General features: G+C 34.9%; 3 protein-coding genes across 3 annotated transcripts; all 3 read left to right on the top strand.

The window, feature by feature from the left end:
• Positions 1–37,762: 37,762 nt before the first annotated feature.
• LOC139888912 (uncharacterized) lies at positions 37,763–39,546 on the top strand. The gene is made up of 4 exons (XM_071871893.1): positions 37,763–37,791; positions 37,893–37,957; positions 38,132–38,764; positions 38,885–39,546. The coding sequence occupies exons 1-4, from the start codon at positions 37,763–37,765 to the stop codon at positions 39,544–39,546; spliced, it is 1,389 nt and encodes a 462-aa protein (XP_071727994.1).
• A 117-nt stretch (positions 39,547–39,663) lies between these two features.
• LOC139888911 (uncharacterized) lies at positions 39,664–40,428 on the top strand. Its single transcript, XM_071871892.1, has 2 exons — positions 39,664–40,071; positions 40,180–40,428. Exons 1-2 carry the CDS (start codon positions 39,664–39,666, stop codon positions 40,426–40,428), a joined length of 657 nt encoding a protein of 218 aa, XP_071727993.1.
• A 17,098-nt stretch (positions 40,429–57,526) lies between these two features.
• On the top strand, positions 57,527–58,906 carry LOC139888910 (uncharacterized). The gene has a single exon (XM_071871891.1). It carries the CDS (start codon positions 57,527–57,529, stop codon positions 58,904–58,906), a length of 1,380 nt encoding a protein of 459 aa, XP_071727992.1.
• The last annotated feature ends 13,183 nt before the right edge of the window (positions 58,907–72,089 follow it).

Raw genomic sequence — 72,089 nt, 5'->3', positions numbered from 1 at the left:
CATTTACCGAAAAATCAGATCTTATAGATTTCATAGATTTTCTTTAAATCCCTTGAATCCCGGAATTCAACCAAGACAACGTCAAAAGTAAAGAAGCACCTTATTTTCTAAATTCAATCGTGACTACGTCAAAAGTTAAATCTCTATCCCAATCATTTGTGATAGCTTCATTCGTGCTCTTCGAAAAATCGAATTGTTTTACCCATATTACTCAAAGATGATAAAACTCTATTTATCAACACATATTCGTCATGAAAACATTTTTATTGTTAGCCATGACCACCACACTCAAATTTCGGGACGAAATTTCTTTAACGGGTAGGTACTGTGACGACCCGAGAATTTCCGATTAAATTTAAACTTAATCTTTATATATTTCCGACACGATAAGCAAAGTCCGTAATATTGAGTCTCGAAAACTTTGGAACAGTTACATGAATGCATTTGCCCTTTTGACCATTCTCGACGATTCACGAACAACTTGTTTGTAAATAAATATCTATATATATAAATGTATGTATATATGATAATTAAAAATAATAAAATATAATTTAAACATTTGAATTAAAAATGTAAGATAAGTTACAAGATAATTATGTTGAAATGAATTTATATATACAAATATTAAATATTCAAATATATTAATATATAATATAAGTATTACATAAGTAATGAAATGTAAAATTAACATATTATTTAAAACTACAAGATAGAATATAAATGATATATCAATATTATTATTACTTTATTAATATTGTTATCAGCAGTATTATTATTATTATATTTGGATTATTATCATTATTATTTCTATTATTACTAATATTATTTGATTCATAAATAGTAGATATTAAAACCTGTATAATTAATGTTATTATAATTCATTATATATATATATATATATATATATATATATATATATATATATATATATATATATATATATATATATATATACATACAGAATACAAAATTATAGATATAAATACATATATAAATATTATATATATTATTACAACATATATATATAAATAGATATAAGAAAAGTACGTATTTCTGTTTCAAGTCGTTATCTAAACTAAAGGTAATTTGTTCTCTGTCTGAAATCAGTACAATTTGATTCCAAGATTAATCACAAGATAACAAATCTAGTTAGGAAATTGTACAAGCCAAAAATTCAATAATAAGAATTAGACAATTGTATTGAAAGTCTATTTTACTTTTCTATTTTTCCTTCTGACAGAAGATATGTTGTCGAACGAATCAAAGCTACAAAACAAACTGTAATCAAATCTTGTGGTTGTATATATCATACTAACTACTGCCAATCATAGAGAAAAGAAGATGAAAAATCAAATAGAAACATTAAGATACATATACATACATTACTTACACATATATATAAACACACACATCGGATATCATCAAACACCCCACTTTATTTCACCACCATAGATCACCTTCGATGCTTCTTTTCTTTAAACTAATCAAAACCTTCACCATCTTTCTATCATGAATCCTTCAAGCCACCACCTTTTAGCACCAAATTAACGATACAAGCTCGAACCACCAACGAGCCACCACATCACCATTCCCACGATACCACAGCCATATATTTCTGTTTTCGGTCACTAACAAGCACCCTCGCCACCTTTGCCATCATTCTGTAAACCATAACAACCCATCAAATTGTTTACATTGATACTTAATGCAATACCACGTTTTCTTTTCCTTTCCTCGTGAATAACCTCCAATCATGACCACGACCAATGATCACTACCTTGCTGTTGCCCACGTAACCTTCTCTTGTTTATTATTATTTTTTTTTTTGCTTGAGCACATAATTGATATTTATATTATCGTTGAAAAACATCATCTTTTATATATCTGTGTACCACCGAAATAACCAACACAAACACTATATTATATACATCATGAATTCTATCAATATTTCTTTATTTTTTTTTCCTTGTCGAGCACTAAAGAAAAGTGGGACAAAGTGACACAACCAACACTTATTTAAAGGAAAAGGTGACCACACTTGGAAAAATTATTAAAAAGTTATATAGAAATCGAGACATGTGGTTTTGTGGGACAATCATGGCCGAACCTTTTGTACTTATTAGCTGACCCTTTAGTGCTTGTTGGCTTGTTTTAATATTCTGAGTTGAAAAACGAAAACCCCACTTGTTCGGTTATATTATTGGTCGAGTTGTTGGACCACCGCATCCATCTTCTATAATATCAAAACAATGTACAGACTTGCAATGATGGTCTTTGATAATTTATATTTTTGGGATGTGCTCTATATTGCTTGGGCCGTAAATTTAGTAGTATGATTGGGCTGCTACACTAATTAGCGAATGAAGAGGATTGGGGGTATGTTAACTGGTTGATGGAAGCTTGATCTAGTCATCATTATCATTCGGTGATAGAATGAGAATATAGTGATCAAGATGATTATGATTTCAGCTTAGATAATGAGGTGGTACGCATGACAACGATGAGGATTAGATGATGTTAAAGGATTATGGTTTGGTTATGATCATGATGATTATATTGTGATTTTAGGTTAGATAAAAGATGATGGCTTTTACTATAAGAATGATCGATTATGTAATAATGATGGTAACCAGCGAGTTATAATGATGATACATATGATGACGATGTTGTAACAAGGAAATGAACAGGAACACGATAAGAATAGATTTAAGAAAAAGGAGACATAAATATGTGGGTGAAAAGAATTTAAAGGGATAATTAAAACAGGATAGTAGTAACCGAGGGACGGTTGGGTGTGTTGGTGTGGAACGAGAGGTCTCGGGTTCGAGCTCGGTTTGAGGCATTATTTTTTTTTAGAAAAAGGAAGAAGGAAATAGAAACAAATTAATACGGGTTAAATAAATTTAAGTGTAAATTAAATCAGAAAAGTTGAGACAGAGGAATGGTTTAGGTTGTTATCAAGTTAGCGGGATGTCACGGGTTCAAACCCGGACTTGGGCATTTTAAGGACTACTTCTTTGAGGTTCGTGAATCTGAGGCCAACCCTGCATTGTTCAGTTCCGTCGTATGCATATTTTTACTACAAAATATCGTATGGTGAGTTCATTTGCTCCCTTTTTACTCATTACATTTTTGGGCTGAGAATACATGCAAATGCTTTATTAACTGTTTTACAATATTTATATGCGTGAGTTCATTTGCTCCCTTTTTACTCATTACATTTTTGGGCTGAGAATACATGCAAATGCTTTATTAACTGTTTTACAATATTTATATGCGTGAGTTCATTTGAATCCCTTTTACTCTTTACATTTTTGGGCTGAGAATACATGCAAATGCTTTATTAACTGTTTTACAATATTTATATGTGTGAGTTTCATTTACCTTTTTACCCTTTATATTTTTGGGCTGAGAATACATGCGCAAATTTTATAAATGTTTTTACGAAATAGACACAAGTAATCAAAACTACATTATATGGTTGAATGATCGAAATAGAATATGCCCCTTTTTATTAAGTCTGGTAATCTAAGAATTAGGGAACAGACACCCTAATTGACGCGAACTCTAAAGATAAATCTACCGGGCCAAACAAGCCCCATCCAAAGTACCGGATGCTTTAGTACTTCGAAATTTATATCATGTCCGAAGGAGGATCCCGGAATGATGGGGATATTCTTATATGCATATTGTGAATGTCGGTTACCAGGTGTTCAATCCATATGAATGATATTTTTGTCTCTATGTATGGGACGTATGTTTATGAGAAATGGAAATATGAAATCTTGTGGTCTATTAAAATTATGAAATGATTATTTATGTTAAACTAATGAACTCACCAACCTTTTAGTTGACACTTTAAAGCATGTTTATTCTCAGGTACGAAAGAAATCTTCCGCTGTGCATTTGTTCATTTTAGAGATATTACTTGAAGTCATTCATGACATATTTCAAAAGACGTTGCATTCGAGTCATTGAGTTCATCAAGATTATTATTAAGTCAATTATAGTTAGATATATTATGAAATGGTATGCATGCCGTCAACTTTCGATGTAATGAAATATTGTCTTTTCAAAAACGAATGCAATGTTTGTAAAATGTATCATATAGAGGTCAAGTACCTCGCGATGTAATCAACTATTGTGAATCGTTTATAATCGATACGGACTTCATCCGGATGGATTAGGACGGGTCCTTTCAATCCAATCGTACGAAATGGAATTCGTCATCAGTTCAAGTCACTCAGATTCCGAAATGGAATCCCATTCAAGCTCTGAAAGCAGTGTGACCGGAATAGATCAACCAATCAGTCATCACCTATTCTGGATGAATTGGGGATGGGTTCGTAGCCTCCTCAATCATTGGAGACAAGAAGAAGGTGATCCCTTCCATCCACCACATTGCCCTCTTGACGAAGAACCTGAAGCACTTACCGGCGAACCTGTCCGAAACAGCATTTTCTCGCTCATTTCCAGAGTATCTCGTCACGATTATATATTACATCAAATTTTAGATTTTATTTATCCGCTCGTCCGAACCGTCAATCACCCCGGTGTAATAGAAGAAGTCAATGAGCTTCGCGCTCAGGTAGTGGTTTTGGAGAATATGATGCAAAGATTACAAACACCAGCAGCAGCATCAACAGCATAACCAGTACCACCATCATCAATGCCAACAGTACCATTACCACCTCCAACCACAACCGCGTCGTAAACCTCAACTTCACAATCTGTCCCACGAGCATCAACGTCATACGCACCATAGATACCAAGGAGTACCAACAACAATAACCGACGAAGTATTAATTCATAACTTCATTGGAGAAAAATTCCGCGGCGATTATGTAATCTCTAAAGTCTTAGAGATTATCTAATCTAGCCCTAACCATAAATCAGTTAAGCGAACCAAAATGATAGAAGGAAGAGTAGAAACCCTGACAAAAATGGTGTGTGATTAACAAGCTAAACTTGCTTTACCAACAGCATCAACAGTACCGTCAGCGTTACCAGCATCGTCAGTACAGTCAACATCCGAATCAACAACATCGATAACATCACAAACTCCGTCAGTTCAAGAATCACTGTGGACATCATTACGAATCAATAACGTGTATATTGTATCAACGAGTTATGAAGAATTAACTCATTCCCTCTGAAGAAATTATATGTGTATATATATATATATATATATATATATATATATATATATATATATATATTGAAATAAATCTTTCCGTGTTAAGCTATTGTGTGTGAATCTTAACTACTCGGTTAATTCATATTACAAATATGCAATAATGTACATCCTTCGGCCACAACTTAACCAGCGTTAACTACAATCTTTGTCGCAATTCAACAAATTCCAATTCATAATAAATCAAGTATATATTTGATTTTACACTTTCATCATCGATGTACCCGAAACTTTTCAGATAACATCATTCGTACTTTGCGAAATTCACAAGAATTCCACGAACCGAACATTATACATCAACAAATAACGAAGTATTGATTCATAATTTCAATATCATTAAAGAAATACTGCGTAAAAGTTATGTACTTTTTAAAGCCTTTAGGGATTATTCAATTCTAGTTTCAACCGTAAATCAAATGAGTTTAATTTAACATTAACTCATTAAATCTATGTTACATCTGAAGAAAATATACATATATATATTTTCATAAAGACTGTAATAAAATTCTTTTGTACAAAATATTAATTGTGAAATTTTTTTTTAACGGGTAGGTAATACCCGAGAGATATATAAATTCATAATTAATATGTTACATTCTTCGAATCTGATTCAGCAAATCATCCATTATACTCCCTACTTTCACAACAATATACATTCTTTTATAGAAATCAAAACAACCATACTCATTCAAAATTTAATTACATATTCTGATTTTGAAATCTCAAAATTCAACTTGAGATATGACCAAAATCATCACTCTTAGATCCTTACATCTTTCACAAGCTATATTTTGACTTCAAAACTGTGTTAGAACATCAAATGTATGTTAACGATTACAATCTGTGTTCAAACCCTTCGAAAATTTCTGAAGACACTTCGAATGATGAGCAATCGAGATGATGATCCAACCACATGTTACCCACAGTTATGTACCCGAAAAACTCTTGAAACCAAAGTAAAAGTTTAAACAACCTATCCACGTCAGATTCTTTGGCATTTATTAGCAAAAATAACTTTGCGACTCCTATTCAAAGTAGCCAGTTTTGTCACAGCTCCAGCAAGTCAACTTCAACTTTTCAGTCAGACTAACCTTATTATAACCTTGAGATATACACCATCGTTACCAGGGAACCTTTTACATTCCACCACATTATTAGCAGATGTACCAACAACTTCATTACCCTTTGACCTTAGCCTCTCCAAAAAGTCATTATAATTATTCATTGAAACCCCATCATTTACTCATTCGCATCTTGTAATGAGAATTGCCATACGAATCATTGGGAATTAGCAATCAGTATTTTGAAATCTTGCAGCATGTTTACGCCAACAGTTATATGTGTATATATAACGTCTATCTTCTGGACTTAATTTGAATGTGAAGTTTCTGAAAAACACTCCGAACTACGAATTGGTTCTCCGAAAATGGAAAAAATGCTGATGAAGCAGCAAAAACTATAAACGACTTTAAACGGTAAAAGCTGGATGATAATGATGAAGTGTGCTGGCAAAGCGCAGAAAAAGAGAAGTTTTGGAACTGGAAAACGAATTGAGCAAAGTAGGAAGGAGGCTGTGGACAAATTACAAAGACTGAACCTGACTTCAAAGGATCCAAATGATTCAGTACCTGCTGAAGTCATTAATGAATACCTTGCTCCTGACTCTAAACCCCGGCGGACAATATTCTTCATCATCCTCTGATATTAGAAATTCTAAAATATCATCATATCTTTCATTATAAATATCCTCCATATTTCTGAAGATATTTTCTTAATTTTTCTTATTTGAAATCATTTACCTCTTCGCGCTATTTGTATTACATCATAAAAGAAACTATTTTAGTTTCAAAATTATGAAACATTCAAGTTTAAAATAAGAATATTTTGAAGTAATGTTGGGAACTGAAGCATGAATTAGTATAATATAATGACACTTGATCAATGTGATTATATTACAGTAAGTCATGCTGAGTTTCTAAATGGAACGTGATGATTCACAGATCATAACATCATCATGTGCCATGTTATACGACTCTTGTATTCTATTTAACCTCTAAAATATCAAGAAAATATTTCTTGATGATTCGGCCTTTTCCAAGGTATTCTAGTAATTTGACAAGTCAAGATCGTGCCATCACATTTTCCTTCCTAGAAAATTAACAATGTTCATTCCGAAATTCATATCTGTGAATTCTAGACCATTACAAGCGGTGCTTAATCGCAAGAAGAAGAAACGAAAGGACAAAACTCCGAAATAGAAATTGGGGTATAAATTGCAGCAAATAAAAGAGAGCATTAACTGTGAATGATAATGATTATAGAAGACAGAAGCAGAGACTTTAAAAAATAAGGGAACATATAAAGCCCAACGACAAACCAGAAATTATAAACCATATATATCGATGCATATAGCAATATAAAGACACGGGAGAACTAGAAACACTATAAACCCAAGAGTATAGTAGAAGTAAATAGATTCTTCCGGCAGTAGATGAAAAAGAAGAATGACCGATATGAAAGTTAGAAGTATATCGAGAATCAGAACTGGATGGAGCATATTGATGAATACTTTAAAATATGAGTTGAGGGGGAAAGAATAGAAGGCGATGAAACATGACTAGGAACTTAGAAACAACAGATTTAACTCACACAATGGCGGAATAAGTGAATCAAACCCTCAAGTGAATAGGTTAAGTTTTTTTTATTAATTTAGTCAAACCACAACTAAATCAAGTGTGATTAGATCAACACCTAGAGCTATTATTCACCACCTGGGTGATTTGGACTGAGAGAGAATCGGAGGAGCTCACTAGATCTGAGTGTGTGTAACAAATGAGAGGCTTAACCTAAAATGAAGAACATAAGACTTTATATACCCCTGCTGTTGACTCACCTATACGATTCATTCATCACATGTACGAGTTGGCTTCATCAGTCATACGGGTGATCACTCACTCGTGTCTTCTCATTTAGGTTGTAATTGTGACTTAGCTCAGCATCAACCGTGCGTATGAGCTTGTCAGCCGTACTAGTGAGGCTTCACTCGTACGTCTGACTAAGTCTAACATAGTCAAACATCTAAATCTCGTTCCTGCAGTTCCTGTAACCACATACAAACACGGATAGGATAATAACGAGCAATCATGGTGGCCAGTAAACTGTTGTACTTGTAATGAACGTGGGTAGATGTCTAGGTACTTGCATAACATGCATCAACAGAAGGTGTGAGTTGTAAGGAAACGAAGGAGGTAAATTTATAAGAAAACCTCTGACAGAACAATTAAAATGGACGATCACATTTAAAGCGGATCCTAATTCTCTTGATTACCGGAGAGTCAAATCTTATTAAGAAGATTTTCTTCAAATCCCTTGAAATCTGGGAATCAATCATATCTACGTCCAAAGATAAGATGAATCTACACTTACCCATTTCACTCTTCTGTGTTAGCTTCATTCGTACTCTTCATATAAATGGATTGTTTATCCAAATTATTCGTTGATGATAAAACTCTAATTTTCAGCCCGTATGCATCATGAAAACATACTTATTATCATTCACGACCTTTCCACTCAAATTTCGGGACGAAATTTCTTTAACGGGTAGGTACTGTGACAACCCAGAAATTTCCAACCAAATTTAAACTTTAATCTTTATATGTTTCCGACACGATAAGCAATATTTGTTAAGTTAAATTGCAAGAATTTTAAACTATGTTCATACATTCATTCAACCTCGACCATGTTCCAAAGATTCACGAACCATTAAACGAATATGATTATATATGTATATGTGTATATATATTATAACTTGAAACGTAAACAAAATATTAGATTAAATACTTTATATGATTGTATCTGTTTTAAAATATTTATCAATGGAATTAGAAGATAAGATCAAATGATTGAATTATCAGATATACTGAATTATGATTACAAGTCTCTGTTGAAAGGCCCACGTTGATTTGAGAAATCTTTCCGTTTTAACAATATTCGGAAAATGGTAAAGTGATTTATAAATAGGAACAAATTGTCAATCATTGAGAACTAGACAAAGGATAGTGGAAGATTGAATCTCATAAAGACTCGATTGATCTATTTAGTTTCAAACGTACAAAAACATTTTCAGTTTAAAAAGAATTTTATTATTAAAACGTATATAACTTTTATAAATATCTAGAACCACTTTTAACAACTCATTACTTAACTAGTATGATAAAGATAACGATATTTATATTTTATTTTATTAAATATATATAACGATTTAAATTAATATTATATATATTTATACGCGTATTATACGTACATAGTTTTATACTTTTACTATACTTAAACTTTACCTTTACTTTATTTTTACTTTACTTTAACTTTAATAATTCACTTTAATAATTCATACTTTAATAATTCACTTTAATAATTCATACTTTAATAATTCACTTTAATAATTTATACTTTAATAATTCACTTTAATAATTCAAAAATCTATTATAAATAGAATTCAATAGGTTTCATTATTTCATAGAAACTTGAAAATATTTTTCTCTAAACTCTCTCAATCGATTTACATATATATATTTACTCCGTATTATTTCAAGATATTATTAGTATACATAAATTATTACGACGGAGTGCTGTCCGAGTGATTTCGAAATTGTTTTTCGAGTAGGATAGGATTAAGGAAATTATGGGTTATAGCTATGGAGGTGATTGAGTATGGTTCATGGGTATGCTCGTGAGGTCAATATAGTGTTTATCATTTCCGTTGCGTCTACGTACCTTTCCTGCAATATTGAATCTCAATATTGATACGTGAGTACTCATAATTTAACTTTTACATACTAATAGTGTATCCCTGACTAGTGCTCGAGTATTTAGGATTATGCATGCTTGTACTTTTGATATTGCCCTTAGACAGGTTAGGTTGAATATTGAATTAGTTACACTTGCGGTTGAGATAAGGTATAAGATATGCATGTCCATGAAAAGCTAGCGAAAAATTAAGGACTTTTCCTTTAGATATCGAATGGTTTCGATGAACGGATTAGAAGTTATAATCAATTGAATTTTCTATATTTTTATTAAAAATGATTATTATTATCGTCGTTTTTATCGTCGTTCTAGTTTTATCTTATTATTATCATTATTATTATCTTTATCAATAAAAGGGATTTATCATTAAAAATTGTTATTTTTTTTATTATTACTATCGTTATTATCGTTAAAGTTATAATTAGTATTATTATTATTATTATCCAATTATTATTATTATTATTATTATTAGTATTATTATTATTATTATCATTATTAATATATATATCATTATTTAAAAATGGATATTGTCATTGTTATTATTATTATTACTATATTATCATTAAGATAATTATTAGTATTATCGTTAAAAATGTTATAGTAACTATCATTATTAATATTAGTGTAATTAAAACAAATATTTGTAACACCTAATTATTTTGATTACTATTATTATCATTATTATGAACACGATATAAAAGACGATTAAAAGCTATTAAACGAAACGATTAGGAAATAATGAGTAAGAGTATCATGATGAAATTAAAATATTATAAGATATTGATTTAGATAAAATTATCGTTCTTATTATTTTTATCATTACTATTATTATTAAAAATATCGTTAGTATTAAAACTATCATTTTAATAAAAATTATCATTTTAATAGAAATGTCATTGTTACTATAAAATATCATTATTATTATTATTTTAAATAGAATTATTATTTTAAAGATAATATTAAAAATTATCGTAAATATTAAAGTTATCATAATTAGAATTATCGTTTTATCATAATGTCATCTTAGTAATTATAAATATTGATATTTTTATAATAATTATTATTATTATAAAATAATACAACTTTTACTTACTATCATTATAGATATTATTTTATCAAATAAATATGTGATACAAACATATTTTACTACGTGTAATAACTTACTTTAATAATACCTATCATATTATCTTTATGATATTAAATGAACCCTATAAATTTTATTACTTAATATATATAAAAGTATATTATATTATATAAATTTAATATAAAATTTTATTTATTAATAAATAAATTATATTATTTACTCTAATAAATCTTTTAAAAATATTTAAAAATATAAAACGACGATATTTAAACTATATATTAATCATGTATAGATTTTTGGAAATTATTTTGAGTCAAATTTACTTTTGTTGACTTTTGCATATTAGTCTCGAGCATTAGGATTGTGGTACACTATGACTTGGCCTAATTTGTTAGACAAATATTGACCAACACATAATTATATATAATTAATTTAGGTTCGTGAATCCGAGGCCAACCTTGCACTTGTTCAATGACGTTATATGTATTTTTACTACGAAATACAGTATGGTGAGTTTCATTTGCCTTTTTACCCTTTATATTTTTGGGACTGAGAATACATGCGCTTTTATAAATGTTTGATGAAATAGACACAAGTAATTGAAACTACATTCTATGGTTGAATTATCGAAATCGAATATGCCCCTTTTTATTAAAGTCTGGTAATCTAAGAATTAGGGAACAGACACCCTAATTGACGCGAATCCTAAAGATAGATCTATTGGGCCTAACAAACCCCATCCAAAGTACCGGGTGCTTTAGTACTTCGAAATTTATATCATGTCCGAAGGAGGATCCCAGAATGATAGGGGATATTCTTATATGTATCTAGTTAATGTCGGTTACCAGGTGTTCACCATATGAATTATTATTTTTGTCTCTATGCATGGGACGTATATTTATGAGAACTGGAAATGAAATTCTTGTGGTCTATTAAAATGATGGAAATAAATGATTATGATAAACTAATGAACTCACCAACCTTTTGGTTGACACTTTAAAGCATGTTTATTCTCAGGTGTTAAAGAAATCTTCCGCTGTGCATTTGCTCATTTTAAAGATATTACTTGGAGTCTTTCATAGCATATTTCGAAGAACGTTGCATTCGTGTCATTGAGTTCATCAAAGATTATTATTAAATCAATTTATAGTTGGATAGTGGATATTATGAAATGGTATGCATGCCTGTCAATTTTTGATGTAAAGAAATTTTGTCTTTTAAAAACGAATGCAATGTTTGTAAAATGTATCATATAGAGGTCAAATACCTCGCAATGTAATCAACTATTGTGAATCGTTTATAATGTATATGAACGGGTCATTTCACAACTCATTTAAGTATTTTAAGTAGTTTGATGAACCAAAGTTACATCAAGATCTTAGATCCGACACATACATGAGTTATAAAAGTAATATTAAGCTACAAACTTGAAAGTAAACTAAATAATCAAGATCTTAAGTTGTAGAACTTAGATCTTAGCTAGATCTTAAAGATCCTAGACTAGAAAGTCTAGATCTAGTGTTCTTAAGTTAGATCCTAAGTTATAGAACTTGGATCTTCACTTTGATGAAACCATAAGTTATGAAACTTAGATTTTCAACTAGTAAAATGTATATAAGCTTATAAGCTCTTGTTTACAACAATTTAGAAGACCATAAGCTATAAGAACTTAGATCCAACATAAGTGTTTGAAGTTATAACTAGAAAGTTATACTTTCATGTTCTTGAACTTACAAAGTTAACTTTTAGCTTCAAGAAATATGAGATCAAGATTAACTAGTAATACTTGACCAATTTAACAACATCACAACTTTAAAGTACTTATAAAAGAAAGAAATAAACTAAATATACAAGTATTATGTTCATGTTTGTTTCATACTTAGGAAGATTCAAATCAAAGTTTGGATCTTAGGATTTAAGTCTACAAAACATGAACACAAGTATGATTATGAAACTTATGAACTTTAAATCTTGAAAACATTTAAATGTAGAACCATAAACTAGTAAGTTTAGATTCTTGTTCTTGGTTCTTCATAAAACAAAAGATGGAAGTAACCAAGATTACATGAAGATACAAGTTAGAAAACTTGATCTTTAACATAAACAAGAAACAACAACAACAAGTAATCAAAAAAAGCAAATGATGATGATGTAGATGGCGGTTTTGGAACAAGAAAAAGAAGAAGAAAAGTTTTTTTACTTACAATATTTGAGAGAAAAAAAGAGAGAAAATGAAGTGGTGTTTGAATGTGTGTGTAAAAGTGAAGTGTAATACAAGTGAATAAGTAACACAAAAAAAAATTTTGAACTCCTCCCATCTACACTCTTGGCCGACGGTTCTAGGCTCAAAGGGGAAGGTTCAAAAGTTAACTTTCCAACATGGGAGAATGGTGTATGCTTAGAATGGTATTAAAGTTAAATGGTATGGGAAAGAGGTGTAAGTATACAAGTAACTAGTCTTTACATAACACTAATTAATCTAGTTTAAGCCTTAATGAAATACTTGCATAAAAGTGGGCTTACTTAGTCCATTAAGAAGGTAGGGTGGGCTTCCAAGTCCATGTACATTAATAAAAGCCCAAGCCCAAGTAAGTAACAATTAAATAAACAAAGCCCAAGTAATTAACTAGTTACATTAGTTAATTAAAAATGATCAATATTAATTATAATTAATCATGAATGTAAATAATATTCGAAAATATTATTCGTGTAAAGTACGTGTGTCACAAAGATAAGACGGGCCATGAAAAGTTAAATACGGTAACAAGTAACACGTATAAGAACACGTTTATTAAAACACAAGCATTAATAATGAATTATTAATAATTAAACGTTGGAAAATATAGGGTCGTTACATTACCCACCTGTTAAAGAAAATTTCATCGCAAAATTTTAAGCTGAGGTAGATGGAGGAGTCGGGAAAAGGTGAGGATACTTCTGCATCATTTGATCCTCTCGTTCCCATGTAAACTCAGGTCCTTGTTTGGCATTCCATCGTACTCGGACGATCAGAATCTTGTTGTGTTTCAAAGTTTTGACCTCACGGTCCATAATTTCGACAGGCTCTTCCACGAAGTGGAGTTTGTCATCAATTGTAAGTTCCTCCAATGGTATGACATGTTCCGGTTCAGCAAGACACTTTTTCAAATTCGATACATGAAAGGTAAGATGAACTGAGCTCAATTGAGTTGGAAGATCCAAACGGTAAACAACGGGTCCAACACGCTCCAAGATTTTAAAAGGAACAATGTATCATGGGTTTAACTTTACGCGCTTTCCAAAATGGATCACACCTTTCCAAGGTGCGACCTTCAACATTACACGGTCACCCACATTGAATTCGAAGTCCTTACGTTTAAGGTCTGCATAGCTCTTTTGGCGATCACGGGCCGTCTTGAGTCTCACTTGAATTTGGACAATCTTCTCAGTTGTTTCATGGACTATCTCGGGTCCGGTGATTTGCGTTTCACCTACTTCGGCCCAACAAATAGGAGATCGGCACTTGTGGCCATACAACGCTTCAAAAGGTGCGGCATTAATACTCGAATCATAACTGTTGTTGTAAGAGAATTTGGCTAGCAGCAAATTCCTTTCCCAAGCCTTTTCGAAATCAATGACACGTGTACGCAACATGTCCCCCAAAGTCTGAATCGTGCGTTCGCTTTATCCGTCAGTCTGTGGGTGATACGAAGTACTCATGTCGAGACGTGTCCCCAAGGCTTCTTGTAAAGAACGCCAAAATCTGGAAGCAAAACGGGGATTGCGATCTGAGATGATCGATAAGGGCACACCATGACGAGATACAACCTCTTTTATGTATAGTTGAGCGAGTCTCTCCATCGTATATGTTTCTTTCATGGCTAAAAAGTGTGTAGATTTGGTAAGACGGTCAACAATAACCCAGATGGTATCGTATTCGCCCACCGTCTTTGGTAACTTCGTAATGAAATCTATTGTTATCCTTTCCCATTTTCATTTATTGATTTTCGGTTGTTGAAGTAATCCAAAGGGCTTCTGATGTTCGGCCTTAACTTTCGAGCAAGTCAAACACTTCCCAACATAAGTTGCAATGTCCTTCTTAAGATTAGGCCACCAATACTGTTCCTTAAGATCGTGGTACATTTTACCGGCTTCTGGATGAATCAAATATCTCGACTTGTGGGCTTCATCTAATATAAGACTCCGTAGATCTCCATAACGAGGTACCCAAATTCTTTCGGCATAGCATCGAAGTCCAGTCTCCTTAACTTCGAATCGAGAGACGAGAATGTTCAAGTATTCATGAGATATATTCTCCTCCTTGTGAGCCTCATCTTGGGCTGCTCAAATCTGGCTATTGAGGTTCGAATGAATGGTGATGTTCAGAGCCCGAACACGAAGAGGTGTCATCCTCTCCTTTTGGCTCAAAGCGTCAGCTACAACATTGGCCTTGCCAGGGTGATAACGAAGTTCACAATCATAGTCGTTCAACGTCTCGATCCATCGATGATGTCTCATATTCAGTTGCTTCTGATCGAAGATGTGTTGGAGGCTTTTATGATCGGTGAAAATAGTGCTCTTAGTTCCATAAAGATAGTGTCTCCACAGTTTTAATGCAAAGACAACGGCTCCAAGCTCGAGATCGTGCGTTGTGTAATTTCGTTCGTGAATCTTCAGTTGTCGGGAGGCGTAAGCGATAACCTTTGTGCGTTGCATCAGTACACAACCAAAACCACTTTTCGAAGCATCGCAATAAACGAAGAAATCGTCACTGCCTTCAGGAAGTGATAAGATAGGTGCGGTGGTTAACTTCTTTTTCAAGGTTTAAAATGCTGATTCCTGTTCGGGTTCCTAAATGAACTTCTTCCCTTTGTGAGTCAGCGCGGTCAAAGGACGTGCAATCAGAGAAAAACCTTCAATAAATCTTCGGTAATAACCGGCGAGACCTAAAAATTGGCAAATGTGAGTCGGAGTAGTGGGAGTTTCCCACTTGCTGATAGCTTCGATCTTTGCCGGATCAACTTTGATACCTTGATCGCTCACAACGTGACCCAAAAATTGGACTTCCTTCAACCAAAACTCACACTTGGAGAATTTTGCATAAAGTTACTCTTGTCTCAAGAGTTCCAACACTAGACGAAGATGTTGTTCATGTTCTTCTTTGCTTTTGGAGTAGATGAGGATATCATCTATGAAGACGATAATGAACTTATCCAGGTATGGCTTGCATACACGATTCAGGAGATCCATAAATACGGCAGGTGCGTTGGTTAATCCGAATGTCATCATGAGAAACTCATAATAACCATAACGGGTCCTGAATGCAGTCTTCATCACATCGCTCTCTTTCACCCTCAACTGGTGATAACCGGATCGCAAATTGATCTTAGAGTAGACGATCGATCCTTGTAGTTGATCAAAAAGATCGTCAATTCGGGGAAGGGGATACCGATTCTTGATCGTCAATTTGTTGAGTTCACTGTAGTCGATACACATGCGGAATGATCCGTCCTTCTTCTTCACAAATAAAACAGGTGCGCCCCAAGGTGAGAAACTTGGTTGGATAAATCCACGGTCTAGCAGTTCTTGTAATTGGCTCTATAACTCTTGCATTTCGGAAGGTGCGAGTCGATAAGTTGCGCGAGCTACAGGTGCAGCTCCTGGCACTAAATCGATCTGAAACTCCACTGCTCTCGGTGGCGGTAATCCAGGAAATTCTTCCGGAAAGACATCAGAAAATTCGTTCACAATTCGTACGTCATCCACGCTCTTCACCTCGGTTTCTAACGTTTTCACATGTGCTAAAACAGCAAGACGCCCTTTCTTCATGATCTTTTGCGCTTTCATGCAACTAATGAGATTCAGTTTCGAGCTACATCTCTCTCCGTAAATAATCAGTAGTTCACCATCTCCGTGTGGTATACGAAGAGCCTTATCTCTACAGATAATGTCAGCCTTTATCTTGGTCAACCAGTCCATACCGACAATAACATCAAAGCTTCCCAATTCAATGGGTATCAAGTCATTCTCGAAATCCACACCAGCTATGTTGATAATAGCTCCTCGGCTAACTTGGTAAACTTTCTCAAGTTTTCCATTGGCTACCTCTATAAGCATACTCTTCTTTAAAGGAACTAACGACCAATTTATCTTAGAGCAAAAGTGTCTACATTCATAACTTCTATCGGCACCAGTATCAAACAGAACAGAAGCTAATAGATTGTTGATAGTGAATATACATGTGACCAAGTCGGGGTTCTCACGGGCATCCCTTGCGTTTACGTTGAAAGCTCTGCCACGCAGTGGTCCGCCGTCCTTTCGCTTGTTGGGACACTCATTTCTGAAGTGGCCCGTCTGTCCGCATTCATAGCACTTTCTCGGTCCAGTAGGGTTCGGCTTCCCAGTCATGGTGGTGATCTTGCAGTCCTTGCCAATATGCTCGGTTCTTTTGCACTTTTCACACACAACATTACAGTACCCGGTATGGTGCTTGTAGCACCTCTTGCACTGTGGCAGACTACCCTTGTAGTTGGGGTTCGAATTGGTGTTCGGGTTAGGGTTGTTTCCCCTGAAACCTTTATGTCGCTTAGCTGGGTTTTGATCATAGGTTCTCCCCTTATTGTTGTCCCACTTACGCTTCTTACAGCTAACCTCCGATTCGGATTTTGCCTTTTCCGGTTCATCGCTGATAATTTGGTTTCTTAAGGTGTGCACCATGCGCATTGCTTTCGGGACATCATCTGGCTTAGAAGAGGTGACATTTTCCTTAATGGTCTTAGGAAGTCCCCATAAGTACCTTTCCATTCGATTAAACTTCGGGGTAACCATCGTTGGACACATTAGAGCTAATTCCAGATACCTACGGTTGTAACCATCAAGATCGTTTCCAACAACCTTCAACTGCCAAAACGCGGCCTCCATTTTCTGGATATCTGTTCGGGGACAGTACTCTTCAATCATGGCCCCCTTGAATTCCTCCTACGGGGTAGCATACGCCTCATCAATACTCTTAGCTTGAGCAAGTGTGTTCCACCAAGTTAGTGCACCGTCCGATAGCGTACATGAGGCATACTTAGTTTTGTTCGTCTCTGAGTAGTTGCTTACACGGAACACCGATTCTAATTTCTCAAACCACCTAGTGAGACCAACTGGCCCCTCAGTACCACTAAAGTTGTGGGGCTTGCAGCTTTGGAATTTCTTATAAGTACACCCATTACGAATGGGCTGGTTAACTGGTGGGGCTTGGGGGTTCATTTTCGCTAAAGCTGTGGCTACTCGTTCAGTGATCATTTCTTCGATCTGTGCTGCTGTGGGCATTGATCTCCCGTTGGCCATTGATGTTCTAAACAAAAATTTTGACTCAAGTCAAAATCCAATATTCAAATAATAATAATACAGTATATGGTAACCAACATGGAATCAACACAACATATACTAATTAAGTAACGCAAATAGATACAGATACCACAAAGTTATCATACAGTAACGTAAATAGAACACCGTACAAAAGTTAAACAACCCAAAGTTCCATTCATTAATAAAAGTTGCATACACCCTCATAGGTTCGTACAATACATAAGTAAAACATGAAACTACAAACGAGATTACATAAAGAAATCTAATACAAAAGCCCTATGGTGACGGTGGGTAAAGGATGTCCCTCATGTGGGACACCTGGTCCTCGAGCTCAGTTACCCGAGCACGGAGGATATCCACCTCCCTCGTCAGTTCCTTGACAGAGGGAGAGGCTGATGGAGCAGGCGGTGCTGATGGTACAGGGTGAGCTGGTGGTGCAGACGGTCCAGCACTAGAAGTAGATGGTGCATAACGGTAAGGCTTATGCACAAATAGATCAGTAGGGTACGGCACAAGCCGCTTACGGGCGGTAACCCTAACCCGCTGACCATGTGCGTCAATGAACGCTCTACCTCCGTTAATCCCTGGAATAACGGTACCATCGAAACAATACCGCTTCTTCGGTGGGGTGAAGGGTGGCTGCACGGGTGCCTCATCATGGTCCTCATCGGAATCCTCATCGCTGGAGTCGTCGGAGGATGAGTCGTCAGATGATGAGTCGGCGGATGACGGGTCGTCTGAATCGGCTGGGGGTGGCTGCACGGGTTGCCCTACTCGGCCGGCTATCATCAGTCGGTATCTGAAAGGCGGGATCGGCACGAGACGTCCATCAGGAAGGCTTCGGCACCAATGGTTATGCTCATTACGGAATGGACCTTCCCCATGTTCCCCACGAATCACAGCAAAACTGGAATGGTGTTGTGGCTCTGAGGGTCCTGGGGCAAGTGGAGCTGGAATCTCCTGTAGGTCCTCAGCTCCGTCTGAGGTGATCACTGGGTCGGGTGCATGGCTACTGGCTCCAGAGGACGGAGCGCCAGAGTCACTGGAGGGTGTCAACGACGGGATCTGAGAAATGGCAACAATGGCAGGCGAGGTGGCGGATGAGTCTGAGTCGCTCTCCAAAATAATAACAGGCGGGACATCCGACATCTGAACAAGGAAAAATAACTTTTTCCATGTCAGTATGTCATAAGCAAGCAAGTATTAGGCAAAGTAACTACGATAGTCTAGATCATCTATAGCAGTAAGTAGCATGGCAATAACGACAAGTATCATGCAATCGAAAGCAGGTAATATCATGCAAAAGTGAAAGCAAGTAACAGTATACGGCTTATAGTAGTAAAAGTAAACAGCAGCATGCAGCAAGTTCCGCAGAAACAAGTAAACTAGCAAGTTGTAGATTAGTCCTATTAGTGAATCATACTCGGTCCGGTCTGGACTCACTAATGCAACCTAATTCCCTACAACCAATGCTCTGATACCAAATGTGATGCCCCGTACAAAACCATCGTGTACGAATCATCAACAACATGATCATTACAAGGTCAAATACTATATGCTGTTACAAAATAAGTTTGCATTCATAAAATGAAGTGACGTTTTAACCAACGTCAAATGTTTAACAACCAACAGTATGCTTCTATGAATAGCAAGCAATAATAGTACGTGACCCATAGGTCGTTACAAATACATCGTTCCAAAAGTAATATAGTTTGAATGCAAAATAAACGTTTCATGCGGTGACATCACTAATAAGCGCAGCGGGTGTCTACAAAGCATGACTAGTACAGCGGAAGCAAGCAAACCTTAAGCACCTGAGAAAAACATGCTTAAAAACGTCACCACAAAGGTTGGTGAGCTATAGTTTAAGTATAACAGTAATGTAAGGTAGGCCACGAGATTTCAGTGCTTCAACAGCGTTTCAAAACAGTATGAAAAGTATATGTATAACCGTGGGCACTTGGTAACTAACTTAACGTTTATAACCCCCTAAAAGTACACTTGGCGAGTGCGTATGTTTATGAAGTATTAAACACCCATTAAATGCTACCGCTACTAGCCTGAGTGGGGATGTCAAACCCTATGGATCCATATCTAAGATTCGCGTTCACCGGTTCAAAGACCAATGACTAAACATTACCGAGCTAAGGGGAAAGTTTATGCCGTTGTATAACCCACACATATATAAAGTTTAAGTACTCGTGCCTAGTATGTAAAACATAAAATGCGCATGTAAGCTCAGTCCCAAAATAGTTAAAGTAAAAAGGGATGCAATAACTCACAGTGGAAAATAGTAAAAGTCGATAGGCGGGAAAAGTAAGCAAGTAGTTGGTCCGGAAGGTCCTCAACCTAAGTAAAAAGTTACTAAGTTAGTAAATCGTTCCCAAAGGTTTAAAATTATGTAAATTAGGTCTTAAGTACCATCATCATTCATCATTAAACAAAAAGTGTAAAGTAAGTTTTAAGTCAAGATTAGGGTTTGAAACAAGGTCTGACTTCATTCAGTCGCCACAACCTCTATACAAATTGAAATGAGGTGAGACCAGTGGCCATGGCTCCGTATATGAGTCCCCTAGAGGCTGACCAATTTCCAGAATCAAATTCATCTTCGTTTGACCGTGGTGACAGTTTAAGTGCGAGTAGGTCAGAAATTTCAGCACAACGTTAATAGGGTGTAGTGACTTTCGGGAGGCCATAGATCCTAAACCGTATCTCGGATTAAGACAAGGTCTAAACGGAAAATTATGTAATCGAACCAAAATAACTGAAAATCAACTTTCCAGTAGCCCAGGTAGTCTGATCAGTTCCAGAAATAGTAAGTAAAGGTGTTCCGGTGGGTTCTTGGTGCTTGATGCTCATCACGGTTCTCATCCTTGATGCGTATAGCTTCAAGTGTACAACTCGTTGACGCGTTTGCATCATCTTAACCAAGGTTTGACCATCATAACACTAGTTTAAGTCTAAGATAAGTAGAACAACTCATTTAAGTATTGTAAATAGTTTGATGAACCAAAGTTACATCAAGATCTTAGATCCGACACATACATGAGTTATAAAAGTAATATTAAGCTACAAACTTGAAAGTAAACTAAATAATCAAGATCTTAAGTTGTAGAACTTAGATATTAGCTAGATCTTAAAGATCCTAGACTAGAAAGTCTAGATCTAGTGTTCTTAAGTTAGATCCTAAGTTATAGAACTTGGATCTTCACTTTAATGAAACCATAAGTTATGAAACTTGGATTTTCAACTAGTAAAATGTATATAAGCTTATAAGCTCTTGTTTACAACAATTTAGAAGACCAAAAGCTATAAGAACTTAGATCCAGCATAAGTGTTTGAAGTTATAACTAGAAAGTTATACTTCCATGTTCTTGAACTTACAAAGTTAACTTTTAGTTTCAAGAAATATGAGATCAAGATTAACTAGTAATACTTGACCAATTTAACAACATCACAACTTTAAAGTACTTATAAAAGAAAGAAATAAACTAAATATACAAGTATTATGTTCATGTTTGTTTCATATTTAGGAAGATTCAAATCAAAGTTTGGATCTTAGGATTTAAGTCTACAAAACATGAACACAAGTATGATTATGAAACTTATGAACTTTAAATCTTGAAGACATTTAAATGTAGAACCATAAACTAGTAAGTTTAGATTCTTGTTCTTGGTTCTTCATAAAACAAAAGATGGAAGTAACAAAGATTACATGAAGATACAAGTTAGAAAACTTGATCTTTAACATAAACAGGAAACAACAACAACAAGTAATCAAAACAAGCAAATGATGATGATGTAGATGGCGGTTTTGGAACAAGAAAAAAAAGAAGAAAAGTTTTGTTACTTACAATATTTGAGAGAAAAAAAGAGAGAAAATGAAGTGGTGTTTGAATGTGTGTGTAAAAGTGAAATGTAATACAAGTGAATAAGTAACACAAAAAAAAATTTTGAACTCCTCCCATCTACACTCTTGGCCGACGGTTCTAGGCTCAAAGGGGAAGGTTCAAAAGTTACCTTTCCAATATGGGAGAATGGTGTATGCTTAGAATTGTATTAAAGTTAAATGGTATGGGAAAGAGGTGTAAGTATACAAGTAACTAGTCTTTACATAAAACTAATTAATCTAGTTTAAGCCTTAATGAAATACTTGCATAAAAGTGGGCTTACTTAGTCCATTAAGAAGGAAGGGTGGGCTTCCAAGTCCCTGTACATTAATAAAAGCCCAAGCCCAAGTAAGTAACAATTAAATAAACAAAGCCCAAGTAATTAACTAGTTACATTAGTTAATTAAAAATGATCAATATTAATTAATCATGAATGTAAATAATATTCAAAAATATTATTCGTGTAAAGTACGTGTGTCACAAAGACAAGTCGGGCCATGAAAAGTTAAATACGGTAACAAGTAACACGTATAAGAACACGTTTATTAAAACACAAGCATTAATAATAAATTATAATAATTAAACGTTGGAAAATCCAGGGTCGTTACAATACACTTTTGTAGCATACATGAAATGTCCCATTTATATTGATTATAAATGTTCCATATTAATTGATTTCGTCGCGAGGTTTTGACCTCTATATGAGACGTTTTTCAAAGACTGCATTCATTTTTAAAACAACCATAACCTTTATTTAATCGATAAAGGTTTAAAAAGCATTACGTAGATTATCAAATAATGATAATCTAAAATATACCGTTTACACACGACCATTACATAATGGTTTACAATAAGAATATATTACATCAAAAATAAGTTTCTTGAATGCAGTTTTTACATAATATCATACAAGCATGGAATCCAAATCTTGTCCTTATTTTAGTATGTCAGCGGAAGCTCTTAATAATCACATGAGAATAAACATGGTTAAAACGTCAACAAAAATGTTGGTGAGTTATAGGTTTAACCTATATATTATCAAATCATAATAATAGACCACAAGATTTCATATTTCAGTACATCCCATACATAGAGATAAAAATCATTCATACGGTGAACACCTGCTAACCGAAATTAACAAGATGCATATAGAATATCCCCATCATTCCGGGACACCCATCGGACATGATAAAATCGAAGTCCTAAAGAAAATTTCAGAATGGGGCTTGTTGGGCCCGATAGATCTATCTTTAGGATTCGCGTCAATTTGGGGGTCTGTTCCCAAATTCTTAGGCTACCAAGCTAAAAAGGGGCATATTCGGCTTCGATCATTCGCCCATATAAAGTAATTTCATTTACTTGTGTCTATTTCGTAAAATATTTATAAAATTCCATGTATTCTCATCCCAAAATATTAGATTTTAAAAGTGGGACTATAACTCACTTTTACAGATTTTTACTTCGTCGGGAAGTAAGACTTGGCCACTGTCGATTCACGAACCTATAACAAATACGTACATATATATCAAAGTATGTTCAAAATATATTTACAACATTTTTAATACGTTTTACTGTTTTAAGTTTATTAAGTCAGCTGTCCTCGTTAGTAACCTACATCTAGTTGTCCATAGTTAGATGTACAGAAATAAATCGACATATATTATCTTGAATCAATCCACGACCCAGTGTATACACATCTCAGGCTAGATCACAACTCAAAGTATATATATTTTTGAAATCAACCTCAACCCTGTATAGCTAACTCCAACATTACTGCATATAGAGTGTCTATGGTTGTTCCAAATAACATATATACATGGGTCGATATGATATGTCAAAACATTTGCATACGTGTCTATGGTATCCCAAGATTACATAATATATTAGAATACATGTATAATACAATATGAGTTAGCTAGGATATGATTAATATAGATTTGTTACCAATTTTCACGTAGCTACAACAAGCAAAAATATCCAATCTTGTTTTACCCATAACTTCTTCGTTTTAAATCCGTTTTGAGTGAATCCAATTGCTATGGTTTCATATTGAACTTAAGTTTATGAATCTATACAGAAAAACTATAAGTTTATAGTCTGAAATACAGGTTATAAGTCGTTTTTGTAAAGGTAGTCATTTCAGTCGAAAGAACGACGTCTAGATGACCATTTTGAAAAACATACTTCCACTTTGAGTTTAACCATGATTTTTGGATATTGTTTCATGTTCATAAGAAAAATCATTTTCCCAGAAGAACAACTTTTAAATCAAAGTTTAACATAGTTTTTAATTAACTAACCCAAAACAGCCCGCGGTGTTACTACGACGGCGTTTATCCAGTTTTACGGTGTTTTTCGTGTTTTCAGGTTTTAAATCATTAAGTTATCATATCATATAGATATAGAACATGTGTTTATTTGATTTTAAAAGTCAAGTTAGAAGGATTAACTTTTGTTTGTGAACAAGTTTAGAATTAACTAAACTATGTTCTAGTGATTACGAGTTTAAACCTTCGAATTAGATAGTTTTATATATATGAATCGAATGATGTTATGAACATCATTACTACCTCAAGTTTAGTAGGTAAACCTACTGGAAGTGACAAGAAATGATCTAGCTTCAAAGGATCTTGGATGGCTTGAAAGTTCTTGAAGTAGGATCATGACACAAAACAAGTTCAAGTAAGATTTTTACTCGAATTAAGATAGTTTATAGTTATAGAAATTGAATCAAAGTTTGAATATGAATATTACCTTGAATAAGAAAGATAACCTACTATAAATAACAAAGGTTTCTTGATCTTAGATGATTACTTGGAATGGATTAGAAAGCTTAGAAGTAAACTAGTAAACTTGAAAGGATTTTCGAAGTGTTCTTGAAGTGTTCTTTCTAAGATGATTATAGCTTGATTCTTGAAGTAATTTTTGATGAAGATGATGATTAGCTACTGGAAAAATTCGTTCATAAGAGTGTGTGTGTGTGTGTGTGTGTGTGTGTGTGTGTGTTGAGAGAGAATTAGAAAGAGAATTGAAAGTGAAATGGAGTGAATGATGAGTGGTAAGTGGTGAATGGTGAGTGGGGTTAAAAGGAGTTCTAGTTAGTTGACTAGTTCATGGTAGAAGTTAAAATTGATTAGTCATGCATGACATAATCAACAGTGGAATCCCATGCTAGTTCCTATTGGTATATACCCATAGTAAGTACGTCTAGAAGCTATGTATAATACGGGTATGAATACGACTAGAATTCTTAATGAAAAAAGAATGGGAATGTAACTGTAACCATTTTTGTTAAGTATGAGTGTTTTGATATATGTCTTGAAGTATTCCAAAATTATATTAATACATCTAAATACACTACATGTATATACATTTTAACTGAGTCGTTAAGTCATCGTTAGTCGTTACATGTAAGTGTTGTTTTGAAACCTTTAAGTTAACGATCTCATTTAATGTTGTTAACCCATTGTTAATTATATCTAATGAGATGTTAAATTATTATATTATCCTGATATTATGATATATTAATATATCTAAATATGATATATATACATTTAAATGTCGTTACAACGATAATCGTTACATATATGCCTCGTTTCGAAATCCTTAAGTTAGTAGTCTTGTTTTTACACATGTAGTTCATTGTTAATATACTTAATGATATGTTTACTTATCATAATACCATGTTAACTATATATATATATATATATATATATATATATATATATATATATATATATATATATATATATATATATATATATATATATATATATATATCATATATATATGACATCATATAGTTTTTACAAGTTTTAACGTTCGTGAATCACCGGTCAACTTGGGTGGTCAATTGTCTATATAAAACCTATTTCAATTAATCAAGTCTTAACAAGTTTGATTGCTTAACATGTTGGAAACACTTAATTATATAAATATCAATTTCATTTAATATATATAAACATGGAAAAGTTCGGGTCACTACAGTACCTACCCGTTAAATAAATTTCGTCCCGAAATTTTAAGCAGTTGGAGGTGTTGTCGTATCTTCTGGAAATAAGTGTGGGTATTTCTTCTTCATCTGATCTTCTCGTTCCCAGGTGAACTCGGGTCCTCTATGAGCATTCCATCGAACCTTAACAATTGGTATTTTATTTTGCTTAAGTGTTTTAACCTCACGATCCATTATTTCGACGGGTTCTTCGATGAATTGAAGTTTTTCGTTGATTTGGATTTCGTCTAATGGAATAGTGAGATCTTCTTTAGCAAAACATTTCTTCAAATTCGAGACGTGGAAAGTGTTATGTAAAGCCGCGAGTTGTTGAGGTAACTCAAGTCGGTAAGCTACTGGTCCGACACGATCAATAATCTTGAATGGTCCAATATACCTTGGATTTAATTTCCCTCATTTACCAAATCGAACAACAACTTTCCAAGGTGCAACTTTAAGCATGACCATCTCTCCAATTTCAAATTCTATATCTTTTCTTTTAATGTCAGCGTAGCTCTTTTGTCGACTTTCGGCGGTTTTCAACCGTTGTTGAATTTGGATGATCTTCTCGGTAGTTTTTTGTATTATCTCCGGACCCGTAATCTGTCTATCCCCCACTTCACTCCAACAAATTGGAGACCTGCACTTTCTACCATAAAGTGCTTCAAACGGTGCCATCTCAATGCTTGAATGGTAGCTGTTGTTGTAGGAAAATTCTGCTAACGGTAGATGTCGATCCCAACTGTTTCCGAAATCAATAACACATGCTCGTAGTATGTCTTCAAGCGTTTGTATCGTCCTTTCACTCTGCTCATCAGTTTGTGAATGATAGGCAGTACTCATGTCTAGACGAGTTCTTAATGCTTGCTGTAATGTCTGCCAGAATCTTGAAATAAATCTGCCATCCCTATCAGAGATAATAGAGATTGGTATTCCATGTCTGGAGACGACTTCCTTCAAATACAGTCGTGCTAACTTCTCTATCTTTTCATCTTCTCTTATTGGAAGGAAGTGTGCCGATTTGGTGAGACGATCAACTATTACCCAAATAGTATCAAAACCACTGGCAGCCCTTGGCAATTTAGTGATGAAATCCATGGTAATGTTTTCCCATTTACATTCCGCGATTTCGGGTTGTTGAAGTAGACCTGATGGTTTCTGATGCTCTGCTTTGACCTTAGAACACGTCAAACATTCCCCTACGTATTTAGCAACATCGGCTTTCATACCCGGCCACCAAAAATGTTTCTTAAGATCCTTGTACATCTTTCCCGTTCCAGGATGTATTGAGTATCTGGTTTTATGAGCTTCTCTAGGTACCATTTCTCTCATATCTCCAAACTTTGGTACCCAAATTCTTCCAGCCCTATACCGGGTTTTGTCTTCCCGAATATTAAGATGCTTCTCCGATCCTTTGGGTATTTCATCCCTTAAGTTTCCCCCTTTTAAAACTCCTTGTTGTGCCTCCTTTATTTGAGTAGTAAGGTTAGTGTGAATCATTATATTCATAGTTTTTACTCGAATAGGTTCTCTGTCCTTTCTACTCAAGGCGTCGGCTACCACATTTGCCTTCCCCGGGTGGTAACGAATCTCAAAGTCGTAATCATTCAACAATTCAATCCATCTGCGCTGCCTCATGTTCAGTTGTTTCTGATTAAATATGTGTTGAAGACTTTTGTGGTCGGTATATATAATACTTTTGACCCCATATAAGTAGTGCCTCCAAGTCTTTAATGCAAAAACAACCGCACCTAATTCCAAATCATGTGTCGTATAATTCTGCTCGTGAATCTTCAATTGTCTAGACGCATAAGCAATTACTTTCGTTCGTTGCATTAATACACAACCGAGACCTTGCTTTGAGGCGTCACAATATATCACAAAATCATCATTCCCTTCAGGTAATGACAATATAGGTGTCGTAGTTAACTTTTTCTTCAACAATTGAAATGCTTTTTCTTGTTCATCCTTCCATTCAAATTTCCTCCCTTTATGCATTAACGCAGTCAAGGGTTTTGCTATTTTGGAAACATCTTGGATGAATCTCCTGTAATAACCAGCTAGCCCAAAAAATTGGCGTATGTGTTTCGGAGTTTTCGGGGTTTCTCACTTTTCAACGGTTTCAATCTTTGCTGGATCCACCTGAATACCTTCTTTGTTCACTATGTGACCGAGGAATTGAACTTCTTCCAACCAAAATTCTCACTTTGAAAACTTAGCGTCCAGTTTTTCTTTCCTTAACAACTCTAACGCTTTTCTCAAATGGTCTTCGTGCTCTTGGTCATTCTTTGAGTAAATAAGTATGTCATCGATGAAAACAATGACAAACTTGTCAAGGTATGGTCCACACACTCGGTTCATGAGGTCCATGAACACAGCTGGTGCGTTAGTCAACCCAAATGGCATAACCATAAACTCGTAATGACCGTAACGCGTTCTAAAAGCAGTCTTTGGAATATCATCCTCCTTCACCCGCATTTGATGATACCCAGAACGTAAATCAATCTTCGAATAAACCGACGAGCCTTGTAGTTGATCAAATAAGTCGTCGATTCTCGGTAGTGGGTAACGGTTCTTAATGGTAAGTTTGTTCAACTCTCGGTAGTCGATACACAACCAAAATGTACCATCCTTCTTCTTGACAAACAAAATAGGAGCTCCCCACGGTGATGTGCTTGGTCGAATGAAACCACGCTTTAAAAGTTCCTGTAACTGACTTTGTAATTCTTTCATTTCGCTGGGTGCGAGTCTGTATGGAGCACAAGCTATTGGTGCAGCTCCTGGTACAAGGTCTATTTGAAATTCAACGGATCGATGTGGGGGTAATCCCGGTAATTCTTTCGAAAATACATCAAGAAATTCTTTTGCGACGGGAACATCATTGATGTTCTTTTCTTCAGGTTTAACTTCCTTGATGTGTGCTAGAATGACGTAACAACCTTTTCTTATTAGTTTTTGCACCTTCAAACTACTAATAAGATTTAATTTCGCATTGTTCTTTTCTCCGTACACCATTAAAGGTTTTCCCTTTTCACGCATAATGCGAATCGCATTTTTGTAACAAACGACCTCTGCTCTCACCTTTTTCAACCAGTCCATACCAATTATTACATCAAAACTCCCTAACTCGATTGGTATTCAATCAATTTTAAACGTTTCATCCCCAGTTTAATTTCTCTATCTCGACATATATTATCTGCTGAAATTAATTTACCGTTTGCTAATTCGAGTAAAAATTTACTATCCAAAGGCGTCAATGGGCAACTTAACTTAGCACAAAAATCACTACTCATATAGCTTCTATCCGCACCCAAATCAAATAAAACATAAGCAGATTTATTATCAATAAGAGACGTACCCGTAACAAGCTCCGGGTCTTCCTGCGCTTCTGCCGTATTAATATTGAAAACTCTTCTGCGGCCCTGCCCATTAGTATTCCCCTGATTCGGGCAATTACTTCTAATGTGGCCCGGTTTTCCACATCCATAACAAAAAAATGCGGCATTACTTGTTTCGCCACTATTTGTTCCTTTAGTTCTATTAAACTTTGGTCCGTAGACCTCACACTTTTTCGCACCATGGCCAGTTCTTTTACACTTGGTGCAAAATGTCGTGCAGAACCCATTCTGGTGGTACTCTTCACACCTTTGGCATTTTTGGTTTTTATTGTCGCTGTTGTTATTGAGGTTTTTGTTGGGATTGTTATTGTTGTTGGAACGGTTGTTGTAGTTATAGTTGTTGTTGGGATGTTTGTTGTAGTTATTATTGGGATTGCGGTTATTGTTGCGATTATTGTTGCGGTTGTGGTTGTAATTGTTGTTGTTGTTGTTGTATTGGTGATTCTTGTCACCGTTTTCCTCCCACTTCCTCTTGAGTTGTTTCGTGTTGGCTTCTTCGGCCGCCTGCTCTTTAATTCTTCCCTCAATCTGATTTATGAGTTTATGAGCCATTCGACTTGCCTTTTGTATGGAAGCGGGCTCGTGTGAACTCACATCTTCTTGAATCCTTACTAGTAACCCTTTTATAAATGCGTCGATCTTCTCTTCTTCATCTTCGAACGTTCCTGGACATAATAGGCACAACTCTGTGAATCGTCGTTCATATGTGGTAAATTCGAACCCTTGTGTTCGTAACACTCTAAGCTCTACCTTGAGCTTATTGACTACGTTTCTAGGACGGTACTACTCGTTCATCAATTGCTTGAATGCCGACCATGGTAGTGCGTAAGCAGCATTTTGTCCTACCTGTTCAAGATAGGTGTTCCACCACTTTAACGCAGTACCTATGAAGGTATGCGTAGCGTACTTAACTTTGTCCTCTTCAGTACACTTACTTATGGCAAACACCGATTCGACCTTCTCGGTCCACCGTTTCAATCCAATTGGTCCTTCGGTTCCATCAAATTCCAAAGGTTTGCAGGCAGTGAATTCTTTGTAGGAGCATCCTACACGATTTCTTATGGAATTAGTTCCACTGCTAGATCCAGAGTTATTGTTATTTTGCATCGCAGCCTGTACTGCGGCTATGTTTGCTGCTAGGAAAACACGGAAGTCTTCCTCACTCATGTTCAAATTCTGACGAGTTGCCGGTGCCATTTCCTTCAAAAATAGCCCAAAAGAATTAAGTTAATCATATAGAATTTTAAGAGTAGTCAATAGTATTTCGTAGCATAGTATGAACTCATTTATAAAAGCTTTTTCTTCATATTAGCGTTTTATAGTTTTAATTCGGGTAGTACCTACCCGTTAAGTTCATACTTAGTAGCTAATATACAATTCAACTACTATAATTCTATATGAAAAAACTGATTATAATAATATATCGCGTTCAAATTTATACAATATTTTACAAACTTACAATACCACTATTATACATATAGGATGAAATATAGCACATAATAACTTTGCTACTCGGCAGCTATAAAGGCAATTCTAGTTAATACGCAAGTCGTTCAGCAAAAGAAATAAAGACACGTAATTCATAAGTCCAGAAACAAGTCATGCATTCTGGTTTTAATAAGACGACTTCCCATCCTTGGTCTTGTGAAAAGTAACCGTTATGACCATTGGCTAGGCAGCATGTTGTAATGTCATCAAAAGGACGAGGGTTTTGTAATGTCCAGCAGCCCCGTAATAATCTAAAAACCTTGTTTCTCACCTCAACTACTGAATTCATCACTTGTGGAAAGGTTTTATTTAAAAGTTGTAATCCGATGTTCTTTTTCTCACTTTGGTAAGAAGCGAACATCACTAACCCGTAAGCATAACATGCTTCTTTATGTTGCATGTTAGAAGCTCTTTCTAACTCGCGAAATCCTATGTTGGGATATGTTGAGTCAAAATAGGTTCTTAACCCGTAGCGTAAAATTGCATTTGGTTTCCCCGCATTTAACACTTTAAAGAAAACACGGCGTAACTTATGGTCTCCCCAATGTGATATACCCCACCTATCAAAGGAAAGCCTTTTATAAACTAAGGCATTTCTGGAAAGTCTTTCAAATGTTTGACAAGTTAATTTCGCCATAACTAAATGTGCTGATGAATTCTGACCGACTCTAGACAAGATTTCCTCAATCATATCCTCTGGTAGGTCTTCTAAAATATTCGGTTGTCTACCCTTAACGTCCATTTTATTTTTATACTGTAAAATAGACAAGGATTAGATTCATAAAAGATAATTAACAAACAATACAAGCAATTTTTACATAGAACATAAAAGTACAAGCACACTACAATACATATAATACACAACATGATTACAACTCCCTAATCTGAATCACTGGTTTCTTCTTCTTCGGACTTGGTTCGCTTTCCTAATTTTCTAGGGATATATGGTGTTCCTCTAATACGAGCCGTCGTTTTCCACAATGGTTTAGAAAAACCTGGTGGTTTAGAGGTTCCCGGGTTATTGTTACACTTTAGGAAATACGGATGTTGCCGATACATATAAAGCTCATCGGGGTTGGAATCAGGTTTCTCTATTTTTATACCTTTTCCCTTATTATTTTCTTTTGCTATATTAAATTGGGTTGAGGTAATTTCTATAACATCATCAGAATCCTCATCGGGATCCGATTCATCAGAAAATTGGTAATCTTCCCAATATTTTGCTTTCTCTGCGGAAACACCATTGACCATTTTTAACTTTGGTCCGTTGGTTGAGGATTTTATTTTATTTAAACGATTTACTGTAGGTATCAATATTTCTTCCTCCGGAACCTCTTCTTCTTCCGGTTCCTCCTCTTCCGGTTCCTCTTCTTCCAGCTCCTCTTCTTCTGGCTCCTCTTCTTCTGGTTCCTCCTCTTCCGGTTCCTCTTCGGGAATTTGTGAATCTTCCCAAAGTATATTCGACTCTTCATTATTATTAGGTGAGTCGATGGGATTTGTACTAGTGGTAGACATCTATCACATAATATCAAACACATTAATAGGTTAATATATCACATAATAAATACATGTTAATAATATATAGTTTCCAACAAAAGTGTTAAGCAATCGTTTTTAAAGAAAATACGGTCGAAGTCCAGACTCACTAATGTATCCTAACAACCTCGATAAGACACACTAATGCAAATTTCTGGTTCTCTAAGACCAACGCTCGGATACCAACTTAAATGTCCCGTTCATATTGATTATAAACGTTCCATATTAATTGATTTCGTCGCGAGTTTTTGACCTCTATATGAGACGTTTTTCAAAGACTGCATTCATTTTTAAAACAACCATAACCTTTATTTTATCGATGAAGGTTTAAAAAGCATTACGTAGATTATCAAATAATGATAATCTAAAATATACCGTTTACACACGACCATTACATAATGGTTTACAATAAGAATATATTACATCAAAAATAAGTTTCTTGAATGCAGTTTTTACATAATATCATACAAGCATGGACTCCAAATCTTGTCCTTATTTTAGTATGTAACAGCGGAAGCTCTTAATAATCACCTGAGAATAAACATGGTTAAAACGTCAATAAAAATGTTGGTGAGTTATAGGTTTAACCTATATATTATCAAATCATAATAATAGACCACAAGATTTCATATTTCAATACATCCCATACATAGAGATAAAAATCATTCATACGGTGAACACCTGGTAACCGACATTAACAAGATGCATATAGAATATCCCTATCATTTCGGGACACCCATTGGACATGATAAAATCGAAGTACTAAAGCATTCCAAATTCCAGAATGGGGCTTGTTGTGCCCGATAGATCTATCTTTAGGATTCGCGTCAATTTGGGGGTCTGTTCCCAAATTCTTAGGCTACCAAGCTAAAAAGGAGCATATTCGGCTTCGATCATTCACCCATATAAAGTAGTTTCATTTACTTGTGTCTATTTCATAAAATATTTATAAAATTGCATGTATACTCATCCCAAAATATTAGATTTTAAAAGTGGGACTATAACTCACTTTCACAGATTTTTACTTCGTCGGGAAGTAAGACTTGACCACTAGTCTATTCACGAACCTATAACAAATACGTACATATATATCAAAGTATGTTCAAAATATATTTACAACATTTTTAATACGTTTTACTGTTTTAAGTTTATTAAGTCAGCTGTCCTCGTTAGTAACCTACATCTAGTTGTCCATAGTTAGATGTACAGAAATAAATCGATATATATTATCTTGAATCAATCCACGACCCAGTGTATACACGTCTCAGGCTAGATCACAACTCAAAGTATATATATTTTTAGAATCAACCTCAACCCTGTATAGCTAACTCCAACATTACTGCATATAGAGTGTCTATGGTTGTTCCAAATAACATATATACATGGGTCGATATGATATGTCAAAACATTTGCATACGTGTCTATGGTATCCCAAGATTACATAATATATTAGAATACATGTATAATACAATATGAGTTAGCTAGGATATGATTAATATAGATTTGTTACCAATTTTCACGTAGCTACAACAAGCAAAAATATCCAATCTTGTTTTACCCATAACTTCTTAGTTTTAAATCCGTTTTGAGTGAATCCAATTGCTATGGTTTCATATTGAACTTAAGTTTATGAATCTATACAGAAAAAGTATAAGTTTATAGTCGGAAATACAGGTTACAAGTCGTTTTTGTAAAGGTAGTCATTTCAGTCGAAAGAACGACGTCTAGATGACCATTTTGGAAAACATACTTCCACTTTGAGTTTAACCATGATTTTTGGATATTGTTTCATGTTCATAAGAAAAATCATTTTCCCAGAAGAACAACTTTTAAATCAAAGTTTAACATAGTTTTTAATTAACTAACCCAAAACAGCCCGCGGTGTTACTACGACGGCGTTTATCCAGTTTACAGTGTTTTTCGTGTTTTCAGGTTTTAAATCATTAAGTTAGCATATCATATAGATATAGAACATGTGTTTATTTGATTTTAAAAGTCAAGTTAGAAGGATTAACTTTTGTTTGTGAACAAGTTTAGAATTAACTAAACTATGTTCTAGTGATTACGAGTTTAAACCTTCGAATTAGATAGTTTTATATATATGAATCGAATGATGTTATGAACATCATTACTACCTCAAGTTTAGTAGGTAAACCTACTGGAAGTGACAAGAAATGATCTAGCTTCAAAGGATCTTGGATGGCTTGAAAGTTCTTGAAGTAGGATCATGACACAAAACAAGTTCAAGTAAGATTTTTACTCGAATTAAGATAGTTTATAGTTATAGAAATTGAATCAAAGTTTGAATATGAATATTACCTTGAATAAGAAAGATAACCTACTATAAATAACAAAGGTTTCTTGATCTTAGATGATTACTTGGAATGGATTAGAAAGCTTAGAAGTAAACTAGTAAACTTGAAAGGATTTTCGAAGTGTTCTTGAAGTGTTCTTTCTAAGATGATTATAGCTTGATTCTTGAAGTAATTTTTGATGAAGATGATGATTAGCTACTGGAAAAATTTGTTCATAAGTGTGTGTGTGTGTGTTGAGAGAGAATTAGAAAGAGAATTGGAAGTGAAATGGAGTGAATGATGAGTGGTAAGTGGTGAGTGGTGAGTGGGGTTAAAAGGAGTTCTAGTTAGTTGACTAGTTCATGGTAGAAGTTAAAATTGATTAGTCATGCATGACATAATCAACAGTGGAATCCCATGCTAGTTCCTATTGGTATATACCTATAGTAAGTACGTCTAGAAGCTGTGTATAATACGGGTATGAATACGACTAGAATTCTTGATGAAAAAAGAATGGGAATGTAACTGTAACCATTTTCGTTAAGTATGAGTGTTTTGATATATGTCTTGAAGTCTTCCAAAATTATATTAATACATCTAAATACACTACATGTATATACATTTTAACTGAGTCGTTAAGTCATCGTTAGTCGTTACATGTAAGTGTTGTTTTGAAACCTTTAAGTTAACGATCTCATTTAATGTTGTTAACCCATTGTTTATTATATCTAATGAGATGTTAAATTATTATATTATCATGATATTATGATATATTAATATATCTAAATATGATATATATACATTTAAATGTCGTTACAACGATAATCGTTACATATATGCCTCGTTTCGAAATCCTTAAGTTAGTAGTCTTGTTTTTACACATGTAGTTCATTGTTAATATACTTAATGATATGTTTACTTATCATAATACCATGTTAACTATATATATATTCATATATATGACATCATATAGTTTTTACAAGTTTTAACGTTCGTGAATCACCGGTCAACTTGGGTGGTCAATTGTCTATATAAAACCTATTTCAATTAATCAAGTCTTAACAAGTTTGATTGCTTAACATGTTGGAAACACTTAATTATATAAATATCAATTTCATTTAATATATATAAACATTGAAAAATTCGGGTCACTACAATACAAACATACAATCATAATCAAACAATAAACAACCAAGCATGCAAAGAATATGTTCACAATCAAGCCAATTTGGTGGACATTTGTTTTGCCGAAAACAAATGTCACCGGTCAATGGGGACAAACACAAATTTGGAGATTCCAAAATCTCCCACTAAATCTTGCATCCAAATGCTTCCACTTTGTGTTCTTCCTTGTCACCATCTTGTATCTTCATCTTATTACAAAAAAATATATCCTAATACATTTTTCTCTAGAAAATGAAAATACAACCTAATCTATTTTACGTATCAAATATAAAATAAATTACATGACCAAAATGAATAATTATTATTACAAACCAAATGAATAATAATGAATCAACCAAACATACAATCAAACACAAGGTCAAGGCTTAGATTGTGAACATCATCATACAACCAAGTATGACCAAAATGGAAAAATCCAAAACCCATTTTTGGGTTCCCATATTTCGGCCAAAACCAAAACCACCCAAAACCCGAAAAGTTTTGCATTCTACTTTCATGCATGTTCATAGAATGCAAATATAGTGGGTTTAATAACCATCTCGAAGCATATTCCAACAACCTCGGCTCTAGATACCATTGTTGGGATTTAACATGTTCCGAAAACTTAAAACCCATTTAAGAAATAAACTTTACGGAAGCGTGTAAAACCGATTACAAACATGTTATACTTTAACCGATTAAAGTTAAATCCCAAATAGGATCAAGTTGTGAAATATGCTTACAAACTACAAGGGAGTTAAGAGATTATACCTTCTCCAAGTTAGGAGGTGGGCGGTGAAGATGATGGTGAAGAATGCAACTCCAAAATGATGAAGTCTCAAGTAGATATACCCCAAGCTTGACACCAACACCTTCTAGATTTGGTTAGGATTTTCTTCACTTGAAATTTCCTTGCAAAAACCCAAGAACACCTATTCTTTTCCTTGAAATTTTCGGCCAGAATTAAAAATGGGAGAAAATGAGTGTTTTGCAATACTTGATATGTCTATTTTGCATGTCTTGGTAGTACCCAAAGTGCCTAGGTACTTATGCATATGGAGGGTGGGAAGCAACCACATTAAATGACCTATTAAATGTGTTTAGGACATGCAAACTAGCACTCACAATGCCACTCCCACTTTATAAAATAGTTTTTATAAAAAAAACATATTTTATAAACTTCCATATTATTTGTTATGTACACTTTATTTATAAAACCCATTTTATAAAATGTAACATAACTTAATTATTTAACCAATAAATAATTAAATCCGCGTAAATAATTCCATAATTTATATACATATCAAGTGATTTAAGAAAACCATTTTTCTTATAATTCAAGTGTCGTGTATTATAATCAATGAACCAATCGTTAAGATTAAATACGAATAAGGTGTCGGTAAGATTGTTATTGGGTATGACCCGACTTGGATCAACACATATTAGCCACATTAATTTAATACGTCTCTTGCGCATACGAAATACCTTCACAAAACGTTTTCCAAAAGATTTTACAAATGAAACTCACTTCGACCCCGAAGGCTTTCCATTGTACAGAAGACGTGATGACGGGAATTATATTATGAAGTTCGGAGCCAGACTAGACAACAGGTATTCAGAAATTCCATAATGTTTTTCCAATTTAATTTTCATCAATTAACCCATTGAAGTAATATCTTTTAATATTTTCCTTTGATATTACTCAATATCAGACACGTGGCTGGTTACAACAAGACTCTATTGAAACAGTATCAAGCTCGTATCAATGTGGAGTGGTGTAATTAGTTGGGATCTATTAAATACTTACTCAAATATATCAACAAGGGTCCAGATCTAATATATGTTGGATTTATAGAATACAAATCAAATAACAATAACCATATTCGATAAAAAAGTAATGATGAAATCACAGAATATTACAGCTGCCGTTATATTTCTGCATGTGAGGCAGCATGGCGGTTGTTTGAGTACGAGATAATCCATAGAACACATGCTGTTTACCGACTATCATTTCACTTACCTGAACAGCAACCGATTATTTTTGATGCAGAATCTGTTATTGAACTTGTACTTTCAAAACCATCAGTTGGTGCATCACAGTTTATTGAGTGGATGGCTAGAAACAGGTCTGATCCAGAGGCACACCAATTCACTTACATTGAATTTCCTCGACATTATGTATGGAATTCATCCGAAAGAATGTGGACTAAACAAAAAATCGGCAGAGTTATTGGTCGAATGCATTTCGTGCCACCAAAATCTGGTGAATGCTACTACCTACGTATCCTTCTAAACAAGGTTAGAGGACCTACGTGTTATGAGGATATACGCACTGTAAATGGAATCGTATATGACACATTTAAAGAAGCTTGTTACGCTATGGGTCTGCTTAATGACGATAAAGAATACATTGCTTCAACTCGAGAGCCTCATGAGTGGGCTTCTGGTCAATTCTGCCGATCATTGTTTGTATCCTTAATAACTTCGGACAGTGTTTCATGCCCTGATCGTGTATGGCATGAAACATGTGACCTACTTTCCGATGATCTAAAACATGAGTGCCCTGAACATTTCAGATCTAATGGTACGTTTTTAAAACTCAAACATCTTTTTTAATTAATCTTAGAAGATGAATGTTATAATTTGGTAAATTTTTTTGAACTTTACATTTTTTATTTAAATATTCTTTTTCATATCAATGTAGATCCTGAAACTTTGAGGAAGGTTCTCCACAACATTGCTCTTGCTAAGATTGAGCGACAGTTGAACAGTTGTGGACAAAGTTTGAAAAACATACCAAAAATGCCTTTCCCGAATTATGAGTTTATACAACACTCGTGCAATATGATTATTCAAGATGAGTTGACATATGATGGAGTCGCTCTACTAGTTGAACATCAAACTTCGTACTCTACACTCACAAACGAACAAAAAATAGCTTACAAAACAATCATTTCTTCAATTGATAGCGATGATAGCGGTCTATTTTTCTTTTACGATTATGGAGGTATTGGGAAAACATTTTTTTGGAAGACGCTCGCAACCGCAGTTCGTTCGCGTGGTGATATTGTTATAAATGTTGCTTCAAGTGGTATTGCAGCATTGCTTTTAACAGGAGGTCACACCGCACACTCAAGGTTTGCCATTCCTATTAATGTACTTGAGGATTCCTTCTGTTCAATTAAACCTGATAGTGACATGGCTGCATTGTTGAATCAAGCAAAGCTAATCATATGGGATGAAGCACTTCTGATGCATAGATATTGTTTTGAGGCATTCGATCGTACAATGAGAGACATCATCAAATCAGAAGGAAAAGATTATAGTACTATACCATTTGGTGGTAAGGTTGTTGTTTTTGGATGAGGTTTTCAACAAATTCTTCCTGTAATACAAAGAGGTACCCGTCCATAAATAGTGGATGCATCACTACATTCATCAGTTTTATGGAACAAATGCAAAGTCTTAAGGCTAACGAAGAACATGCATTTAAGAAGTGAAAAGAATGATGTTGAGCTGAAAGATATGCGTGAATTTGCAGATTGGATTTTAAAAATAGGAGAAGGAAAAATTAACGAGCCAAATGATGGTGAAGCTGATGTAGAATTCCCTGACGAGCTATTGCTTAAATCTAATTCTAATTCTGTTGAGACTATGGTTAATTCAACATACCCTTCACTTCAAGATCATCTAACAGATCCTAAGTTTTTTCAAGATCGAGCAATACTTGCTACAACAAATGAAGAAGTAGACTCAATCAACGAATATATTTTATCTACTATACCTGGTGAAGAAAAAATATACTACAGTTCAGATACTCTATCTCCTGATGAGGACAATGATGTATTTGCACAACAATTATATTCACCTGAGATTCACAATACTCTTAAAGTACCAGATGTTCCCAACCATATCCTCGCTTTAAAGTCAGGAGTTCCCATAATGCTACTTCGTAACATTAACCAAACACAAGGACTCTGTAATGGCACATGACTGCAGGTTGAAAGATTAGGTGAACATACCATCGAAGCACGGATTATCACTGGACATTGTTTTGGTTACCTCACTTACATATCAAGAATGATTGTTGCACCCTCTGACAATAAGATTGCGGTCAAGTTCCAAAGAAGACAATTTTCAGTAACAGTCTGCTATGCAATGACTATCAATAAGAGTCAGGGTCAATCATTGAATAATGTTGGATTATTCCTATGGAAACCGATTTTACTCATGGACAATTGTATGTAACAGTGTCTCGTGTGACAACAAAAAAGGATTAAAAGTAAACATTTTGGACGAAGATGGCAATGATTCAAGTATAACAAAGAATGTTGTTTATAAGGAAGTCTTGAGACGTATTTGAATCACATGTATGTTATTTTTTACACTTAATTTTGTAACTTTTATGTGGTTGTACTAAACAACATTGTTTATTTTTTATTATTTGATATGTTCATTACTATAGTCATTTGAATTATCAAACTAAAAGTATCAAATCACAATGCTAATTATTAATAACATAAATATCCTTACATGGCATTACACTTCACTTAATTAAGACATAGTGCTTGTTTTAAGGTCCAGAAATAATTTACATTCAACGATTAACAAAAGAAGGACCGTACATAAGAAGACCTACACAAACGATGATGTTTTAACAAAAGTAATGCCAACTTCATAAGTTTTGTTTCTGGAAATTAAGTTAACAAAGCACATCGACATTACAATCTTAACATTAAAATCGCCGACGAATAATGTTAAAGACAAACATTTTTTTGCAAATCGTTTAGACTAATATATATGAACCATCGATTTAAATATTCTATACAGTAACAACATAAATTATGTGACGATTTTTATACAATCTTAACTAACTGTTTTGATTGTAAACAATCAATTCTAATAGCATCAGTTATTCGTTATTGCATGTCTGACTTGTTTATACATATGTTACTTTTAAATTCATCGATAATAAATATTAATTGTATGTCTGACTTTTTTTTTTTTTTTTTTGTATCGATGATAAATATTAATAGCATCAGTTATTCGTTATTGCATGTCTGATTTTTTTTTAAAATATACAATCATCGATGATAAATATTAATTGTCACTCTGTGGATTGAACCACCTATTAATCGATAACTTATAATCAATCCAACAAGTCAAAAAAAACTACATCTTATATGATAAGAAAGAAGTGAAGATTAAGGAGAAAACCAAAAAGCTAACCTTTGTTTGATGAAGATGATCGCCTTGGTTTGCGCGTCCAGGTGAGTAATGAAGTGTCGATACAGATTAGATATTTTAATTGTAATTCTACCCACAAACTTTTTACCATTTCTTTATTATAAAATTAACTAATGGGCTCTTAAACCTTGGAACATATCTAAAACTTAACCACAAATCTAAACCATCACATAATCTAACAAAACAAATTGTTATATCTAAAGCCCAATAAGTAACAGGCCTACTTGTTAACGGTCCAAAACAATTGTCAATGACCCGTATTTTCACTCTTGTCCTTCGTTCACTCAAAAAATTCTCTGCGCTAAAAAATCCTTTTTGTGACCAGTCTCACATCATCTTTGAAAACACGCTTGGTTAACACTTTAACCGATGGAATTCAACATAACAACAAGTTTTGATGTCAACATAATCACAAAGCCATTTTTATGATAATTAAAGAAAGCGGAAGCATGAAGGTTTATAAAACAAGTTTATATGTTAAACCATTTTAAATGAATTCTATATTGTTATCAAGTCTTGAAACATATGCTTACATATAAGAACAAGAAGAGAAGATTCATACCTCCTCAAGCAAGTTGAGGGTTGTTTACAAATGAGCAAGATGATGATGAAGATGAAGAAGAATGGAGCTTCAAAATGATGAAACCTCAAGGAGAAATACCCCAAGCTATTAACCCAACAACCTTGCTTTTGGTTAGGATTTATGTGACACTTGAAATAAGCTTGCAAAAACAAATTAAGACCCTTCTTTTGCTCCTAAACAGCCCACGGCCAAGACAGCACAGCAGCAAAATGTTTTTGCAGTTTTTTTAAGCTTTTAATGTCTAGTTTCACTTGAGGGAATGAGTCAATCTTTGGTTCAAGAGTTACCCATGCACATAAGGACTTGTGTAGTCTTAAAAGTAACAAAACACCAATCATGGGAGTGTCTTGGAGTCCCAAAATCTGCCCACTCTATATTTTTATAACAATGTTATAACTTATATATAAACTTGTTATAAATATATAATATATAAAACATGTATTTGTTATGTTACTTTCACATTTTATAAACCTTTTATAAAATATAACACAATATAATCATTTAAACATATAAACAATTATATATAAATTATCCAAATAATTTATCTCAAGTGATAATATTTTAGAAAACCGATTTTTTAAAGTTCAAGTGTCGCGTATTTACTTAATGATCCAATCGTTAAGATTAAATACATATAAAGTGTTGGTAAGCTTGTTATTGGGTATGACCCGACTTGGATCATAACATATTAGCCGCGTTAAGTTAATATGTCTCTCGGGCATACGAAATACCTTCATTAACTTCATCTCTCAAGTTGCTATCAACAAGATCAAAACATGTTCTTTCTCTTACTTGTATACTTTAATTAATCGAAGTTTAACGTCTATATGATCTGTTATAGGTATTGATTTTCGATCTTATTCTAAAACCTTTAATATATATCACATTCAAATAGAGTTGAAATAATAGCCTCATAGATTTTCAATTTTTAGGGTTTATAATTGATTTAAATAACTGACTACAAATTTTTACCAAATAAAGTCATAAATCGTTTTTTTAATTTTATTTTTATTAGTTTTATATAACGGTACTCTTTAACAGATTATAATAATGTTAAATCTTCAACCATTTCAATTTAGATCAACAAATCCGTATCAGCATAATGGTGGAAAGCTACAACAATTACTTTATTTTTACAAAGATTTATGTTATAGAATTTATGTATATACATTTTCTATCAATTATACTTGTGTTATTTACTTTCTGCTTTCGTTTTCGATCTTCAACTAAACTACCACTTAACAAATCATAGTTGTAAGTGATTCAAGTGTGTTGACAGACATTATAGTTCATTCGCATTTTTCATGCCTAATTTTTAGGTATTGTACAAAATAAAACAATAGTAAACCTAATTAGTCACTTTGGAGATGTGTTTTTTGACAATATTAAAACAAACTTTTCACTTCCACTTCACATATACTCGAAGGTTTAATTGTAACAATATCTTGTATATGGAATAAAGCATGATTTTTAGATTACATGTAAATGAACATGTTTGTTTCTGTGCAGTTGTTTATACCATAATGTTTATACCATAATGATGCATATACGGGTATGGGCCATTCCCTTACTGGGCCGCAGATTGGGCCTGTCACTTTGGGCACCTATTTTCGTGACTAGCAGCTGGAGCCTGAGTGAAATAAAGCACGTGCAAAGAGCTGGAAACTTGGAGATTAAGTATTATAATTTGGTTCAAATTCTAGTTTATCCTTTTGTTAGTTTCTTTTGATGTTATCTTAATTTTGTTAGCTAATTAAGCGTGGGTTGTAAACACGCAGAACTCAGTTTTTTGATTATTTTTTTATCGTGAAATAAAAGTTTGAACCGAGAAGGTTTCCATCTGAAATGTCCCGTTCTTATTGATTAAAAACGTTCCATATTAATTGATTTCGTTGCGAGGTTTTGACCTCTATATGAGACGTTTTTCAAAGACTGCATTCATTTTTAAACAAACCATAACCTTTATTTCATCAATAAAGGTTTAAAAAGCTTTACGTAGATTATCAAATAATGATAATCTAAAATATCCTGTTTACACACGACCATTACATAATGGTTTACAATACAAATATGTTACAACAAAATAAGTTTCTTGAATGCAGTTTTTACACAATATCATACAAGCATGGACTCCAAATCTTGTCCTTATTTAAGTATGCGACAGCGGAAGCTCTTAATAATCACCTGAGAATAAACATGCTTAAAACGTCAACAAAAATGTTGGTGAGTTATAGGTTTAACCTATATATATCAAATCGTAACAATAGACCACAAGATTTCATATTTCAATACACATCCCATACATAGAGATAAAAATCATTCATATGGTGAACACCTGGTAACCGACAATAACAAGATGCATATATAAGAATATCCCCATCATTCCGGGACACCCTTCGGATATGATATAAATTTCGAAGTACTAAAGCATCCGGTACTTTGGATGGGGTTTGTTAGGCCCAATAGATCTATCTTTAGGATTCGCGTCAATTAGGGTGTCTGTTCCCTAATTCTTAGATTACCAGACTTAATAAAAAGGGGCATATTCGATTTCGATAATTCAACCATAGAATGTAGTTTCACGTACTTGTGTCTATTTTGTAAATCATTTATAAAACCTGCATGTATTCTCATCCCAAAAATATTAGATTTTAAAAGTGGGACTATAACTCACTTTCACAGATTTTTACTTCGTCGGGAAGTAAGACTTGGCCACTGGTTGATTCACGAACCTATAACAATATATACATATATATCAAAGTATGTTCAAAATATATTTACAACACTTTTAATATATTTTGATGTTTTAAGTTTATTAAGTCAGCTGTCCTCGTTAGTAACCTACAACTAGTTGTCCACAGTTAGATGTACAGAAATAAATAGATAAATATTATCTTGAATCAATCCACGACCCAGTGTATACGTATCTCAGTATTGATCACAACTCAAACTATATATATTTTGGAATCAACCTCAACCCTGTATAGCTAACTCCAACATTCACATATAGAGTGTCTATGGTTGTTCCGAAATATATATAGATGTGTCGACATGATAGGTCGAAACATTGTATACGTGTCTATGGTATCTCAAGATTACATAATATATAATACAAGTTGATTAAGTTATGGTTGGAATAGATTTGTTACCAATTTTCACGTAGCTAAAATGAGAAAAATTATCCAATCTTGTTTTACCCATAACTTCTTCATTTTAAATCCGTTTTGAGTGAATCAAATTGCTATGGTTTCATATTGAACTCTATTTTATGAATCTAAACAAAAAAAGTATAGGTTTCTAGTCGGAAAAATAAGTTACAAGTCGTTTTTGTAAAGGTAGTCATTTCAGTCGAAAGAACGACGTCTAGATGACCATTTTAGAAAACATACTTCCACTTTGAGTTTAACCATAATTTTTGGATATAGTTTAATGTTCATAATAAAAATCATTTTCTCAGAATAACAACTTTTAAATCAAAGTTTATCATAGTTTTTAATTAACTAACCCAAAACAGCCCGCGGTGTTACTACGACGGCGTAAATCCGGTTTTACGGTGTTTTTCGTGTTTCCAGGTTTTAAATCATTAAGTTAGCATATCATATAGATATAGAACATGTGTTTAGTTGATTTTAAAAGTCAAGTTAGAAGGATTAACTTTTGTTTGCGAACAAGTTTAGAATTAACTAAACTATGTTCTAGTGATTACAAGTTTAAACCTTCGAATAAGATAGCTTTATATGTATGAATCGAATGATGTTATGAACATCATTACTACCTTAAGTTCCTTGGATGAACCTACTGGAAAAGGGAAAAATGGATCTAGCTTCAATGGATCCTTGGATGGCTCAAAGTTCTTGAAGCAAAATCATGACACGAAAACAAGTTCAAGTAAGATCATCACTTGAAATAAGATTGTTATAGTTATAGAAATTGAACCAAAGTTTGAATATGATTATTACCTTGTATTAGAATGATAACCTACTGTAAGAAACAAAGATTTCTTGAGGTTGGATGATCACCTTACAAGATTGGAAGTGAGCTAGCAAACTTGAAAGTATTCTTGATTTTATGAAACTAGAACTTTTGGAATTTATGAAGAACACTTAGAACTTGAAGATAGAACTTGAGAGAGTTCAATTAGATGAAGAAAATTGAAGAATGAAAGTGTTTGTAGGTGTTTTTGGTCGTTGGTGTATGGATTAGATATAAAGGATATGTAATTTTGTTTTCATGTAAATAAGTCATGAATGATTACTCATATTTTTGTAATCTTATGAGATATTTCATGCTAGTTGCCAAATGATGGTTCCCACATGTGTTAGGTGACTCACATGGGCTGCTAAGAGCTGATCATTGGAGTGTATATACCAATAGTACATACATCTAAAAGCTGTGTATTGTACGAGTACGAATACGGGTGCATACGAGTAGAATTGTTGATGAAACTGAACGAGAATGTAATTGTAAGCATTTTTGTTAAGTAGAAGTATTTTGATAAGTGTATTGAAGTCTTTCAAAAGTGTATAAATACATATTAAAACACTACATGTATATACATTTTAACTGAGTCGTTAAGTCATCGTTAGTCGTTACATGTAAGTGTTGTTTTGAAACCTTTAGGTTAACGATCTTGTTAAATGTTGTTAACCCAATGTTTATAATATCAAAATAGATTTTAAATTATTATATTATCATGATATTATGATGTACGAATATCTCTTAATATGATATATATACATTAAATGTCGTTACAACGATAAACGTTACATATATGTCTCATTTCAAAATCATTAAGTTAGTAGTCTTGTTTTTACATATGTAGTTCATTGTTAATATAATTAATGATATGTTTACTTATCATAATATCATGTTAACTATATATATAACCATATATATGTCATCATATAGTTTTTTTACAAGTTTTAACGTTCGTGAATCACCGGTCAACTTGGGTGGTCAATTGTCTATATGAAACCTATTTCAATTAATCAAGTCTTAACTAGTTTGATTGCTTAACATGTTGGAAACATTTAATCATGTAAACATCAATCTCAATTAATATATATAAACATGGAAAAGTTCGGGTCACTACAGTACCTACCCGTTAAATAAATTTCGTCCCGAAATTTTAAGCTGTTGAAGGTGTTGACGAATCTTCTGGAAATAGATGCGGGTATTTCTTCTTCATCTGATCTTCACGCTCCCAGGTGAACTCGGGTCCTCTACGAGCATTCCATCGAACCTTAACAATTGGTATCTTGTTTTGCTTAAGTCTTTTAACCTCACGATCCATTATTTCGACGGGTTCTTCGATGAATTGGAGTTTTTCGTTGATTTGGATTTCATCTAACGGAATAGTGAGATCTTCTTTAGCAAAACATTTCTTCAAATTCGAGACGTGGAAAGTGTTATGTACAGCCGCGAGTTGTTGAGGTAACTCAAGTCGGTAAGCTACTGGTCCGACACGATCAATAATCTTGAATGGTCCAATATACCTTGGATTTAATTTCCCTCGTTTACCAAATCGAACAACGCCTTTCCAAGGTGAAACTTTAAGCATGACCATCTCTCCAATTTCAAATTCTATATCTTTTCTTTTAATGTCAGCGTAGCTCTTTTGTCGACTTTGGGCGGTTTTCAACCGTTGTTGAATTTGGATGATCTTCTCGGTAGTTTCTTGTATAATCTCCGGACCCGTAATCTGTCTATCCCCCACCTCACTCCAACAAATCGGAGACCTGCACTTTCTACCATAAAGTGCTTCAAACGGCGCCATCTCAATGCTTGAATGGTAGCTGTTGTTGTAGGAAAATTCTGCTAACGGTAGATGTCGATCCCAACTGTTTCCGAAATCAATAACACATGCTCGTAGCATGTCTTCAAGCGTTTGTATCATCCTTTCACTCTGCCCATCAGTTTGTGGATGATAGGCAGCACTCATGTCTAGACGAGTTCCTAATGCTTGCTGTAATGTCTGCCAGAATCTTGAAATAAATCTGCCATCCCTATCAGAGATAATAGAGATTGGTATTCCATGTCTGGAGACGACTTCCTTCAAATACAGTCGTGCTAACTTCTCCATCTTGTCATCTTCTCTTATTGGTAGGAAGTGTGCTGATTTGGTGAGATGATCAACTATTACCCAAATAGTATCAAAACCACTTGCAGTCCTTGGCAATTTAGTGATGAAATCCATGGTAATGTTTTCCCATTTCCATTCCGGGATTTCGGGTTGTTGAAGTAGACCTGATGGTTTCTGATGCTCAGCTTTGACCTTAGAACACGTCAAACATTCTCCTACGTATTTAGCAACATCGGCTTTCATACCCGGCCACCAAAAATGTTTCTTGAGATCCTTGTACATCTTCCCCGTTCCAGGATGTATTGAGTATCTGGTTTTATGAGCTTCTCTAAGTACCATTTCTCTCATATCTCCAAATTTTGGTACCCAAATCCTTTCAGCCCTATACCGGGTTTCGTCTTCCCGAATATTAAGATGCTTCTCCGATCCTTTGGGTATTTCATCCTTTAAATTTCCCTCTTTTAAAACTCCTTGTTGCGCCTCCTTTATTTGAGTAGTAATGTTATTATGAATCATTATATTCATAGATTTTACTCGAATGGGTTCTCTATCCTTCCTGCTCAAGGCATCGGCTACCACATTTGCCTTCCCCGGGTGGTAACGAATCTCAAAATCGTAATCATTCAATAATTCAATCCACCTACGCTGCCTCATATTCAGTTGTTTCTGATTAAATATGTGTTGAAGACTTTTGTGGTCGGTATATATAATACTTTTGACCCCATATAAGTAGTGCCTCCAAGTCTTTAATGCAAAAACAACCGCGCCTAATTCCAAATCATGCGTCGTATAATTTTGTTCGTGAATCTTCAATTGTCTAGACGCATAAGCAATCACCTTCGTTCGTTGCATTAATACACAACCGAGACCTTGCTTTGATGCGTCACAATAAATCACAAAATCATCATTCCCTTCAGGCAATGACAATATAGGTGCCGTAGTTAGCTTTTTCTTCAATAACTGAAACGCTTTCTCTTGTTCATCATTCCATTCAAATTTCTTCCCTTTATGCGTTAATGCAGTCAAGGGTTTTGCTATTCTGGAAAAGTCTTGGATGAACCTTCTGTAGTAACCAGCTAGTCCTAAAAACTGGCGTATGTGTTTCGGAGTTTTCGGGGTTTCCCACTTTTCAACAGTTTCTATCTTTGCCGGATCCACCTTAATACCTTCTTTGTTCACTATGTGACCGAGGAATTGAACTTCTTCCAACCAAAATGCACACTTTGAAAACTTAGCGTACAATTCTTCCTTCCTCAATACTTCTAACACCTTTCTCAAATGTTCACCGTGTTCTTGGTCATTCTTTGAGTAAATAAGTATGTCATCAATGAAAACAATGACAAACTTGTCAAGGTATGGTCCACACACTCGGTTCATAAGGTCCATGAACACAGCTGGTGCATTAGTTAAACCAAACGGCATGACCATAAACTCGTAATGACCGTAACGTGTTCTGAAAGCAGTCTTTGGAATATCATCTTCTTTCACCCCCATTTGATGATACCCGGAACGTAAGTCAATCTTTGAATAAACAGACGAGCCTTGTAGTTGATCAAATAAGTCGTCGATTCTCGGTAGTGGGTAGCGGTTCTTGATGGTAAGTTTGTTCAACTCTCGGTAGTCGATACACAACCTGAATGTACCATCTTTCTTCTTGACAAACAAAACAGGAGCTCCCCACGGTGATGTGCTTGGTCGAATGAAACCACGCTCTAAAAGTTCTTGTAATTGGCTTTGCAGTTCTTTCATCTCGCTGGGTGCGAGTCTGTAAGGAGCACGAGCTATTGGTGCAGCTCCTGGTACAAGATCTATTTGAAATTCAACGGATCGATGTGGGGGTAATCCCGGTAATTCTTTCGGAAATACATCGGGAAATTCTTTTGCAATGGGAACATCATTGATGCTCTTTTCTTCAGTTTGTACTTTCTCGACGTGTGCTAGAACAGCATAGCAACCTTTTCTTATTAGTTTTTGTGCCTTCAAATTACTAATAAGATGTAGCTTCGTGTTGCTCTTTTCTCCGTACACCATTAAGGGTTTTCCTTTTTCTCGTATAATACGAATTGCATTTTTGTAACAAACGATCTCTGCTTTCACTTCTTTCAACCAGTCCATACCGATTATCACATCAAAACTCCCTAACTCTACTGGTATCAAGTCAATCTTAAATGTTTCGCTAACCAGTTTAATTTCTCGATTCCGACATATATTATCTGCTGAAATTAATTTACCATTTGCTAATTCGAGTAAAAATTTACTATCCAAAGGCGTCAATGGATAACTTAATTTAGCACAAAAATCTCTACTCATATAGCTTCTATCCGCACCCGAATCAAATAAAACGTAAGCAGATTTATTGTCAATAAGAAACGTACCCGTAACAAGCTCCGGGTCTTCCTGTGCCTCTACCGCATTAATATTGAAAACTCTTCCACGGCCTTGTCCATTCGTGTTCTCCTGGTTCGGGCAATCTCTAATAATGTGGCCTGGTTTTCCACATTTATAACAAACTACATTGGCATAACTTGCTCCGACACTACTTGCTCCGCCATTACTCGTTCCGACACCATTTGTTCCTTTCGTTCTATTAACCCCTGGTCCGTAGACCTCACACTTCGCCGCGCTATGACCATTTCTTTTACACTTGTTGCAAAATTTGGTGCAGAACCCCGAGTGATTCTTTTCACACCTTTGGCATAGTTGCTTCTGATTGTTGTTGTTGTTGCGGTTATTATTGTTGTTGGGATGATTGTTGTAGTTGATGTTGTTGTTGTTGTTGTTGTTGTTGTTGGGCCGTTTGTTGTAGTTGCGATTGATGTTGCGATTGTTGGGATAATTGTTGCGATTATTGTTGTAATTGCTGTTGTTGTTGTATTGGTGATTCTTATCACCGTTTTCCTCCCACTTTCTTTTGACTTGCTTCATATTGGCCTCTTCAGCAGTCTGTTCTTTAATTCTTTCTTCAATCTGGTTCACTAGTTTGTGAGCCATTCTACATGCCTGTTGTATGGAGGCGGGCTCGTGTGAACTTATATCTTCTTGGATTCTTTCCGGTAATCCTTTCACAAACGCGTCGATCTTCTCTTCCTCATCTTCGAATGCTCCCGGACACAATAGGCACAATTCTGTGAATCGTCTTTCGTACGTGGTAATATCAAATCCTTGGGTTCGTAACCCTCTAAGTTCTGTCTTGAGCTTATTAACCTCGGTTCTGGGACGGTACTTCTCGTTCATCAAGTGCTTGAATGCTGACCACGGTAGTGCGTACGCATCATCTTGTCCCACTTGCTCTAGATAGGTATTCCACCATGTTAACGCAGAACCTGTGAAGGTATGCGTAGCGTACTTCACTTTGTCCTCTTCAGTACACTTACTTATGGCAAACACCGATTCAACCTTCTCGGTCCACCGTTTCAATCCGATCGGTCCTTCGGTTCCATCAAATTCTAAAGGTTTGCAGGCAGTGAATTCTTTGTAGGTGCATCCTACACGATTTCCTGTACTGCTAGATCCAAGGTTATTGTTGGTATGTAGCGCAGCCTGTACTGCGGCTATGTTTGAAGCTAGAAAAGTACGGAATTCCTCTTCATTCATATTCACGGTGTGTCGAGTAGTCGGTGCCATTTCCTTCAAAATAGTTAAATGGAATAAGTTAATCATACAGAATATTAAGAGTAGTTAATAGTATTTCATAGCATAATATGAACTCATTTATAAAAGCTTTTTCTTCATATTAGCGTTTTATAAGTTTAAATTCGGGTAGTACCTACCCGTTAAGTTCATACTTAGTAGCTAATATACAATTCAACTACTACAATTCTATATGAAAAACTGATTATAATAATATTTCGCGTTCAAACTTTTATACAATATTTTACAAACTTACAATACCGCTTATTTTACATAAAGCATGAAATATAGCACACAATAACTTTGATACAAGATAGTTGTGAAGACAATTCTAGCTAGTACACAAGTCATTCAGCAAAGGCAATAAAGACACGTAATTCATACGTCCAGAAACAAGTCATGCATTCTGGTTTTACTAGGACTACTTCCCATCCTTGGTCTTGTGCAACATAACCGTTATGGCCGTTGATAAGACAGCGTGTTGTAACGTCATCAAAGGGACGAGGGTTACGTAATGTCCAACAGTCCCGTAATAATCTAAAAACCTCATTTCTTACCCCAATTACCGACTCCGTCACTTGTGGAAACGTTTTGTTTAATAGTTTTAGCCCGATGTTCTTGTTCTCACTTTGGTGAGAAGCGAACATTACTAATCCGTAAGCATAACATGCTTCTTTATGTTGCATGTTAGCCGCTTTTTCTAAATCACGAAGTCCAATATTCGGATATATTGAGTCAAAATAATTTCTTAACCCGTTGCGTAAAATAGCATTTGGGTTCCCCGCAATATATGCGTCAAAGTAAACACATCGTAACTTATGGGTTTCCCAATGTGATATCCCCCATCTTTCAAACGAAAGTCTCTTATAAACCAAGACATTCTTGGAACGTTCTTCGAATGTCTTACAAACTGATCTCGCCTTAAATAGTTGTGCCGAAGAATTCTGGCCGACTTTAGACAAGATTTCATCAATCATGTCTCCGGGTAGGTCTCTTAAAATATTGGGTTGTCTATCCATTTTGTGTTTTTAAACTGTAAAATAGACAAGAGTTAGATTCATAAAAAAAATACTTATTAATACAAGCAATTTTTACATATATCATAAAGCATAAGAACACTATATTCCATATATTACACCACACGAATACAACTATCTTATTCCGACTCGCTCGTTTCTTCTTCTTCGGTTTTGGTTCGTTTTGCCAAGTTTCTAGGGATATATGATGTTCCCCTAATACGAGCCGTCGTTGTCCACATTGGTTTAGAAAAACCTGGTGGTTTAGAGGTTCCCGGGTCATTGTTACAACTTAAGGACTTCGGGGGTTGACGATACATATAAAGTTCATCGGGGTTGGAATTAGATTTCTCTATTTTTATGCCCTTTCCCTTATTATTTTCTTTTGCCTTTTTAAATTCAGTTGGGGTAATTTCTATAACATCATCGAAATTCTCGTCGGAATCCGATTCATCGGAGAATTGGTAATCCTCCCAATATTTTGCTTCCTTGGCGGAAACACCATTGACCATAATTAACTTTGGTCGGTTGGTTGAGGATTTTCTTTTACTTAACCGTTTTATTATTTCCCCCACCGGTTCTATTTCTTCATCCGGTTCCGATTCTTCTTCCGGTTCCGATTCTTCTTCCGGTTCCGACTCTCCTTCCGGTTCCTCTTCGGGAACTTGTGAATCAGTCCACAAATCATTCCAATTTACATTTGACTCTTCATTATTATTAGGTGAGTCAATGGGACTTGTTCTAGAGGTAGACATCTATCACATAATATCAAACACGTTAAGAGATTAATATATCACATAATATTCATATGTTAAAAATATATAGTTTCCAACAAAAATGTTAAGCAATCATTTTTAAAGAAAACACGATCGAAGTCCAGACTCACTAATGCATCCTAACAAACTCGATAAGACACACTAATGCAAATTTTCTGGTTCTCTAAGACCAACGCTCGGATACCAACTGAAATGTCCCGTTCTTATTGATTAAAAACGTTCCATATTAATTGATTTCGTTGCGAGGTTTTGACCTCTATATGAGACGTTTTTCAAAGACTGCATTCATTTTTAAACAAACCATAACCTTTATTTCATCAATAAAGGTTTAAAAAGCTTTACGTAGATTATCAAATAATGATAATCTAAAATATCCTGTTTACACACGACCATTACATAATGGTTTACAATACAAATATGTTACAACAAAATAAGTTTCTTGAATGCAGTTTTTACACAATATCATACAAGCATGGACTCCAAATCTTGTCCTTATTTAAGTATGCGACAGCGGAAGCTCTTAATAATCACCTGAGAATAAACATGCTTAAAACGTCAACAAAAATGTTGGTGAGTTATAGGTTTAACCTATATATATCAAATCGTAACAATAGACCACAAGATTTCATATTTCAATACACATCCCATACATAGAGATAAAAATCATTCATATGGTGAACACCTGGTAACCGACAATAACAAGATGCATATATAAGAATATCCCCATCATTCCGGGACACCCTTCGGATATGATATAAATTTCGAAGTACTAAAGCATCCGGTACTTTGGATGGGGTTTGTTAGGCCCAATAGATCTATCTTTAGGATTCGCGTCAATTAGGGTGTCTGTTCCCTAATTCTTAGATTACCAGACTTAATAAAAAGGGGCATATTCGATTTCGATAATTCAACCATAGAATGTAGTTTCACGTACTTGTGTCTATTTTGTAAATCATTTATAAAACCTGCATGTATTCTCATCCCAAAAATATTAGATTTTAAAAGTGGGACTATAACTCACTTTCACAGATTTTTACTTCGTCGGGAAGTAAGACTTGGCCACTGGTTGATTCACGAACCTATAACAATATATACATATATATCAAAGTATGTTCAAAATATATTTACAACACTTTTAATATATTTTGATGTTTTAAGTTTATTAAGTCAGCTGTCCTCGTTAGTAACCTACAACTAGTTGTCCACAGTTAGATGTACAGAAATAAATAGATAAATATTATCTTGAATCAATCCACGACCCAGTGTATACGTATCTCAGTATTGATCACAACTCAAACTATATATATTTTGGAATCAACCTCAACCCTGTATAGCTAACTCCAACATTCACATATAGAGTGTCTATGGTTGTTCCGAAATATATATAGATGTGTCGACATGATAGGTCGAAACATTGTATACGTGTCTATGGTATCTCAAGATTACATAATATATAATACAAGTTGATTAAGTTATGGTTGGAATAGATTTGTTACCAATTTTCACGTAGCTAAAATGAGAAAAATTATCCAATCTTGTTTTACCCATAACTTCTTCATTTTAAATCCGTTTTGAGTGAATCAAATTGCTATGGTTTCATATTGAACTCTATTTTATGAATCTAAACAAAAAAAGTATAGGTTTCTAGTCGGAAAAATAAGTTACAAGTCGTTTTTGTAAAGGTAGTCATTTCAGTCGAAAGAACGACGTCTAGATGACCATTTTAGAAAACATACTTCCACTTTGAGTTTAACCATAATTTTTGGATATAGTTTAATGTTCATAATAAAAATCATTTTCTCAGAATAACAACTTTTAAATCAAAGTTTATCATAGTTTTTAATTAACTAACCCAAAACAGCCCGCGGTGTTACTACGACGGCGTAAATCCGGTTTTACGGTGTTTTTCGTGTTTCCAGGTTTTAAATCATTAAGTTAGCATATCATATAGATATAGAACATGTGTTTAGTTGATTTTAAAAGTCAAGTTAGAAGGATTAACTTTTGTTTGCGAACAAGTTTAGAATTAACTAAACTATGTTCTAGTGATTACAAGTTTAAACCTTCGAATAAGATAGCTTTATATGTATGAATCGAATGATGTTATGAACATCATTACTACCTTAAGTTCCTTGGATGAACCTACTGGAAAAGGGAAAAATGGATCTAGCTTCAATGGATCCTTGGATGGCTCAAAGTTCTTGAAGCAAAATCATGACACGAAAACAAGTTCAAGTAAGATCATCACTTGAAATAAGATTGTTATAGTTATAGAAATTGAACCAAAGTTTGAATATGATTATTACCTTGTATTAGAATGATAACCTACTGTAAGAAACAAAGATTTCTTGAGGTTGGATGATCACCTTACAAGATTGGAAGTGAGCTAGCAAACTTGAAAGTATTCTTGATTTTATGAAACTAGAACTTTTGGAATTTATGAAGAACACTTAGAACTTGAAGATAGAACTTGAGAGAGTTCAATTAGATGAAGAAAATTGAAGAATGAAAGTGTTTGTAGGTGTTTTTGGTCGTTGGTGTATGGATTAGATATAAAGGATATGTAATTTTGTTTTCATGTAAATAAGTCATGAATGATTACTCATATTTTTGTAATCTTATGAGATATTTCATGCTAGTTGCCAAATGATGGTTCCCACATGTGTTAGGTGACTCACATGGGCTGCTAAGAGCTGATCATTGGAGTGTATATACCAATAGTACATACATCTAAAAGCTGTGTATTGTACGAGTACGAATACGGGTGCATACGAGTAGAATTGTTGATGAAACTGAACGAGAATGTAATTGTAAGCATTTTTGTTAAGTAGAAGTATTTTGATAAGTGTATTGAAGTCTTTCAAAAGTGTATAAATACATATTAAAACACTACATGTATATACATTTTAACTGAGTCGTTAAGTCATCGTTAGTCGTTACATGTAAGTGTTGTTTTGAAACCTTTAGGTTAACGATCTTGTTAAATGTTGTTAACCCAATGTTTATAATATCAAAATAGATTTTAAATTATTATATTATCATGATATTATGATGTACGAATATCTCTTAATATGATATATATACATTAAATGTCGTTACAACGATAAACGTTACATATATGTCTCATTTCAAAATCATTAAGTTAGTAGTCTTGTTTTTACATATGTAGTTCATTGTTAATATAATTAATGATATGTTTACTTATCATAATATCATGTTAACTATATATATAACCATATATATGTCATCATATAGTTTTTTTACAAGTTTTAACGTTCGTGAATCACCGGTCAACTTGGGTGGTCAATTGTCTATATGAAACCTATTTCAATTAATCAAGTCTTAACTAGTTTGATTGCTTAACATGTTGGAAACATTTAATCATGTAAACATCAATCTCAATTAATATATATAAACATGGAAAAGTTCGGGTCACTACACCATCAAACCGTGAAGGTTTTTATCCATTCGGTTGTGTAAGCCACGATCTGTACTTTATTTTGCTGAACTGTGAAGGTTTTGCATTATTTGGTATCAGGAGTCCAGGATGGCTGAACAACAACCTCGTCGTGGTGCTTACCGATCTGTACGAATTAGTAACCCTGATCCATATGTTGAAATTGAAAGGTTGCAGAAACGAATCGCAGAATTGGAGATGAATAGCCATCGGGACGATGATGATTCCGTGTCTGACTTTTCTTCTCGTGGTCGTTGGGAAGAGGACAGAAACCCGTTCGCTAGCCCGAGCGGTTATCAAAGAGGGCATGATGATCCTTTACGTAGTATTGGGATGAAAGTGGAGATTCCATAGTTCAATGGAGCAGCACACCCCGACGATTTTATTGACTGGTTAAGCACGGTGGAACGCGTGTTTGACATCAAGGATATTCCCGAAAAGTTAAAAGTAAAACTAGTTGCTCATAAACTCCGGAAGCACGCCTCACTTTGGTGGGATCACGTCAAAAGACAACGACTTACTGCTCGCAAATCCAAAGTCGAAACATGGGAAAAAATGAAGAAGTTGATGCGGGCCAAGTTTTTACCCGAAAACCACAGACAAGATGCTTTTGTTTCTTATCATAATCTTCGCCAACAATCCATGGGCGTAGAAGAATTTATCAACGAATTCGACAAACTAGGAATGTGTTGTGATGTGGATGAACCAGAAGAGCAGACTATAGCACGATTCTTGAGCAATTTGAAACCTGGAATAGCGGATGTGGTAACATTACAACCATACTGGACCTACACCGACATTTGTCGGCTTGCTTTAAAAGTCGAAAAACAGCTCCAGTGGGGGAAAACCCGCCCTCCATTTGTATGCCAATCTCCACCTGTCAAGCCACTTGTTCCCTCAAATGACAAACCAAAAGTAGATACTGAGACAACAACACCACCGAGTACATCTTCTAATAAACCTCCTACATGCTACAAATGTCAAGGTAAAGGGCATTATGCACGTGAATGTTCGAATAAACGCTCGATTACTATTTGGGATGACACGAGTGAGCCGCAGTATGACATGGAAGATTCCACAATGCACTCGGACGTTGTAGACAATGTGGGACAGGAAGAAATTGTTTACGCAGATCAGGGTGAAGCACTAGTTATGTGTTGCGCCCTAAATAGTTCAACTGCTCACTCTGTTGACGAACTAGGTTGGCTCCGTAACAATATTTTTCGAACAAAAGTTACCGCAAAGGGAAAGGTGTGTACCATGGTGATCGATGGAGGCAGTTTTGAAAATGTCGTTTCAAAAGATATGGTCGAGAAATTAAATCTTGAAACGGAAGATCATCCTGAACCTTACCAACTCACGTGGCTCAAACGTGGGAATTACGTCCAGGTTAGTAAACGTTGTTTAGTACAATTTTCGATTGGAAAGAAGTATAAGGACGAAGTATGGTGTGAAGTAATTCCTATGGACGCGTGTCATTTATTGTTAGGACTCCCGTGGCAATTCGATCGCCAAACTAAACATGACGGATACCGAAATACATATAGTTTTCACAAAGATGGCTTTCATATTGTTTTGGCTCCCATGGATACTCGCACATCACCTGTTACTGATCCCACACTTTTTCTCAATTATAATGGATTCCAACTAGCAACTAAAACAAGCCCCTTTATTTTTGCACTAGTTGTTCAGGAGAGTAATGAACTAACAGCGGGCAGTCCCGATGTCGTACAACCCCTTTTAGCAGAGTACCGAGATGTTTTACCTGATGCAATACCCCCAGGGCTGCCGCCGATGCGCGACATTCAACATTGCATTGATTTCATGCCGGGTGCAGTCAATCCTAATAAGCCCGCATACAGAATGAACCTAAAAGAATTCGAAGAATTGCAACGTCAAGTATCTGAGTTGTTGGCAAAGGGTCTGATACGTTAAAGTATGAGCCCGTGCGCCGTGCCCGCGCTACTGGTTCCCAAACAAGGCGGTTCTTTTCGCATGTGTATCGATAGTAGAGCGGTTAACAAGATCACGATTAAATATCATTTTTCTATTCCACGGTTTGACGACCTCATTGACCAATTATATAGGGCGACTGTTTTTTCTAAAATAGACTTACAGAGCGGTTATCATCAGATTCATATGCGCCTGAGGGACGAATGGAAAACCGCATTTAAAACTCGCGATGGTCTATATGAATGGATGGTGATGCCGTTCGGACTTTCGAATGCTCCAAGCACTTTTATGCGTCTTATGAATCAGGTATTTAAGCCTTTCATTGGACGTTTTGTTGTGGTTTATTTTGACGATATCTTGGTTTATAGCGTGTACACTGCCCAACACCTTCAACATTTGCGTGAAGTGTTCCATGTCCTTCGTGCTGAAAAGTTGTATGCAAACGAGCAGAAATGTCAATTTTTGACATCAGAGGTCATATTTTTGGGTTATGTTATTTCGGGGGACGGTATAAAAATGGATGAAGCTAAAATCTCTGCTATTACTCACTGGCTGACACCAACTACTATTCAAGAAGTCCGGAGTTTCCACGGATTAGCGTCTTTTTATAGACGTTTTATCAAAGAGTTTAGTTCTATCATTGCACCGGTCACTGAATGCATGAAACAAGGCCATTTTGCATGGACTGAGGCTGCCGATTCAGCCTTCAACCTCTTGAAATCCAAGGTAACGCAAGCCCCGATTCTTGTTTTGCCTAACTTTAGTGATGTTTTTCAGGTAGAATGCGATGTGTCTGGTGTGGGAATTGGTGGAGTTTTAACCCAAAACAAACGCCCAATAGCCTATTTTAGCGAGAAGCTGAATGACATTCGAAGACGTTACTCTACATACGATCGCGAGTTCTATGCGATTGTGCGTACATTGGATAATTGGCGGCATTATTTACTACCTGCCGAGTTTATCTTATACTCGGATCACGAGTCGTTAAAATATATACATGGTCAACACAAGCTCAATCCTCGCCATGCGAAATGGGTTGAGTCCTTGCAAGCATTCTCTTTTGTTATCAAACATAAAGCAGGCGTTAATAATCAGGTTGCAGACGCTTTGAGTAGGCGACACACCCTTCTTTCTACCATGAAAATGCGCCTACAAGGATTTGATGAATATAAGGGTGTCACCAAACATGATCTTGACTTCAGTGGTATTTGGGAACAATGTTTACAAGGTGCTTTTAAATCTTTTTTCATACATGATGGCTACTTATTTAATGGGAAACGCATGTGCATTCCTAAGGGGTCTTTGCGGGATGCGATAGTCTTAGAAACTCACAGTGGGGGTCTCGGTGGCCATTTTGGCTTGAACAAAACTCTAGCAATAATCCAAGACAAATTCTTTTGGCCACACATGGTACGAGATGTTCACCGCATTGTTGCCCATTGTCGTACTTGTCACCTAGCCAAGACACATGGCACCAATGCCGGTTTATATACCCCGCTGCCCGTTCCCAATGGTCCGTGGGAAGATGTCTCACTTGATTTTGTCTTGGGATTACCGAGAACACAGCGTCACAAGGACTCCATTATGGTTGTCGTCGACCGATTCTCCAAAATGGCACATTTTGTCCCATGTGCCAAGACTTTTAATGCCAGTCAAGTTGCTAGACTTTATTTTGCAGAAATTGTTAAACTACATGGAGTTCCGAAATCTTTAACATCTGATAGGGACGTGAAATTCGTGAGCAATTTTTGGCGAACCTTATGGGCTCGAATCGGGTCACGGTTGAAATTTAGCAGCTCCCACCACCCACAAACGGATGGTCAGACAGAAGTGGTGAACCGTAGTTTGGGGAATCTATTACGCAGTTTAGTTGGGGACCACCCAAAATAGTGGGACTTGGTCTTACCGCAAGCAGAATTTGCCTTCAATCGTTCCATGAATCGCACTACAAAAAAACCCCATTTGAGATTGTTTACGGGTACAACCCCCTGACTCCTCTTGACTTGTTGCCTCATGCAATTAATCGTCTAGGTCCAACAGATGGTATTGATCGAGCTGAGGAGATTAAGTCGTTGCACAAATAGGTCCATGATCGTATTGTCACTCAAAATAATACATACAAACGTACGGCTGATTTGCGAAGAAAGAAAGTGGTGTTTAATGAGGGTGACCTTGTATGAATTCACTTATGCAAGGAGCGATTTCCAGGAGGCAGATTTGGTAAACTTAACCAGCGTGCTGATGGTCCATTTCGGGTTTTGAAACATATTAGTGATAATGCATATAAGATCGATCTACCAGGGCACTACAAAGTTTCGGCTACTTTCAACGTGGCGGATCTCTCACCTTATGTTGATGATGACTTCTCCGCTTTAGACTCGAGGTCGAGTCTCTCCAAAGGGGGAGGGGATGATGCATATACGGGTATGGACCATTCCCTGGGCTGCAGATTGGGCCTGTCACTTTGGGCACCTATTTCCGTGACTTGCAGCTGGAGCCTGAGTGAAATAAAGCACGTGCAAAGAGCTGGAAACTTGGAGATTAAGTATTATAATTTGGTTCAAATTCTAGTTTATCCTTTTGTTAGTTTCTTTTGATGTTATCTTAATTTTGTTAGCTAATAAAGCGTGGGTTGTAAACACGCAGAACTCAGTTTTTTGATTATTTTTTTATCGTGAAATAAAAGTTTGAACCGAGAAGGTTTCCATCAAACCGTGAAGGTTTTTATCCATTCGGTTGTGTAAGCCACGATCTATACTTTATTTTGCTGAACTGTGAAGGTTTTGCATTACATAAGCAATGTCTGCCTATAACATGCCTCTAACACCTTACAAAACCGCTGTAAGAAAGGAAATTCCCGCAGTTTCGCCTATTGAAAATAACTCACCTAAAAAGGGGAAGGTATCATCATCATGTCTACCATGTGATCATGAGAAAAAACAACCGGTTATCGAAAAGTCTGACAACAGTTCGGATATCCAAGAAGTAACTGATATTGAATACCAACAAAGCTTTGACAGTTATTACAGTTATTTTGTTTATGAACCTGACTATACCAGTGATGAAACATAATCTGATTTCAATGAAGATGACCCACATGTTCAAGGCAATAATTATTGCGTAAGGTTCAATGTCCCGGCAGGCCACACATGGGTTAGTGAATTATATATTATTTGATTTTACACATATTTACCAACTTTTGATGAATCCTACTTTGAGAACATCATACTTTTATGTATGCCCAACTGTCTAATGTCTTCTTATTGAAATATGATCGCAGCGCATTCCAAATCATTTTCTGGAAATTCCAGAACTAAAACATGGAAGTAAGTACAAGTGTTTGGACGTGAATCAAGATGTTTGATAACGGCTAAATAGTCACGTTTTTACCCCCGATATTAGCCCCATTTATGATGAATTAATTGACTTTATCATCTAAACAAGCATTTATTTGCTTCATTTGGTAGATTATGTCATTAAAAAGGCTATGTTTCAAGAATCACTAAAAACGGGTGAAAAAGAGGAAAAATGAACAAAACCGGCTAAGACCATTAACTCGCGTTTAAATAACATATTTTATAATTTTTGGAAAAGTTTATTTACTTAATCTCATGTTGTAGGATATTTAATTACAAACGCGTAGGCGCAAAAATCGTCAAAAACGGAGCTAAAACGAATATTCTAGAGCGAAAACGGTGAAAGACAAGTTACGATCCAGTAAACGGCTTGCCATAAGGGAAAATGGCCTACCAGCAAACGGGCATAAAAAATGGCTTACCGTGGCAAACGGGTAACAAAAACGGCCTTGCCAAACGGCCTGCCAGGGGTTTTTTAGCCATTTAATTACAATTTTGCCACCAAGCATTTTCTATAAATGGAGGCTTCATCCCACCATTTCAACACACACAAATTCTTTACTTCTCTCTCAAATATCTCTCTATAGTCGCTCTCTAGTGATCTATAGGAGATTAGTTCTCTCTCTACTTTCTCTCTCTAGTTTCTAGAGAGAGAAAAAGTACATAGATTAGGAAAATAATTATCTCTCTATTGTCGCTCTCTAGTGATCAATAGGAGAATAGTATGTAGTTACTAGTAGAAGCTATCAAGCATTATAACGCTATGGATATTTTGAAGAAATACAAGTGTTGTTCTGCCGACATTATTCGGTAATATCTATCCTTTCTTTTATTAATTTATTATAATATTCTTGTTCGATGTTTGTGATTTATTAATATTAGAAATGCTTGTTACCATGATGTGTGAGTAATTACTTTATTGTTTGCCATGATTTAATAATGTTAGTTAGGGATGATTATCGTTTCGTACTCGCTTTCTGTCTATGATATTAAACCTCGTTATTATCGTCCTTCCACCAATAAACGTGATTAAAACCTTTTATAAAGTCGACAATTATAAGGTAATTAATTATCTGTGTTTATACATTGGGCAAGGTATGAACCCATCGGAAATACTATAAAGTACATGGGGAATTATCGTAGGACCATATCAAGATATTGGTCAAGAGTATAAGACTCGAGGAAATATTGTTGCAACATTAGAGTACAGTGTTGATGTACTATAGGACCACTTGAGCATGGTCAAGGTTAGAAGCTATGGAACCACTATAAGTCTAGTACATGGTGGATAACTAAGGGATTTATTGGGTAGATTTAAGTAAGGGCTGGTTTAAGTCATAAATGGGAGTTTAACGCACTATAATACAAACTAAGCTTATAAATCTTTAAGGATGACCGAGAACTATCAGATGTTCTAATTTGTCTACACACCCTTTGATTTTACCAAACCATTGACAGAAAGGAATTTGAAACACAATCATAAACACTCACTTGGGTGATATACTAAGGTGTTAAAAAATGTTGGATATTCTATATATATGGCTATGCTACTTTATTCGTGCGCCCAAGGTATGCATTGCATCCAAGGTGGGCCGCTTATATCCTTAAACCGGATAAAGCGTCGGGAGTTGAGCATAGTCCATCCGATCAGAATCATGATAGCCTAGTTCCTCGTGACAAGCTAATAGAGAAATCAATAAGTAGGGAATCTAGTGTTTACACCAAGGTATATCTATCCAATGAGTGTCTCTCAATCATCCCGACACTACGTTATCTTAAATCATGGTGAACCACGTCTTCTGTCCTTAGCTGTTGCATGCTAGCTAGCTTATTTTAATTATATTGCTTTAATATTTTAATTACAATTATATAAACTATTCAACCCAACTATTGCCTTTATACAATTTGATATTCCGGATAAGGTAGTGTCTAGAATAAACCGGTTGGACTTGGTTGTTGGATTTTCCGAACAGTCGCCAATTTATTAGGACCAAAAGGACCCTGCCTCTCCACACAAGGTGTACCTGGCCACTAATCTGGGATACTAAATTGTGTACACACCCATCTTAATTACTAAATCATCTAGATAAGCTCCGTTTCAAATTCGACCGCTCAAGGAACAACCCTAGGTCATATTTTCCCTTGCTAACCCATATGAAGGAATAATAGATTTAGGCACAGCATATATAAATTAAACAATCAACTTCTTCTGTTATTATCCTGAATTGATGTTTTGTGACCTAATGACACCGCATAAATAAACCGTCCGATTCGGGCATATCAATGTTCATATTTAGGGATTAACAAATGAAAAAACGAAGAAGAAGCCAAACTTAGCAGTGACTTTTGGATTGATGCATTTTGTGAATATTAATGGATATGAACCTGGAAATGAATTGGTTATTGCTTTCAAGCGCGACGAACGTGTATTTCTTATTCTTGAGGACAAAAAACACAATGTTCCAAATTAATGGGTAACTATTAATCTTCTCCTAAGTCTAAATATTCTATGTGTGTCTTTTGTAACTACAAATCTATCTAATCTCTCTCCTTGGGGATAAATTTTAATATATTATTCACCTTATGTTATCATGTTGTTTTTGTTTGTAAGGTAGTGTGACACTTTAACATGTTACTTTTGTTTATAAGGTGAACAAGGGCAATGTTTGTGGTTATGTATTAACTTAGACTTTCATGTTTACTTTATTTTCAATGGATTAGCTAGGGTGTACTTATGTGAACTTCATAATGTCGTCTGTGTATTCAGTTAAACTATGTTTACTTATTATCTAGTTAAGTTAACTTTATTGAGTTGATTGTTGGAAATTTAGTGTAATTGAGGGATTTAATCTACACTTGTAAATGGGTTAGGAGGTACGGAGTGTACACCCATTAAGTGATAGATTGCCCTGACCCGAAAGTGGTTTTCCATTATCACAAATTTGAGTGATTACGGAAGTATTATTCCTGCACTAGGTGAAACATCTTCATCGTGGAAATAAAACAAACAACTTTATGTAAAGGATTTGTTTTAGATTTGAAAACGATTTCCTAGATTTGGTTGTTGGAAATAAAACAAACAACTTTATGTAAAGGATTTGTTTTAGATTTGTAAAGGATTTGTTTTAGATTTGAAAACGAAATTAGTTAGTGAAACATCTCCATCGTGGAATAATACTTATTTTTGGGTGCCTATAAATAAGGACTATCATTTATGAGAATAAGATATACGAAAAACACCTTAATACTCTTATGCAAAAGAGTTCTTGTTTACTGCCAATAACAAGAACTAATCTCTGTCTTATCCCAAAGTGATATTCCTGTAACCCAGGCAATAAGGGTCGAATAATTACTTTCGGAAAGTGATACCACGATTCAGTGATTTATCCGGCTATCGATTATTTTACCCTACACGAAATTTCAATAAAACCTCCAACAATCGAAAGTAATTATTCGTTATAATCGATGGCGGCTACGATGAAACACATGACGGCGAATTTCTCCAAACTTGATAAGTTTGAGGGAATTGATTTTAGGAGATGGCAAAAGAAGATGCACTTCTTTCAGAGCAGCATGAGTGTGGTGTACGTACTCAGCACACCAATTCCTGAAGATCATGGTGATGATGCCACTATTGAACAAATTCGGAAAAGGTGCAAGTGGGAGAACGATGACTACATCGCGAGAGGTTTAATCCTCAATGGTATGGCTGATTCCCTTTTTGATATTTACCTAAATGTTGAATCTTCTAAAGAACTATGGGACTGTTTCGAAACCAAGTATATGTCTGAGGATGCTTCTAGTAAAAAGTTCCTTGTGAGTAATTTTAATAATTACAAGATGGTCGATTCTAGACCGGTCTTGGAACAATACAATGAGCTCATTCATATACTTGGTCAATTCACACAACATAAGATGAACATGGATGAGTCTATTCAAGTCTCAAACATAATTGATAAACTACCTCCATCTTGGAAAGAATTTAAACATTCTTTGAAACATAAGAAGGAAGAGTTAACTCTTGTTGAGTTGGGTAGTCATCTGCGTATTGAGGAATCCCTCAGGTTGCAGGATAATGACAAGCCAAAGAGCAACGAAGTTGCTGGTACGTCTGTTGTTAATATGGTGGAACATAAAAAGTTCACTAGTAATAATGACAAAAAGGGCAAACGTAAACATCAAGGTTATAACAAGGCTAATCCGAACAAGAAGTCTAAATTGACTTGTTGGAAGTGTGGTAAAACTGGACACATGAAAAAGGATTGCAAGGTTATTTTTGGTAATAATAATGCCAAAGGATCTAGCACAAGCGGTTCGGGAAATGGTTTAAACAACCACAACTCGAAAGGTCAGAATATATTTAATAATTCAAATGAGAATTATTATGTTTCATATATATCTGAGGCTTATTTTGTGCAGGATGATGATGTCGCGTGGTGGGTTGACTCAGGAGCCACCACCCATGTATGCAAGGATAGATTTTGGTTCAAGACTTACGAGTCCGTGACTGATGGATCAATTCTTCATATGGGAAATGAGTCAACAGCCTCTGTTCATGGACGTGGAAGTGTGGATTTGTGTTTTAGTTCTGGAAAAACTATTTGGTTGTTTGATGTTTTGCATGTACCACAAATAAGAAAAATTTGGTTTCCAGTAGTGTGTTAAATTGTTGTGGTTATAAACAAGTGATTGAATCTGATAAGTTTGTTTTGTCAAAACATGGTATGTTTGTTGGTTTTGGTTATTTATGCAAAAGAATGTTTAGACTTAACATTAATCACTTGAATGTTAATTTTGCTTTTATATCTACTTCTAGCATAAATAATTCTACACTTTGGCATGCTAGACTAGGACATATACACTTTAAAAGAATGCAAGATATGTCTAAAGATGGATTAATATCGGTTTTTGACATGAACAATGAAAAGTGTAAAACGTGTATGTTAACAAAGATCACTAAGAAACCATTTCAAAATGTACATCGTGATACTGAAATTTTGGAATTAATACATAGTGATTTATGTGATTTGCATGCTACTCCTACTTTAGGGAACAAGAAATATTTTGTGACTTTTATTGATGATGCTTCTAGATTTTGCTATGTTTATTTGTTACATACTAAGGATGAAGCATTAGATAAATTTAAAATATTTAAAACTGAAGTAGAATTACAACAAAAGGCTTTGATTAAAAGACTTAGAACAGATAGGGGAGGTGAATACATTGACCAATCGTATTTCCAATCCGTTGGTATTATCCATGAGACCACAGCTCCTTATACTCCACAACAAAATGGTATATCTGAAAGGAAGAATAGGGTCCTTAAGGAAATGGTTAATTCCATGTTATCCTATTCGGGTTTAAGTGAAGGATTTTGGGGGGAAGCTATGTTAACAGCTTGTTATTTGCTTAATAGAGTTCCTAACAAAAGAAACAAGATTACACCTTATGAACTTTGGAATAAAAGGAAACCTAACTTGAATTATCTTCGGGTATGGGGCTGTAGGGCGGTTGTAAGACTACCTGATCCCAAGAAGAAAAGTTTAGGTGAAAGAGGTATAGATTGCATATTTGTTGGATATGTTGAACATTCCAAGGCATATAGGTTCTATGTAATAGAGCCTAATGAGTTTGTCTCAATCAATTCTGTGATTGATTCAAGGGATGCAATCTTTGATGAAAATTGATTTTCATCTATACCTAGACCAAAGGATATGATTCCAAGTAACAATGGAATCAATAAGGATTGTAATGATGAAGTCTCTGAAAAGGCTGTTGATCAGTCACTTGAGCTTCGAAAAAGCAAAAGAAAAAGGAAACCTAAATCATTTGGACCAGATTTTCAACTATACTTAGTTGAAGGTTCTAGGGATGATGTTTCTGCCCAATATTCGTATTGTTTCAATGTTGATGATGATCCTAAAACATATGATGAAGCAATGAGGTCTCAGGATGTTGCATTCTGGAAAGAGGCAATTAATGATGAGATAGATTCTATCATGGGCAATAACACTTGGGTGTTAGCTGATCTACCTCCTGGTTGTAAACCATTGGGTTGCAAATGGATTTTCAAAAAGAAGATGAAGGTGGATGGAACTATTGAAAAGTTTAAGGCAAGGTTAGTCATTCAAGGCTTTAGACAAAAGTCTGGAATTGACTATTTTGATACTTATGCTCCCGTGGCACGTATCACTACCATTAGACTGCTGATTGCTTTGGCTATGATTCACAATCTAGTTATTCACCAGATGGATGTGAAGACAGCATTCTTGAATGGTGAATTGGATGAGGAGGTTTATATGAACCAACCTCAGGGCTTTGTCATGCCAGGAAATGAAGGTAAGGTGTGCAAACTTGTGAAATCCTTATATGGTTTGAAACAAGCACCTAAGCAATGGCATCAAAAGTTTGATGAAGTGATTTTATCTAGTGGTTTTAAATTAAACCAAGCAGATAAATGTGTATATAGTAAATTTGATGATTCTGGTAAAGGAGTTATAATTTGTCTATATGTTGATGACATGTTAATCTTTGGGACTGACCAAAGTCAGGTTGATTTAACAAAAGAATTTTTGTCATCAAAATTCTCCATGAAAGATATGGGGGAGGCTGACGTTATCCTTGGCATTAGGATCAAACGTGAAAGCAAAGGAATTTCGATTTGTCAATCTCATTATATTGAGAAGGTGTTGAAAAAGTTCAATTGCTTTGAATGTAATCCTGTGAGTACCCCTGTTGATCCAAGTGAGAAGCTTATGCCTAATCAAGGTGAAGCTGTATCACAACTTGAGTATTCTCAGGTGATTGGCTGTTTGATGTACGCCATGACTTGTACAAGGCCGGATATTGCTTTTGCTGTGGGAAAACTGAGTAGATATACTAGTAATCCTAGTACTCATCACTGGCAAGCAATTAGGCGGGTACTGAAGTACTTGAAGAAAACTATGGACTATAGTTTATCTTATAATGGGTTTCCTTCGGTAATAGAAGGATATTCTGATGCGAGTTGGATAACCAATATTGAAGATCATTCTTCAACGAGTGGTTGGGTGTTCTTGCTTGGGGGAGGTGCTATTTCATGGGCTTCTAAGAAGCAGACATGTATTACCAACTCAACGATGGAATCTGAGTTTGTTGCTTTAGATGCTGCTGGTAAAGAAGCAGAATGGCTTAGAAACTTGATCCATGAGATACCATTATGGCCTAAACCTATAGCACCCATGTCTATCCATTGTGATAGTGCTGCGACATTGGCAAAGGCTTATAGCCAGATGTACAATGGAAAGTCTAGACACTTAGGTGTCAGACATAGCATGATTCGTGAACTCATCATGAATGGGGTGATTTCTATAGTGTTCGTGAGGTCACAACAGAATTTAGCCGATCACTTGACGAAGGGATTGGCAAGAGACTTGGTGAACAAGTCTGCTGTGGGGATGGGTTTAAAGTCCACATAAATTTCTAATTATAAGATACCCAATTCCCTTCTGATGAAAATTAGAAGTTGAATTCAATGTGGAAGGCTTATACTTAGAAATTTGGAGTACAAAATTTTGTATCATCCCAAGGTAAGGTATGTACTCGGACCTGTTGAAGGTGAGGATGAAGTTTAGCTTCTTAATGGTTTATTTGAAAAAGTGCAATAGCAGGTGCATGACTGAAATGAACTACCTATGTGAATGTGAAGTTTTGCCGCTTCAACAAAGCTTGGACTTTTGCTTTAGATACATTCATGAATGGATATGGACACATGGCTTGTAAAGTGTCAGGATAGCTTTAGAGTATTTGAAAACTTATATGTATGTTATTTTCAGTTATTCAAATGGGTTGAAGGGTTCAATTCTTAGAACACCCCGATTCTCGAATATTTGGAATGTGTAATGTACTAAGGTGAAAATTCAATCTTCAAGATATTTTCATTTATGCATAAGTTTTTGTTTTAATTTGTTTAATTCTCATGAAACGAATTGCACTAAATTGGGGAGGATTGTTGGAAATTTAGTGTAATTGAGGGATTTAATCTACACTTGTAAACGGGTTAGGAGGTACGGAGTGTACACCCATTAAGTGATAGATTGCCCGGACCCGAAAGTGGTTTTCCATTATCACAAATTTGAGTGATTACGGAAGTATTATTCCTGCACTAGGTGAAACATCTTCATCGTGGAAATAAAACAAACAACTTTATGTAAAGGATTTGTTTTAGATTTGAAAACGATTTCCTAGATTTGGTTATTGGAAATAAAACAAACAACTTTATGTAAAGGATTTGTTTTAGATTTGTAAAGGATTTGTTTTAGATTTGAAAACGAAATTAGTTAGTGAAACATCTCCATCGTGGAATAATACTTATTTTTAGGTGCCTATAAATAAGGACTATCATTTATGAGAATAAGATATACGAAAAACACCTTAATACTCTTATGCAAAAGAGTTCTTGTTTACTGCCAATAACAAGAACTAATCTCTGTCTTATCCCAAAGTGATATTCGTGTAACCCAGGCAATAAGGGTCGAATAATTACTTTCGGAAAGTGATACCACGATTCAGTGATTTATCCGGCTATCGATTATTTTACCCTACACGAAATTTCAATAAAACCTCCAACAATGATCCTGATAACATGTTCGTTTTTGTTTATACAACTCCAGCATCTTATGTTTCACCAAATATGTTTCTAAAATGCATTATTGTAATTAATCTATGTTGAAATATTGAATGTGTTGAATCCAATATAATAATAGTGAAACCCAAATAAAATAGGTATTTATACCATGTAATCTATTGTTACACATGTAGTGATGCAAATCCAACACACATAAAAAATACTAATTAGATGAAAAATTATAATAAGTGTAAAAACCATTGAAAACACTCTTGCATACGTTTGCATTGTGTGGTTGCACATTAAAACCACTTATGCAGTAGCATGATTATTTCGTATTGAAAAACACAACTTTTAATAGCTCAAATAACTTGAACTTCAGCCATTCAAAACACTTAAATCTTTAGTTTTTTGAAGACCGCAACTGCATCATATGTCTCTCCGTATTTTGAATCTTCAACACCAAAGGTACTTGTGGTTATACCCTTACGCTTACCATAACTGCATACACACTTGCGAACAACATTGTTTTTCTGTGATGACAAATCGAATATACAATTAGTAACCGACAATTAAATCAACAAAAAAATATGAAATACTTGATAAATATGTTAACTCTAAAGTTTACTGTATCAATTTCATTACATCAACCCAATGTATATAATCTTTTTCACCTGGTCTAATGTAGGTGGTTGGAAAACAGTTTCATCGTCTATAAGGTTAAATGATTCAACTCCTTCATGCGGTTTTTTGTTAGTCACTTCAAAAACTACAGTGTCCTCTATAGTATCAAGAATTACAATGTGACTTTTCTGTCCATTGTTGAGAAAACTCTCAGTTTTCTTTGCTAAGAAAATAAACTTCCGATTTTTAACATCCACAAGCTCAGCTGGAACTTCACTAGGTACATCATACTACAAAACAAGCACTTAATTAATTAAACTGAAAGACACTAAAATATTCATATATATATATATATATATATATATATATATTCATACAAAATAAGATATTATGATTATCTTCAAAACATACCAATTTTGATTTACCATTAAGCCAATCTTGAGTATTCCCAACCAACTTGCTCAGCAGTTTGTCAAATAGTATGATATCACACCTACCACTTCTATCTCTAACTCGCATTGTAGTACGTATACTATACAATTTTACGTCAATATTATTTAAAATTCTTCACTAACTTCAT

This window comes from Rutidosis leptorrhynchoides, chromosome 2, assembly GCF_046630445.1.
Source record: "Rutidosis leptorrhynchoides isolate AG116_Rl617_1_P2 chromosome 2, CSIRO_AGI_Rlap_v1, whole genome shotgun sequence".
NCBI lineage: Eukaryota > Viridiplantae > Streptophyta > Magnoliopsida > Asterales > Asteraceae > Rutidosis > Rutidosis leptorrhynchoides.
The sequence above is the reverse complement of the archived record's forward strand: the minus strand, read 5'-3'. Positions and strand labels throughout refer to the sequence as shown.

What these genes read in the sequence shown, in the direction of transcription:
- LOC139888911 (XM_071871892.1), top strand. Translation starts at nt 39,664, where the DNA reads ATGCATTTAAGAAGTGAAAAGAATGATGTTGAGCTGAAAGATATGCGT. An exon ending in AGATTCACAATACTCTTAAA is followed by an intron (nt 40,072 to 40,179) that starts GTACCAGATGTT and finishes ACATGACTGCAG; the next exon opens with GTTGAAAGATTAGGTGAACA.
- LOC139888912 (XM_071871893.1), top strand. Translation starts at nt 37,763, where the DNA reads ATGAAGTTCGGAGCCAGACTAGACAACAG. An exon ending in GGAGCCAGACTAGACAACAG is followed by an intron (nt 37,792 to 37,892) that starts GTATTCAGAAAT and finishes ACTCAATATCAG; the next exon opens with ACACGTGGCTGGTTACAACA. An exon ending in TCGTATCAATGTGGAGTGGT is followed by an intron (nt 37,958 to 38,131) that starts GTAATTAGTTGG and finishes CATGTGAGGCAG; the next exon opens with CATGGCGGTTGTTTGAGTAC.
- LOC139888910 (XM_071871891.1), top strand. Translation starts at nt 57,527, where the DNA reads ATGAAGAAGTTGATGCGGGCCAAGTTTTTACCCGAAAACCACAGACAA.